Raw genomic sequence first — 72,089 nt, 5'->3', positions numbered from 1 at the left:
TCGGCAAAGGAGCTTTGGGAGAAATTCCTTGAGTTACACGAAGGAACATCCGAAGCCAAACTTGCAAGACGGGATTTACTTCGTAACCAGCTTACAAACCTCCGATTTGAAGAAGGTGAAACAATTGCACATCTACACTCGAGGATTCAGGAACTCATCACTAGACTTACGAATCTCGGAGAAGAGGTAAGTGACCGAGATTCGCTAAGGTATGCCCTAAATTCCTTTCCTAGAAACTCAAAATGGGCATCACTAGTAGATGCCTTTTACATTTCAAAAGATCTAGAAAAAATTTCATTAGACGAATTCTTTTCAACTTTTGAAGTGCATGAGTCAAGATGTGCAGGTCCGAAGGAGCCCAAGAATAATGTCGCCCTTAAAGCTTCGAGAGACGAACCTGAGTCAGAATCTTCTCTCGACGACGAGGAAATGGTAATGATGGTAAGACGATTTAAAAATATTTGTAAATCTAGGAAATCTAACCATCCGCAGGGAAGAAAGAAAAGAACCATCCGCTGCTACCATTGCGATGAAGAAGGGCACGTCAAGGACAATTAGCCTAAAACTATTTTTTTTCTATCTTTGTGCACTAAATTGTAAATTTAGTTACTTTATTTTTTGTCTAGATAACCCTAGCTTAACTTGGGTTGATCACACCAAAAATGGGGAGATTGTTGGAACCCCAAGGTTGGTTTTGGTGTGATCAACAAGTTGAGTTAGGTTCTGTTGTTTTCTAACCTTGTGTCTAAGTAAGCAGGAGCTTAGGAACACAGGTATTCGAGCGGAAGACGCAGCTAGCGAGAAGGACAGCAGTCCGAGGGACGAGGTGCTGCGGAAGAGTACACCGGCGGACGAGAAGGAAAAGCGCGCGGTGGTTCCGAGGGACGAAAGTCGGAGCGGAAGATTGCTCCCCGAGCAATCTTCCGCTCCGGCTTTCGTACCTCGGAACCACCGCACGCACAGCTGCGTCTTCCGCTCGAGTACCTGTGCTCCTAAGCTCCTGCACACTTAGACACAAGGTTAGAAACAACGCATGACCTAACTTAACTTGTTGATCACACCAAAACAACCTTGGGGTTCCAACAGCATCAAGATTTACCAACAGCATATGATATTATGAACAATCTCAAGGAACTCTTTGGTCATCAGGATAGGGCTTCTAGGCAAGAAGCCATGAGAAAGATAATGACAGCCACCATGCAAGAGAGTACTCTGTGAAGGATCATATCCTAAAGATGATGGCTTATCTGAGCGAGATACGAGATCCTTGGAGGAGAAATTGATGGGAAACCCGGATCGATATGATCCTCCAAGCGCTACCTAGAAGTTTTGAGCGGTTTTGAACTATAATATGAATAAGAGGGTTTATTCATTAGCGGAACTACTGAACAGCGTGAAGGATTATTTCGTCACAATGCTCAAATTCACTATGTTGAAAATGGTTCTACTTCTAAACCGAAAGGAAAGAAGAAGAAACAATTTGGTTCAAGAAAGAAAGTGAATAAATCTCAGTGTAACGAAAGTTGGAATGAAGAAGAAGAAGGGCAAGTGCTTCATTTGTAAGCAGTCATTGGAAGGCGGATCGTCCTCGTAGGAACCAAAACAAAGGTATATCTCATACTCTAGTTGTTGAAACATGTTTAGCGGTGTTATCTACCAAAGCTGGTGTAGGAGCCACCGATCATGTCTGCAATTCCTTGCAGGGGTTCCAGCCGACGACTATCTGAAGGAGAAATTACCGTCTACATGGGCAATGCTACTAAGGTGGCGGTGTTGCGATGGGAGACGTCTACTTATCTTTTAGTAGAAATAGAAATTTGATTTTAAGAAATTGTCTTTATGTACCCGTTTTAGAAAGAATTTAATTTCAGTTTCTAAACTGTTTTTAGATGGATATTCGGTTTCTTTCAGAGCGATGTAGTTATTAAAAGAAATAAAGTGATTATCTGTTCCGGTGCATTAGTTGACAATTTGTATACTTTAAATCAATTTCTTCCACAAAGCAAAACATGGAAATTTATAACTCATCTTCTAACTCTAATAAGAAAAAGAACCTTGGAGATGAACCAAGCATATCTTTGGCATCTAAGGCTTGGTCATATTAACTTAAGTAGGATTCAGAGGCTTATAGCCGATGGACTTTTGAGTTCATTTGAGTTGGAAAATTTTCCAACTTGTGAATCTTGCTTGGAAGGTAAAATGACCAAGAGGCCGTTCAAGGCCAAGAGGTATAGAGCCAAAGAAGTGTTAGAATTGGTTCACTCTGATTTGTGTGGTCTTATGTCTGTCCAGGCAAGAGGAGGTTTTGAATATTTTGTCTCTTTCATAGACGATTATTCAAGATATGGATACATTTACCTAATGCGCAGTCCGAGTGCTTTGATAAGTTCAAAGAATACAAGGTGATGTGGAGAAACGACTAGGTAAAAGTATCAAGACACTACGATCGGATCGTGGTGGCGAATACCTCTTAGGAGAGTTTAGGAATTACTTATCGAGTCGGGATTCAATCCCAATTATCCGCACCACCCCAACAGAATGGTGTAGCAGAACGAAGGAATAGGACTCTTATGGAGATGGTTAGATCGATGATGAGTTATTCAGAATTACCAAATTCGTTTTGGGGATATGCTCTGGAAACAGCAGTATACGTTCTGAACTTAGTACCTTCTAAATCAGTTTCTTCTACTCCCATAGAATTGTGGAATGGGCGAAAACCCAGTCTAAGACATATTCGGATTTGGGGTAGTCCAGCACATGTGCTGAAACCAGATGCTGATAAGTTAGAATCTCGTACAGAAGTTCGCGTGTTTGTAGGATATCCCAAAGGAACGAAAGGTGGTTTATTTTATAGTCCTAAAGACCAGAAGGTCATTGTTAGCACCAATGCCCAGTTTTAGAAGAGGACTATATAATGGATCACAAGCCCAGTAGTAAAGTTGTTTTAGAAGAACTTAGAGGACATGTCTACTTCAGTACCAACGATACAAGATGAAGTACCACAAGAGGCGCAACACGTGTCACATGATACACAACCACAGACGATGCCTCGTCGTAGTGGGAGGGTTGTAAGCAACTGAAAGATTCATGTTTTGGGAGAGTCTTGGACTTGATCCGGGTAAACATGAACCCGATCCTGAACATCTGACGAAACACGCCAAGATATAGATGCAGCATCTTAGCAAAAGACAATGAATTCAAATAAAGTCTATGTACTCTAATAAAGTGGGAGCTTGTAGAACCACGATGGTATAAAAGTCGTTGGATGCAAATGGATCTACAAAAGGAAAAGAGGGACAAACGGGAAGGTAGAGACCTTCAAAGCTAGGCTTGTTGCGAAAGGGTACACTCGGAAAGAGGAATCGATTATGAGGAGACCTTTTCACGGTAGCCATGCTTAAGTCTATCGATACTCTTATCCATTGTTGCTCATATGGATTATGAGATTTGGCAAATGGATGTCAAGCGACTTTCCTTAATGGAAGTCTTGAAGAGAACATTCATATGAAGCAACCGAAGGGTTCATTGAAAAGGCAAAGAGCATCTAGTGTGCAAGCTAAATCGGTCCATTTATGGATGAAGCAAGCTTCAGGTCTTGGAACATCGGTTTAATGAAGTAATCCAGTCGTATGGATTTATTGTCCGGATGAGTCTTATGTATACAAGAAGTTAAGGAAACGTGGTGGTATTTCTTGTACTATACGTAGATGATATTTTGTTAATTGGCAACAATGTCAAGGTATTATCAGACGTAAGGGTATGGTTGTCCAAACAATTTGATATGAAGGACTTAGGAGAGTGTGCACACATTCTTGGGATCAAAGTGATAAGGGATCGCAAGAAAAGAATATTGTGTCTGTCCCAAGCTTCATATATATATACAATCCTTGCTCGTTTTAGTATGCAGGATTCCAAGAAAGGTTTCTTACCTTTTAGGCATGGAATAGCTCTATCTAAAGAGATGTCTCCGAAGACATCAAAGGAGATAGAAGACATGAAAGTAGTTCCTTATGCTTTGGCTGTAGGAAGCCTTATGTATACAATGCTATGTACGAGACTTGATATTTGTTTTGCCGTGGGCATGGTCAGCAGATATCAGAGTAACCCTGGACAAGGACATTGGACTGCAGTAAAGCATATATTAAAGTACCTGAGAAGGACTAGAGATTATATGCTAATTTACCAAGCAGACGATTTGATCCCTGTGACAGATTTTGATTTCCAATGAGATAGGAACAATAGTAAGTCTACATCGGCTATGTGTTTACTTTAGGAGGTGGAGCCATTTCATGGAGGAGTGTTAGCGAAATGCGTATCGGACTCAACCATGGGCTGAGTATGTAGCGACCTGAGGCGGCTAAAGAAGCAGTATGGCTCGGGAACTTTCTAATGGACTTAGATGTGATTCTGGTTTGCCCAAAATTATCACAATTTATTGTGATAATAGCATGCGCAATTGCAAACTCGAAGGAACCACGAGCTCATAAAGCAAGTAAACATATAGAGCAAGTACCACGATACAAGATATCGTGAGCGAGGAGAAGTTGTCATCGCCAAGATTGCATCGGCGGATAACTGGCGATCCTTTCACTAAGGCCCTTCCTAGCTTTTGATCGGCATGTGGAGGAATGGGAATCGGATGTATGGTAGAAGATATGGCGTTTAGTCATTAGTATAAGTGGGAGATTGTTGGAGTGTATACTTGAAGCCTAAGCTTTTGTAAACATTTGTCTTGAATAAAGAATCACATTTGGTCAAATCATCTACATTTGTTTGTAGTTGTTCAATTAATTTATATTGTAGATAACATAACATGTGGTGTCATATGCAGAAGATAATGTTATCAGTACCTTATAAATTATAAACAGTAGCTCACGACCAAAATGGAAAGGAACAAACCATTAGAAGGTCGTAGTGTAATTAGGTATCAGTTTATCTTGACTGTATAATTACACTAGTACACTTAGAGTGTATTGAGTAGGACCATTTGAGGTCGTTTCTTTTATACTGACTTTATAAAGGAACAAAGACCTCGGTTATTATGGAAGTGTGTGCTCTTAATCCTAATATAATAACAAGCACATATATTTGATATTTATTTCTTTAATTTATCAATGGGTGAGATTTAGTTCGATGAATCAATAAGCCCGATAAGTTGGGAAATGGTATCACTTATAGTGTGTGTTGTTGATTATAGAAGGAAACTGTGTCCTAGAGATACTAGGTTGATAATGTCCCCAAGAGGAGCTCATAAGGATTGTCATGTTAAACCCTGCAGGTGGACTTAGTCCGACATGACGATAAGGTTGAGTGGTACTACTCTTGGACTAAGATATTAATTAAATGAGTTGTCAGTAACTCACTTAATTAGTGGACATTCGATATCTTAAACACAGGGAGACTAACACACTTATAATAAGAAGGAGCCCAAAAATGTAATTTGGGATTGGTGCGGTAGTTCAATGATAGTTCTCTAGTGGAATGAATTATCATTGATAAAAATAAGTTGTGTGTTCGGGGCGAACACGGGATGCTTAATTTTATCGGGAGACCAAAACCAATTCCTCCTCTCGGTCCCTATCGTAGCCTCTTATTTATAGAGTTCTATACCCACCTATACCCACCTTCTATACCCACCCAATAGGGGCCGGCCAAGCTAGCTTGGGAACAAGCTAGGGCCGGCCTAGGTATAAGATTGGGTGGCCGGCCCTAGCTTGAACCCAAGCTAGTAGGGCCGACCAAAATAAATTAAAAAGAATTTTAATTTTAATTTTTATTATGTGGAAGAAATAATTTATTAAAGAGAATTTAAATTAAATTATCTCTCTTGTAAAATTTACAAAAGATTAAAGAAAGAGATTAGATCTCTTTCCTTATTTGTAGATTGGTGAGATATTTTATTTTCTCTTTAAAAATTATTCACATGTTGTAAAATTAAAATTATAGAAATTTCTTTTATTAACCATGTAGAGATTTTTAAAGAGAAATTTTAATTTTAAAATTTCCGGAAACAAATTAGGAAGTTTTAATTGTTGATTGAAACTTGTCCAATTTGTTCTCCAATGATGTGGCCGGCCAATGTAGATTTAATTGGGAAATTTTATTTTATTTTTCTCAATTAAATCATGTCAAGGAAATTGAGGAAATTTTATTGCAATTAAATTTCCTAATTTGCCTAGGCCAAGGAATATAAAAGAAGGGGTGAGGGTGCCTTCATGAGACACAACATCTATTATTTCTCTCCCTCTTTTGTTCCTTGGTGTGGCCGACCATTCTCTCCCTCTCTTCCTCTTGTGGTGACCGAACCTCTCTCTCTCCCTTGGAGCTCTTGTGGTGGCCGGATACTACTTGGAGAAGAAGAAGAAGAAGGAGAGAAAGCTAGCATCTCTTGGAGCTTGGTTAGTATTTTGGTTTTTCTCCTTGGTGAAGTTTTCCTTTGTGGCCGAACCTTGCTTGGAGGAGAAGAAGGTGGTTGGTGGTTTCTCATCTCGGTAGATCGTTGCCCACACAACGTCCGAGGTTAGAAGAGGAATACGGTAGAAGATCAAGAGGGTTTTCTACAAGGTATAACTAGTAATTTTTATTTCCGCATCATGCTAGTTATTTATGGAAATAATACCAAATACAAGAGGCTTACGTTCTAGAATTTCGAATATGTTTTTTCGATGCTGTGTTCTTTTGTTTTTTCTTTTCCTTGTGATTTGATTGTTCTCTTTGGTTAACCTAAAGTTATTTTAGGAAATTAAATATTAGCTTTCTATAAAAGGTTTTGTCTAGTCGGTGGTGGTTGCTCCCATATCCAAGAAGGTCATGTGCCTGGCCACGTCAGTACTGGGAACCAATTATGGAAATTAATATTTAATGGAATTAATAACTTAAGGAGACTTGGGTCGAACGTGTAAAGTTCCGCAGGAGATCCAAGTCAAAACCTAAAAGAACAAATAGATTAAGTTTTGGATCAAACGTGTTAAGTTCCGCAGGCGATCCAAAATTTAATTTAAAATAACACATGATAGCTAGGAAAAGGTTCAGACCTTTGTACAAAATTTTGTACAATGGAACTTATAGGTTTTCCGAGTAGCAACCAACACTCATCACTATGTTTATCTCTTTGGTGTTCTTACCAGAGTTTTTTTTATAAATAATGATCCTGATTGGCTGTGTTTATGTATTTTTTTTTCTTTTTTGATCATGTGTTCATGCGTGTTGTATATCGATGTTTTATAGCAATCTTAGTCGCAACCAACCTAAAGAACAATATTTGTTTTAGAAAAAAAATCCAGAAGTGGCTAGGAAAGCAATAAAACCCTTATATCAGAAGTTCATGACTTGGGCAGAAGCGATAAGAGCTTTTGAGGAAAATGTGAAGATGTGACGTCCAACAACATCATTCAAGACTAGTCCAAGGAAAGTTCATGTGCAACTTCCAGTTGAATCGCACAAAGAAAATCTAGGAAAGCTGAAGATGGCCAGTGTTAGTTAGAAAATGTAATGCTAGATCGATTTAGAGTCATTTAGTTTGTTTGAAAACTATAGGTGATCCCAAATGTTGGATTGGAGGAGGTTATATATATTTATTTTATTTTATGTATCATTTAAAGTTTAAAGTGCCTAACCTGGCTTGATGGAAAGTGCAGAAGATGATGGTTCTAGCAAGAACATCAAGCACGATAATCCCTAAACGTCGTTCTTGCTCCAATAAACATTCTCAATTCTTTAACCCATAGGCCTCCACCATTTCCTCCATTAAAACCAGCTTATTGATGCATCAAAATAATAATTTACTAAGCAAGATTTGAAAATTAATACAATGTATAATTTTTCAAATATCAACAATATGAATGGCAACGATGATAGCATCCTTATCAACAATTCATGCTTCTTCAGTTATCATGATCATGTCCATGTCCACATCCCTTAACAATGTAAAAATTTAATGAATTTGTAAAAAGAAAAGGGCAGCTCGGTGTACGAAGCTACCGCCATGCGGGGTCCCGGGGAAGGATTCATTGTACGCAACCTTACTATACTTTTTGCAAGAGACTGTTTCCAGGATTCGAATCCGTGACCTTTTGGTCACAAAGTAACAACTTTACCATTGCATCAAGACTCCTCTTCGAATTTGTAAATAAATTTAATTTTCTTTGATAAAATTTCTTACTTGTGAAGAATCAGCACCCCCAAAGTGACACGAGGACCTCCAAAATTGTCATGAATGAGGACCTTTAAATTTTTTAATAAAAAAATAAATCTAAGATATAAATATTGATTGTGTCTAAATTCATCTTCCATATTGAAAATTAAAAAAGAATTAGTTACCATTTGATTTGAATACTGAAAAAATGATGATTATGCCTACATAGAGATGGAACTTGAGAAGATGCAGACGGATATTGTGATAGGGTAGAATTTGAGTGTTGTTGTGATGGTATATAATTCATTTCCCTTGTGTTGGTGGTATCTTGTGAATTTTGTCCCTTCCTTTTGGTTCCTTTTGCACCTAGCAAGTCCAAGAAAATTACAAACTTAGTGGTTGATTAACCATATAACGATTATTTGAATAAATGAAAACTTACTTGAAATTTGAGCTTTTCCCTTCCCTTTTCTTTTTTTTGCTCTTAGGATCCCAGTGTTGTGTAATATTTGCATTTGTAACTCTTTTTTCTTTAGCAGTAAGTGTTGGAGCAATCTGGGTACCCTAGGTTTTGATATTTGGGCAAAAGTTTAAGTTAGGTTTATTGTTATATTTGATATGCATTGTGAGTGTGCAGGATACAGGTACACAAGGAAAGTCCAAGGGTGATCTTGACAGAGGAAAGTCTTAGCGATGTAAGTCCAAGCATGTAGTTTTGGTAACGTAAGTCCAAGTGTGACTTGACAATGGATGAAGTCCCGGAGATACGACCTCTTGGCAAAGGAAGACCCAATAATAATGATAAGGTCAATGGAAGCTCCAGAAGGCAAGACGTGAAAGATGGGGGGCATCCGAGGGATGCAAGAATGGAGGAGGCTAGAAGGCTAGATTTAGGTTGGTCGAGCGAGGACGAGTGCTGAGTGAATGTACTCGGGGGTTAAATCCTATGATTAGGGTTTTACTATAGCAGTACTATAGCGTTACTATAGCAGTATTGTAGTAGTCGACTAGTGGGTTCATTAGTCGACTAGTGTAGTCGACTGGGCAGTCGACTGGTGGTTTTACCAGTCGACTGGTATCGAGCCGCTGGAATGTAACGGTCGAATTTCCACAAGAGATCAGTTGACTAATGGTTTTGGTAGTCGACTGGTAGGCGGGGTTTTCAACCCGTGCCCTATATAACCAAGCCTTGGGAGCTTAGTTAAGGTTGATGAAATAGACTTGGTTAAAGCTTATTAGAGTCTCCCAAGCCCTCGTGTGATTGGTGTGCTTGTATTCAAGTGTTTGTGGTGAGGTTTCTCCACCGACAAGAAGATTGAGCTAGCCGGAGGTTTTCCGGAGAGTCATCCACCGATGGATCGGGATCGTCTACCTTACGGACAGTCGTGGAGTAGAAGTAAGTGATCTCCGAACCACGTTACATAAACGTGTTAGAGGTTTGATTGTCTTGGTTATTACCTCTAGGTTTAGCATTCTATTTGTTAGTTTGTATTTTTGTTTTCCGCTGCGTACTAATAAGTGTAGGAAGTGACGATTTGAGTGAAACGCTATTCACCCCTCCCCCCTCTAGCGGATGTCAAGGTTCCAACAGTAAGTAGGTTACGTATGCAAACTTCATCACTTTGAATATCATCACATGGTGTCTCATCATCTACACTCAACTTCGAGATAAGTTCGGAGATTTCATCTTTTGCATTGTCAACCAACCTACATAATATTTTTCTCACACTCTCATGTAGTTTACTCAATTGAGTTAGATCATATATCAATCTCATTACTTGGTTGACAAATGTCATCTCAGAAACATGACCACCACTACCACTTTCTTGAAAATCAGAGTTAACTTTATTTCTTTCATTTTTCATCCATCTCTTTAAAATATAACAGTTGGGTAGAATAATGACATCCATACAATTAAACACAATCAAAGCATGCTTACACAAAATCCTCATCACCTCAAACTTATAACAATTGCACTTTATTCCATGATTCTACTTGTTGGATGTCACGTGCCCTTGGATTTTTATCATGAGATTTTATTTTGATCATGGTCCAATGCCGATCATTACCAAAACAAGATGGTGGTTCAGCATATTGGCAATTCAAAGAATTAACCAATTCAATTTCAAATAACTTGTATATAGTAATTATATAAACATCAGCAACGTGAATCAATAGTGGATGATTTTTCAAAATTTGTACAGCCTTACCATGAAGACAACAAGTATCCTCAACCTTCTCCTCTACCCGCTAATTATCTTGAATCTTTTCATAATTCATCACAAATTCATGCAAAGAACTCATTTTATTACCTCACTCCTAGAAGTAGCCAAAAGTCACGCACTAAACCATCCATTACTAAAAGCAGTAGCCCATTTTTCAAGCACATATCAAATTATACTTATTTGTTCTATATGTTGTATCGATTCATAGGACATCACCAAAATATTCTTAATCAACCGCACATCTATAGTCCCTAAAGAAAAGTTCATCACTCTAGCATTATCATCCAATTGCACATTCTTGTAAAAGTAATTTGTCTTATTCGCCTTATTTATAAAATATTGAATAAGTGCAGTAACATCTCCATTCTCAACTTTGATATGTTTTTTCATGACTCAAATGGTTATATACATCTTTTCTAATAAAACTTAAATTTTTGAGTCCACATGCTTCATTTTCCATAGAAGAAACAACATAGAGATAGATATTCCAGCATTTACCATAGCTTCTAGAGTAGATTTTTTTGCATATGATATATTGAGTGTCAATCTTAACAAATGAGTTTGATGAGGTGTAAACATCTGATGATTATGCTCCACAAAAAATTTACTCACCCGCCGTTTACCATCTCTCTCTCTTGTAATTTTCAGTTTGACTTTACAGTTAGTTCTAGAGATCGATTTTTGATAAACTGGAATCCTTTTACTAGAACTTTTTTCGTCTTTCAAACTTTGACATGAACAATTAAATTCCTTTGATTGAAGTTCAATAGTATGAGAAAAACATTGTTGATCACCTTTTCTCACACAAAATCCCTTGGGATGTGCATATTGACAATATAATAAATAAACATCTTTAACACTGTTCATAATTATATCCACTTGTAACTTACTCCATGGAGTTTTTAATTTGTACCTCAATGTTTTCTAGCATAGATAAATCAGGGACTCTATATTGTACTTTTGAAATTTAATTATTTTCAACTTCTTGATTGTAGTCTCCCTCTAGCGCTTCAAGTGACAGTGAATTATTATCTTCCATTTTTCATCGTGAATGTTATATTCGCTGTGAAAAATGTCCTAAATTCTAAAACCATTGGAATCTGGCAGTTGCGACTATTCGAAATAAAGGGGAAAATTTTTACCCCATTTCTACTGTAGGCAAGGGGCGTTCGTCAACGATGAATGTAAAGCAAAAAAAACAAAAAAAAAGACACACGTGTCGACCATTTAGTTCGGACAATACCTGGATCGAACGAACCGGCTCAAGGCCTAGGCCTTTATTTTTCACTATCGCATTTCAAAAAATTTTATATATTATATTTATTAAATAAAAATATAATTATTAATTTATTTTGTAAACATATGAGTTAATATTTAAAATTATTGATTAAATAAATTTTTATTGAGATTTATTTACTCGATACTTTTTAATTATAATTTTTTACTTAATTAAATTTCATCGATAATTTAATTTTTTTACTTTAGATTTCTTGATAACTTATAATTTTTCTAAACAAAATTTTATAAATAATTTTAATTTTTTATTGGGAATAATCCAATTTAGGTTTATCTAATAAATTAAAAATATTTATTAGTAATTAATATTTTTATATAAAAATAGTAAAAACACATTTAATATTATTTTTCTATAATTTTTTTTTATCTTCTTCCTCATTATTTTTATAATGTTATTGATCCGGCAGTAAGAATGGGGGACCCCATTTAGCAGAGTCAACGCCACGTGGAGGTCGAAAGGTAAAAGGCCAACCAGAAGCATGACCGAGCTGATTATGATGGTGACGACCGGCTGAAGCTTCCGAGCGGAAGCGATACACCCCGGCGGGGAGTCGGGGTTCTGACGCTCATGATGAACAGTATAGTAGTGCCGAGCGGATGGCCCGCTCGGCCGAAGGAATAAAGTATCAACACTGCGAACAGTCCCGAGCACGCGACCAGGAAGCTCCCGAGCGGATCAGCACATCCGACCGGTCGGACGTGAAGAAACCGCCGACCGGTTGGACGCTCGGCATGGAGACAAGGACAGAAACATCCTCTGACAGCAGGTGATACACAGGATCTTAGGGCATGAGCTCACTGTCCCATCAGAGACGTGCTCGGACTGTAGCAGTAAGGGTTCAGGCAAGCTCATCTGACAAGCCTATACTAAGGTATGGCACAGAACACGTGTGCACCTCGGTATGAGTGCACATGCCTCTTCACAGCCCTATATAAGGGTCCTCACCCTTCGCCGGAGGTACTCTCTCTCGCATGTTGGAGCCTCATATCTGCTGTCTGCTTGCCTGACTTGAGCATCGGAGGGTCGCCGCCGGGAACCCCCTTCCCGGCTCGACTTCTGTGCAGATTTGCCGGAGCATCGCGCCACCAGTTGGAGATCTACATCAGCGGAGATCTACATCAGCGAGTCGGAGAGCGCCACGTGCCCAGCGTCTGTTGACTTCTGGTTCGGACAGGATCAAATTGGCGCCGTCTGTGGGAACGCGCCTGTATCCGAGCGGAATAGATGGATGAGGCTGGACGACCTCACACCGTGATGCTCCCCCAGGAGAAACTCGACGCTCTAATGGAGGTAAGAGCAGCTAAGCTCGTGGAGCAACAGAGACAAAAGGCTCAAGCTGAGCGGATATCCGAGCGACCCAGGAGGACCGACCGGAGAAACATTAGAAATGGGAGCAAAATAAGTGTCCGATCGGCCCTCAGGTGGGAGCAACTCTTACCCCGATATCGGTCCGACAAAGGGGTCTTCATCAGGCGAGGCAACTGGCCAATAAGTTTCGACAAGTATAACGTATGCTCCTCACTCCACGGGTATTCGGGAGTTGAGAAATTGGGTCATAGTCGTGTCGATCGATAGGTCAGTTCTTTCAATTACCTGTTGCTCATAGATTGGTAGTTTAAGTAAGAACTCCCGTGCCGCTCAGCCGGGAGTATGTTAACCGAGCCAAAGGCTCGATAGGAAGACCCCGCGCCGCTCGGCCGGGAGCATGTTAACCGAGCCAAAGGCTCGATAGGAAGATCCCGTGCCGCTCGGCCGGGAGTATGTTAACCGAGCCAAAGGCTCGATAGGAAGACCCCGCGCCGCTCGGCCGGGAGTATGTTAACCGAGCCCCAAGCTCGATGGGAAGACCCCGTGCCGCTCGGCCGGGGGTGTATTAGCCGAGCCAAAGGCTCGATGAGAAGCCCGTGCCGCTCGGTCGGGGGTATGTTAGTTAAGCCAGAAGCTTGATGGGAAGACCCCGGACCGTTCGGCCGGAGGTATATTGATCGAGCCGCACGCTTAAGGATTGAAGGCCCCGTGCCGTTCGGCCGGAGGTAAATTATCCGAGCCAAAATACTCGACGAAGCAGATCCTGAGCCGTTCGGCCAGGAGTACGTTCTCCAAGCTGGGTGAAAGGGGCATATGGATTATCCAAGCCAAGCGCCCGAATAGCGAAGGCCTCCCGGCCGATTAGATTCGCAATCAAATGACCCGTGCTGTTCGGCCGGGCATAAAAACTATTCAAGCGCGAGATAAGTTATGAAGGCCAAGGTCGCTCGACCTGGTAAGGAGTTAGCCTTGAAGACCGACGAGCTCCGTCGTTAAAGATCGAGAGCCGCGCCGACCGGCTATAAATATCCGCGCCGACGAGCTCCGTCGTTAAAGATCAAGAGACGAGCCGGCGTCTATAAATCCCCGAGCGGAAGACCGACGAGCTCCGTCGTTAAAGATCGAGAGCCGCGCCGACCTGCTATAAATATCCGCGCCGACGAGCTCCGTCGTTAAAGATCGAGAGCCGCGCCGACCGGCTATAAATTTCCGCGCCGACGAGCTCCGTCGTTAAAGATCGAGAGACGAGCCGGCGTCTATAAACCTCCGAGCGGAAGACCGTCTAGCCCAGACGTTAAACCGTAGAGCCGCGCCGACCGACTATAAATATCCGCGCCGACGAGCTCCGTCGTTTAAGACCGAGAGATGAGCCGGCGTCTATAAATCCCCGAGCGGAAGACCGACGAGCTCCGTCGTTAAAGATTGAGAGCCGCGCCGACCGGCTATAAATATCCGCGCCGACGAGCTCCGTCGTTAAAGATCGAGAGCCGCGCCGACCGACTATAAATATCCGAGCGGAAGACCGTCTAGCCCAGACGTTAAACCGTAGAGACGAGCCGGCGTCTATAAATCCCCGAGCAGAAGACCGACTAGCTCCGTCGTTAAAAATCGAGAGTCGGTCCGGCGACTATAAATACCCAGGGCGGGCGAACGAATATCAGAGGGGGATTGAGGCATTATACGGCCGAGGCCGGTCGGCCTCCGCCGTCCGATCCTGGTCACGAGAAACAAGGACGCCGTCGGGCCGTCCATTTCAAACGATGGCGTCCCATCATAAGTAACGCCGCCGCCACGCAATGGTCGACGCGTGGCGCTGAGCGATTCGGCACATTCAATGTGCACCATACCACGCACGCGCAGCCTTAATGGAATGGATTGCCTCCGTTCCCGAGGGGATTCGGACAGGCGGCAACGACGGTAGGCCGCATGAGTCACATCTGAGCGAGCGCCGAACGGCTGAATTCGGCGCACATGCCGAGCGGCCTGTGGATTACTTGTAAAACAAAAGGCGACGAGCACCCGCTCGGACACACAGTCCAGTCAGTCGGACTTAATCGCCTCCTTCGACTAGACTTGAAGGGGAGGCAAGTGATCCGGCAGTAAGAATGGGGGACCCACATTTAGGGTCAACGCCGAGCGGAGGTAAAGGTAAACCAGCCAAAGGTTTGGGGTTTCCGATTCCGAGCGAAAGCGATACACCCCGACAGGGAGTCGGGGTTCCGACGCTCATGATGAACAGTATAGTAGTGCCGAGCGGATGGCCCGCTCGGCCGAAGGAATAAAGTATCAACACTGCGAACAGTCCCGAGCACGCGACCAGGAAGCTCCCGAGCGGATCAGCATATCCGACCGGTCGGACGTGAAGAAACCGCCGACCGGTTGGACGCTCGGCATGGAGACAAGGACAGAAACATCCTCTGACAGCAGGTGATACGCAGGATCTTAGGGCATGGGCTCACTGTCCCATCAGAGACGTGCTCGGACTGTAGCAGTAAGGGGTCAGGCAAGCTCATCTGACAAGCCCATACTATGGTATGGCACAGAACACGTGTGCACCTCGGTATGAGTGCACATGCCTCTTCACAGCCCTATATAAGGGTACTCACCCTTCGCCGGAGGTACTCTCTCTCGCATGTTGGAGCCTCATATCTGCTGTCTGCTTGCCTGACTTGAGCGTCGGAGGGTCGCCGCCGGGAACCCCCTTCCCGGCTCGACTTCTGTGCAGGTTAGCCGGAGCATCGCGCCACCAGTTGGAGATCCACATCAGCGGAGATCTACATCAGCGAGTCGGAGAGCGCCACGTGCCCAGCGTCTGTTGACTTCTGGTTCGGACAGGATCAAATTGGCGCCGTCTGTGGGAACGCGCCTGTATCCGAGCGGAATAGATGGACGAGGCTGGACGACCTCACACCGTGATGCTCCCCCAGGAGAAACTCGACGCTCTAATGGAGGCAAGAGCAGCTAAGCTCGTGGAGCAACAGAGACAAAAGGCTCAAGCTGAGCGGATATCCGAGCGACCCAGGAGGACCGACCGGAGAAACATTAGAAAAGGGAGCAAAATAAGGGTCCAATCGGCCCTCAGGTGGGAGCAACTCTTACCCCGATATCGGTCCGACAAAGGGGTCTTCATCAGGCGAGGCAACTGGCCAATAAGTTTCGACAAGTATAACGTATGCTCCTCGCTCCACAGGTATTCGGGAGTTGAGAAATTGGGTCATAGTCGTGTCGATCGATAGGTCAGTTCTTTCAATTACCTATTGCTCATAGATTGGTAGTTTAAGTAAGAACTCCCGTGCCGCTCGGCCGGGAGTATGTTAACCGAGCCAAAGGCTCGATAGGAAGACCCCGCGCCGCTCGGCCGGGAGCATGTTAACCGAGCCAAAGGCTCGATAGGAAGACCCCGTGCCGCTCGGCCGGGAGTATGTTAACCGAGCCAAAGGCTCGATAGGAAGACCCTGCGCCGCTCGGCCGGGAGTATGTTAACCGAGCCCCAAGCTCGATGGGAAGACCCCGTGCCGCTCGGCCGGGGGTGTATTAGCCGAGCTAAAGGCTCGATGAGAAGCCCGTGCCGCTCGGTCGGGGGTATGTTAGTCAAACCAGAAGCTCGATGGGAAGACCCCGGACCGTTCGGCCGGAGGTATATTGATCGAGCCGCATGCTCAAGGATCGAAGGCCCCGTGCCGTTCGACCGGAGGTAAATTATCCGAGCCAAAATACTCGACGAAGCAGACCCTAAGCCGTTCGGCCAGGAGTACGTTCTCCAAGCTGGGTGAAAGGGGCATATGGATTATCCGAGCCAAGCGCCCGAATAGCGAAGGCCTCCCAGCCGATTAGATTCGCAAGCAAATGACCCGTGCTGTTCGGCCGGGCATAAAAACTATTCAAGCGCGAGATAAGTTATGAAGGCCAAGGTCGCTCGACCTGGTAAGGAGTTAGCCTTGAAGACCGACGAGCTCCGTCGTTAAAGATCGAGAGCCGCGCCGACCGGCTATAAATATCCGCGCCGACGAGCTCCGTCGTTAAAGATCGAGAGACGAGCCAGCGTCTATAAATCCCCGAGCGGAAGACCGACGAGACGAGCCGGCGTCTATAAACCCTCCGAGCGGAAGACCGTCTAGCCCAGACGTTAAACCGTAGAGCCGCGCCGACCGGCTATAAATATCCGCGCCGACGAGCTCCGTCGTTAAAGATCGAGAGATGTGCCGGCGCCTATAAATCCCCGAGCAGAAGACCGACGAGCTCCGTCGTTAAAGATCGAGAGCCGCGCCGACCGGCTATAAATATCCGCGCCGACGAGCTCCGTCGTTAAAGATCGAGAGCGCAGGCGTCTATAAACCCTCCGGCGGAAGACCGTCTAGCCCAGACGACCGACCGGCTATAAATATCCGCGCCGACGAGCTCCGTCGTTAAAGATCGAGAGACGAGCCGGCGTCTATAAATCCCCGAGCGGAAGACCGACGCGCTCCGTCGTTAAAGATCGAGAGCCGCGCCGACCGGCTATAAATATCCGCGCCGACGAGCTCCGTCGTTAAAGATCGAGAGCCGCGCCGACCGGCTATAAATATCCGAGCGGAAGACCGTCTAGCCCAGACGTTAAACCGTAGACACGAGCCGGCGTCTATAAATCCCCGAGCAGAAGACCGACGAGCTCCGTCGTTAAAAATCGAGAGTCGGTCCGGCGACTATAAATACCCCGGGCGGACGAACGAATATCAGAGGGGGACTGAGGCTTTATACGACCGAGGCCGGTCGGCCTCCGCCGTCCGATCCTGGTCACGAGAAACAAGGACGTCGTCGGGCCGTCCATTTCAAACGATGGCGTCCCATCATAAGTAACGCCGCCGCCACGCAATGGTCGACGCGTGGCGCTGAGCGATTCGGCGCATTCAATGTGCACCATACACGCACGCGCAGCCTTAATGGAATGGATTGCCGCCGTTCCCGAGGGGATTCGGACAGGCGACAACGACGGCAGGCCGCATGAGTCACATCTGAGCGAGCGCCGAACGACTGAATTCGGCGCACACGCCGAGCGGCCTGTGGATTACTTGTAAAACAAAAGGCGACGAGCACCCGCTCGGACACACAGTCCAGTCAGTCGGACTTAATCGCCTCCTTCGACTAGACTTGAAGGGGAGGCAAGTGATCCGGCAGTAAGAATGGGGGACCCCATTTAGCAGAGTCAACGCCACGTGGAGGTCGACAGGTAAAAGGCCAACCAGAAGCTTGGCAGGCTGATTATGATGGTGACGACCGTGAAGCTTCCGAGCGATACACCCGACAGTCGGGTTCGCCTCATGATGAACGATATAGTAGTGCGGCGGATGGCCGCTCGTAGAAGAATAAAGTATCAACATGCGAGCGGTCCGAAACGCGACGAGAAGCTCCGGCGGATCGGCATCCGGTGTCGGACGTGAAGAAACCGCCGACCGGTTGGACGCTCGGCATGGAGACAAGAACAGAACAGCAGGTGATACGCAGGATCTTAGGGCATGGGCTCACTGTCCCATCAGAGACGTGCTCGGACTGTAGCAGTAAGGGGTCAGGCAAGCTCATCTGACAAGCCCATACTAAGGTATGGCATAGAACACGTGTGCACCTCGGTATGAGTGCACATGCCTCTTCACAGCCCTATATAAGGGTCCTCACCCTTTGCCGGAGGTACTCTCTCTCGCATGTTGGAGCCTCATATCTGCTGTCTGCTTGCCTGACTTGAGCGTCGGAGGGTCACCGCCGGGAACCCCTTTCCCGGCTCGACTTCTGTGCAGGTTAGCCGGAGCATCGCGCCACCAGTTGGAGATCTACATCAGCGGAGATCTACATCAGCGAGTCGGAGAGCGCCACGTGCCCAGCGTCTGTTAACTTCTGGTTCGGACAGGATCAGTTATTATTGCTCTAGCTCCTATTATTGTCACTGTTAATGTTATCATTCATTGTTTTTTTATATTAGTCAAATTTACCTTATTTAGATGATTAATAATATTTTAATATATAAATATATTATTTTTTAATAAATTATATTTGAAAGTTTATAAGAATTTTTTTTATTTGAAGTAATGATAAAGTTTTTAACAACAATGATGTTTTAATAATTCACTATAAACAACAATTAATATAAACCGAATTATTCGAAATTGAATTAATTAGAGTTTTTTTACTAACTAAATTAACCGAAATTTATAATTAAAATCGAATAAACTGAATCGATATAAAATTGGTTTATAATCAAATTAATTAATTTGTTTAAAAATAAAAAATTAAATATTTTTTTATATAAAACAAACAGAGAAAATTAATGATGAGAAAAATTCATAATAAAAAGTCGCAGCTGAGTCTCGAACTCTAGATTATTAATTGTTTCACTTGTGGAATTACTAATAAACCTTCGAATTATTTTTAGTGTGAATAGAAAAAAGGATATTAACGTAAATTCATTTTAGGTTTCACCAAAGTTAATTAGTAAAAGGGGAGATTTTTAATAAAATAGTAAGATAGTAAGATAAACATATTCAATACAAATAAAATAGAACCGATGAAATTCGAAATTGAATTAATTAGAATTTTTTATTAACTAAATTAACTGAATTTTATAATTAAAATCGAATAAAATATAAAATTGGTTTATAACCAAATTAATTAAATTTTTTTAAAATAAAAAACTAAATATTTTTAATTAAAATTTAATCGGTCTAATAAAAAATTTAAAAAACTCTTTTTTAATTATTTTATAAAAAGTCAATTTAATCGAAACAATATATATATTTTATAACAACTAATACTCAAACACAATTAAATTAAAAAAAACACTATAAAATTAAATGTACATTAAAACGAAAGATATAGATATGGTTTTGCCTTATATTTACAAATTACAGCTAATACAAATAAATTTTAATTCAAATCTCAAAAATCTATCCAAAAAATTATCTTTTATGGTAATGTTTTTGAATATTTAACTTATTACATTAGAATTTAAATCAATATCCACATAACATCTATCCTACTATTTACTCCATCGTCATAAAAGATATTAAATAATAAATATTTATTTATTTACAAAATAAGACTTAGTCTAGAGATTCACTCCATTATATATTGTAGACTTCTCTTCCTTCCTTCATCAATCTCTTCTTGTAGTCCTTCTCCATACATTGACAATGTCTAATACACTTTCAAAATTATGGTTAACTTTAATTGCTATATTTCTCCTCGTTTCATTGCAAAAAGTGAGTTCCTCTCATCGATTGTATGAAGAACTCTCTAGTTTATCTCCTTCCTTAGTCGACAAAACTCTTTTACCTAGTTATCACTTTCGTCCCCCCATGAATTGGATTAATGGTAATTTTTTATAGTTTTTCTCTAAAATTAATATATTTTACTTTCTTTTTTTTTTCTAAATGTTTTTTGTTCTTGTTGATGCTTATGAATCTTCTCCACTAATTATCAACAACTTTTGCAAGCAGATCCAAACGGTACGTGGTTAAAGTTGTTTTTTTTGTTATCAAATTTCAAAGTTGTTGGAAATATTAAACCTCTAAACTCTGAGGAGTATTTTAAATATTTTTTATAAATAAAATACGTGTCGCAGGGCCATTTTACTACAAGGGAATCTACCACCTTTTCTACCAGTACAACCCCTATGGCTCCGTGTGGGGAAACATCGTGTGGGGCCACTCGGTCTCCACCGATCTGATCAACTGGTACGCGCTCGACCCGGCAATCTACCCGTCGAAGCCCTTCGACATCTACGGATGCTGGTCCGGCTCCGCCACCGTCCACCCAGGCGGCAAGCCGGTGATCCTCTACACCGGCATCGTCGACAACTTCAAGACCCAGGTCCAAAACATCGCCTTCCCGGCCAATTTATCCGACCCCCTTCTCCGCGAGTGGGACAAGCCCGACTACAACCCCGTGATCTCCTCCGATCCGTCGATCAGCGCCACCCAGTTCCGCGATCCGACCACGGCGTGGCTCCACCCGGACAACAAGCACTGGAGCATCGCGATCGGGGGCACCAGGGAAGTGGGGCAGAGAGGGGTGGCGATCTTGTACCGGAGCAAGGATTTCGTGAACTGGACGAAGGCGAAGCACCCGCTGCACTCGAGCAAGGGGACGGGGATGTGGGAGTGCCCGGACTTCTTCCCGGTGGTGGTCGGCAAGAGGGAAGGAAAGGACACGTCGGCGACCGGCCGCGGAGTGAAGCACGTGCTGAAGGTGAGCCTCGACCGGACGAGGTTCGAGTACTACACGCTAGGAACGTACTACCCTGCGCTGGACCGGTACCTGCCCGACCAGGCGTCGGTGGACGGCAGCGATGGGTTGAGGTACGATTACGGCAACTTCTACGCCTCCAAGACCTTCTTCGATCCGGCGAAGAGGAGGAGGGTTTTGACTGGCTGGGCCAACGAGTCGGATACCATTGCCGATGACGTCAGCAAAGGCTGGTCCGGAGTGATCGTGAGTTTTTTCCCCTTGTTTTCATTTTACCCCCCTTGTCTTTCATTATTTCTCAAAACCTCCTCCTCTTCCTTCAGTTGGTTCCTAGAGAACTTTGGCTGGACGAGAACGGCCGGCAGCTGTTGCAATGGCCGGTGGAGGAGTTCGATCGGCTGAGAAGCCAGCACGTTTCTTTGGCGAATCAGGTCGTGAATCCCGGTGGCTTCTTCCGAGTAAACAACATCGACTCGGTTCAGGCGGATGTGGAGGTTACATTCGAGATCAGCAGTTTGGAAAAAGCAGAGGATTTCGTCCCTTCTTACGTCGGAGATGCCCAAGCTTACTGCGCTAGGCACGCCGCCGATGTGAAGGGAGGAGTCGGCCCGTTCGGGCTTTACGTTCTCGCCGATTCCGCTCTCGAAGAGAGAACCGCAGTGTTCTTCAAGGTCTTCAAGCACAAGAGGAAGCACGTTGTTCTCTTCTGCCATGATCCCACCAGGTGAGCGAGCTAATCTTGCTCTTTTGACACCCCGTGTCCAAGTCGACGGTTTGATTGACCTTGTTTTTTTTGTCTTAATGATCAGGTCAACTAAAAGGGAGAACATATATAAGCCGACTTTTGCTGCCTTTGTCGACGTTGACATCGATTCGTCTAAGACGATCTCTCTTAGAAGCTTGATCGATCACTCGGTGGTGGAGAGCTTTGGAGCAGGAGGAAAAACATGCATCACGTCAAGAGTTTATCCGAGCTTGGCGATCGGAAGAGATGCCCATCTGTTCGTGTTCAACAATGGAGCAGTGGATGTTAAGGTTTCGGAGCTGAATGCATGGGAGATTAGGACGCCTTTCATGAACAAGGAAATCTGATCAAATAAATCTCTAACGAAAATGCTTTTTTTTTTTCTTTTAAATTTGTTTTTAGTTTTATTTTTATTTTTGGCCGATAACAGACTCTTGGATAGATAGAGCTGTTTAGAATATTTGGAGTTGAGTGTGTTTAATAAAATTCCGTCTAATTAATTTTTAAAAAATATTTTAAATTATTTATTATTTATTTACATCACTGAATTAAAAGCGCGGATGATAAACGGAGCGGTAAATTATTAAGAGTTGCTCTTAAAGGTTGCAAAAAAGGTGGAACCGTCACCTTAGCGGCTCTTGGGTTCGGCCCCACAGATATTCAAAGGGGGTAAATCATGGTTAAGTTGGGCAGGAGGGGTGAGTGGGGGTCGAGTGGAATTTAAAGCGCAGCAGACCGAGGTTTTACGTCCGTGTGCAACTGGCGACCCTCGACCCCTGAACCTCCGTTGCAAGCATCAGACATCCTTCCAGCTGATCCAGCCCGTGGGGGCAGAGCTACTCTTAAAGGGACGGTAGATTTAGAGGTCGGTGATGATTCCGGCGACGGAGCCGATGGCCGCCGCCACCATGATGGCCAGGCACGCCATGCTTAGTGATACGGTGCATGTTCATGGGGTCAGTAAGATGATGTGGTTAGGAGTCAAGACCACAGGATGGTCAGAAGTCAAGCCTCCATGGCTAGTCAAAAGTCAAGCTTACGTGGAGATCAGAAGTCAAGTCTCCATGGTTGGTCAAAAGTCAAGCTTACCAAGCCAGGGTCCAAGTCTCAGTTGATGGGACGGTTAAAGGATGGGGGTATAAGTTGGATAAGGGCCAGCCCGGATAGCGGTCAAGGACAGGGCCCGTTGGCCAGGTATGGTTAAGGACTAAGCCCATAAGTCAAGTAAAGGTAAAGGAAAGAAGGCTCTGGGCGTAAAATAAACAGACCAGCATGCAGATCGGGACGTACAAGCCATGGATAGCAGTAAACAGTAAATAGGTCTGGACACATACCTGGCGTGCAGGTCGGGATGTACAGGCCATGGATAGCAGTAAGTAGTAAACAGGTCTGGACATACACTTGACGTACAGGTCGGGACGTACAGGTCATGGATATCAGTAAACAGTAAACAAGTCTGGGAACAGACCTAGCGTGCAGGTCGGAAAGTACAAGCCATGGATAGCAGTAAAATAGTAAACATGTCTGGATACAGACCAAGCGTGCAGGTCGGGACGAACAAGCCGTGGATAGCTGTAAAATAGAAAACAGGTCTAGATATAGACCAAGTGTGCAGGTCGGAAAGTATAAGCCATGGATAGCAGTAAAACAGTAAACAGGTCTGGATACAGACCAAACGTGTAGGTCGGGACGTACAATCCATGGATAACAGTAAATAGTAAATATGTTTGGACACAGACCTGGCGTGCAGGTCGAGATGTACAGGCCATGGATAGCAGTAAACATGTCTGGATACAGACCAAGCGTGCAGGTCAGGACATACAAGCCATGGATAGCAGTAAAACAGTAAACAGGTCTGGATACATACCCAGCGTGCAGGTCGGGACGTACAAGCCATGAATAGTAGTAAAACAGTAAACCGGTCTAGATACAAACCAATCGTACAGGTCGGGACGAACAAGCCATGAATAACCGTAAAACAGTAAACAGGTCTGGATACAGACCAGACGTGCAAGTCGGGAAGTACAAGCCATGGATAGCAGTAAAACAGTAAACAGGTCTGGATACAGACCAAGTGTGCAGGTCGGGACGTACAAGCCATGGATGGCAGTAAAACATTAAACAGGTCTGGATACAAACCAAGCGTGCAGGTCGGGACGTACAAGCCATGGATAGCAGTAAGCAGTAAACAGGTCTGGACACAGACCCAACGTGTAGGTCGGGACGTACAAGCCATGGATAACAGTGGATAGAAGCAAGTCAGGATACAGACCTAGCGTGCGGGTCGGGGCATACCAGCTAAGGATAACAGGTATATAGAAGCAGGTCGGGGTACAAATCTCGGAATACAGACTCGTCGTCCAGACACTACAGGACAAACAAGCCAAGGAATCGTAACAACTTGTTAGAGAATGTCAGAGAATAATCAAGGTGTCAGGGAATATGCTAACAGTCGGGGCTCAATACGCCTTTGATTTTGCCACCAACCTATTAAGAAGAGCCACGTGTCAATCACGACCAGACAAAGCTTGACAGCCGAAATTCCCTGACACCCGTCAGACCCAGAAACTTCCGTTGCAGTATAAAAATGGATGCCTTGTCCCTTATGTAGGTACGCTCACTCATCATTTTTCATTCTTTCTCTGTGTTTTCTGGAGAAAAAGTACCTGACTTGAGTGTCGGAGGGCCTGATCTGGGGACTTTTCCCTGGTTTTTGGTCTCTAACGACTCGTGGGCTCTTCTGAGTGTGTACAGAGCCGCAGCGTCTGTTAGGACCGAAAAGTAGCTAGAGGGGGGGGGGGGGGTGAATAGCTCGTCGCTCGCTAGATGCTCGGCGTTGCTTGTTTCTTCAAAGATGCGCAGCGGAAAATACAGAAGCAAACCACACAATGCTAACAAGGTTGGTTTACTTGGTATCCACCTCACACGAGGTGATTAGTCCAAGGATCCACACCTACACACACACCCTCCACTAATAAAACTCTCCTTTATGGTAACTACCAAGGGCGGAGAAGCCCTACAAGACTCAATACAAGAAGAAAGGGAATGGTAATGAAATACAAGCTTACAAGCATACAATGAGAGCAAAAACCCTAACCCTAGTTTCTTCTTCTTGCTTTGATCCGTCTCTTGACTTGGAAGAACCTCCAAGAGCCTTCAAGAACTGGCGATCTCGAGCTTGAGAAGAGCTGTGGAGAAGCTGGTGAAGATCTGAAATGAATCGGTGAAGATATTTTTGCAGCCAACGCACGCCTGCAGCTCAAATACGACGCAACGGTTGGATCCCGATCGATTCGAAAACTCCCAATCGATCGGGGAGGCTTTGGATCGATCCACGGATTGATCCAGAGCGCCTCTGTGCTCTAGAGAAAATGCCTGGATCGATCCACGGATCGATCCAGCGCTTATCGCGCGAACCAGCAGCGTCCCAATCGATCGGCTGATCGATTGGGACCTCTGGATCGATCCACTGATCGATCCAGAGGCTCTCTGTTCGCTGGGAAAGTCCTGGATCGATCCACTGATCGATCCAGCTCTTGGTTTTTGCTCAAAACCAAGTCACAAGCCTCTCAAACCAACATTCGGTCAACCTTGACCTGTTGGTATATCATGCCTAGCATCTGGTCACTCCCTTGACCTGCCAAGACTCCCCACCAAGTATCCGGTCAATCCCTTTGACCCACTTGGACTTTTCTCTTTGTGCCAAGTATCCGGTCACTCCCTTGACCTACTTGGACTTCCACCAGATGTCTGGTCAGTCTTGACCCATCTGAATTTCCCCGTGCCTGGCTTCACTCACCAGGTCTTTCACCTAGCTTCACTCACTAGGTCTTTCACCTGGCTTCACTCACCAGGATTTTCTTCCTGCCTAGCTTCACTTACTAGGTCTTTCACAATTTCCTAGCTTCACTCACTAGGTCTTTCACCTGGCTTCACTCACCAGGATTTTCCAATTTGCCTGGCTTCACTTACCAGGACTTCCAATTTGCCTAGCTTCACTCACTAGGTCTTTCACCTGGCTTCACTCACCAGGATTTTCCAATTTGCCTGGCTTCACTCACCAGGACTTCCAATTTGCCTAGCTTCACTCACTAAGACTTCTCTTCTGCCTGACTTCACTCACCAGGACTTTCTTCTGCCTGGCTTCACTCACCAGGACTTCCAATCTGCCTAGCTTCACTCACTAGGACTTCTCAGTCAAGTATCCGGTCATCCTTGACCTACTTGACTCTTCTTCAATCAACCTTGCATTGTCAAACATCGAAACTCAAACCAAGACTCAAGCTTGGTCAACCAGGTCAACCTTGACCTGAGGGATGTTGCACCAACAATCTCCCCCTTTTTGATGTTTGACAATACCAACACTATCACTTACAATACCACATGTAAGTTAGGCTAATCCCATAGCTTAAACCTTCTTCATGCCACTTGGTAATGAATACATAAGTTAAGCTCTTCATTCTCCCCCTAAGAGGGTAAACTCTCTCTAGGTGATAAAAGTCTAACTTACTCCCTTTCATTCTCACCCTATTGGCACACATCAAACCATGCCCCATTTTTGGGCACACATCAACAAATTCACTTGTTGAAAACTCTCCCCCTGAAGAGTTGCTTATCGTTGTTCACAACTTCACTCGTTGTGATCAGCACGATATTGAAGGTCCCATACCCTTCATTAACCTTAACCCTACATTCTCCCCCAATGTAGGCAAATGCCCATCCTTGAACATTATCCACTTGAAACCACTTGAACAATGAGGATATCCACTCCCCATTAAAGTTCAAACGCTCAACCTTGAGCATGTTTTTAACGGAAGGTTAACCACCTTCCAAGGTTCATGAAAAATAATTTTTATGTCTTTAAAGAGTCCCTCCCCATAAAGACATGGTGGTAACTTCTGTCATTGCACCAACAATGACTTGGAATCCCCAAAACTTTAGGAAACCCAATTTTAGAAGTTTTGAGGTTCAAATATTCAAAATTTGAAACAAATCTCAACCTAAACTTCAACTTAGCCTTCCTTAACCAATCCATCCTTGTTTTCCACACGAAAACACCCTTTTTATGTATACAAATGTATTTTCAGGGGTTTGGAATGGTTACCTAGACTAAAATAGGTTCAAAATGCTGAAAATAAGCTTTCCTAGCCAAAATCAGCATCTTCAATTGATTGGAGTTGGGTTCCAATCGATTGAACCCTGCTGAATCGATCCACTGATCGATTCAGTCTTCTTGGATCGATCGGCTGATCGATCCAGCGAGCTTCTGCTCGCGAGAAATGCCTTCTCAATCGATCGACTGATCGATTGAGGCACTCCAATCGATCCACTGATCGATTGGAGGCCTGAAATTGCTGAAATTCAATTTCAGCCAATTTCAGAAACCCCTAGAAAATTCTACAAAATTCCAAAAATCGTAGAAATTTGTGTAGACATTATTTAGGGTATATTTTATCATGGAAAAATAGTTTTCTATGAAAATACATCATATTTTCAAAGATTGACACAAACTTGAGAACTTGCAAAAACTTTAGTGTTTTCTTCAAGTTTGTGTCTAACTATTCAATGGTGATTACTATCAAAAGATAGCCTTCACGAAGGTTTTCCAAAATTATTTTTAAAAACATTTTCAAAACCAATATCCCACCATGTTCCTTGGGCTTAATGCACATAACTTGTACATTAGCTTTCCCAATGATGGGAAAACACATAACTATGTGTTTTGATGAACTTAAAACTCAAAGAATGCACTAAATCAACATCTTGAGTTTTGTTCATCTTCCTAACATCTCACTTGTATCTAATGTGCACTAAAACACATACAAGTCACCTTATGGTCCTTGTGAGATGTGAGATTTTGGTTTTGCCCTATTCTAGGGATCATGCATAACTATCTAGGCATTTTAGAGATATTAGACATCCACCTAGGATGTCACTTGTTAATAAGTGTTGATAAATGCCATTTGTCCTTAATTACAAGGAATTTAAACTTAATGCATGATTATGTTATGACATACATCAAAAGGAAATAATTTTCAAAAGAAAATATCCTATAACTACATGATGTATGAATGTCATGACATGGTATTTTTGGATTTTTCATAATAAAACATGAAAAAAAAAATAAAACATGATGTCATGGCATATAATGGGCAAACAATCATGGCAAGATTTAGCATAAATAAAATATACCTAGATTACCTATCTAAGTATCCTTAACCACTTAGCTAACTCAAAATATACAACTTGTGTTTAACTTAAAACGTTAAACCTAGATTGTCCTAAATGCTTCAAAGAAATGTCAAAGCCTAAATTGACATTTATATTTCTCTTGATTTGTTTATGCCACTTAAAAATTAAGTATATCCTCAAATGTTGGCATATTCCATTTTTCCTCAAGAATAATCACATAAATCAAGGCCCGGATTGCCTTAAATTTCTAAGAGAATACCAAAATCCCAACTTGGTATTTCTCTAGGTTTTCCCAATTTATGCCATTTTAAGATAAAATCAATTTTCCACCATTAGGCACATTTTACTCTTTCAAGGAGTAAATGATAATTTCATTTCATTTTCAAAGGTTAACAAAAACCTTGAAAATGCTCCTTGAGTGTTAATTTCCTCAAAGTTGGGTTAACTACCCTTCTAATCGGAGTTGACACTCTCTAACCCATCTATGGGGTAGAGAAAATGCTCCTAGGAACCCAACACCTATTGGTGCTCCTTGGATGCTCTAGGTATTTACTAGGGATAACTTCCCTAGATACCTTCCTAGTGACCTTGTTTGGCTTCTTGGAAACCTTGGTCACATTTTCTAGGTCAACTCTAAGGATAGCCTCCCTTGTGGCCTTGTTAGTGACTTTCTTAGACTTCTTAGAAGTCTTAGTCACTTTGGTTGCAAAGATACTTCTAGGGATATCTTCCCTTGTATCCTTGACTTGACCTCTAGACTTAGGGTTAGTTCCATAACTATATGGAACCTTATGGTACGAAATTTCATCCTTCTTAGCCTTAGGTTTGTATCCCAAACCTCTATGGCCATTGGATGACTTTGAAACTCCTAGGCCTAGATTTTTACCCTTAGACCCTTGTGTCATATTTGTGATTTTTCTAAGGGTCTTCTCTAATTTATCAAATCTTGACCTCAAGACTTGATTTTCCTTCCATAATCCCTCAACCATAGATTTTTCACTAAAATCATGATTTTTCTTCTTCTTAGGTACATACATAGAATCCTTAGGGTTCTTACCTAAGTTTCTATCTACCTTTCTAACCCTAGATTGAGAGGTTTTGGCATGATAAGCTACATGATTTTTCTTAACGCTATCATGCTTCCTATTTTCATGGTAAATAGCATTAAAATGATATAAATTTGACCTAGCATGTTTTTTACCATTTTGCAAGGAAATAGGCTCAATAAAAGATACCTTCTTTTTTACCTTGGAGGCTCCCCCTTGAGTTGAGCTTCCTCCATGAGCCTTGACCACCTTCTTCCCATTAGGGCATTGACTTCGGTAATGCCCCTTTTGATTGCAAGAGAAGCACACAATGTGCTCCTTGCTTTTCTTTGTTCCGGGGATGGTCTCCTTGGGCTTCTCCTTGCCCTTTTGTGTCACTTGACCCTTCTTCTTGGCCAAGTTGGGACACTTGCTCTTGTAGTGCCCACTTTCCCTACACTCAAAACATATTATATGATTTTTATTTTTAATTGAAACATTTATACCTTCTTGTGTAGGGATGACACTTGCTCCTCCATTTGATATTTCTTGAATTTTGGAGGTGGCACCATCTTCTTCTTCTTCACTTGACCCGGATGTGGAGGCCTCTTCTTGCTCCGGGTTCATTGATCTACACTCCCCCTCAAACCTAGAGGTGGAGGCTTCATCATCTTGTACATGGAACAAGGAGTATGCTCCCTCCTTGTTCTCTTCATTGCACTCCCTTGAAGATGAAGCTTCTTCTTGGACTTCTTCTTCGGAGGTTGAGCATCTCTCAACCTTGGAGTCCTCCTCTTGGTCTTGCTCCAAAGAGTCACCCTCTCTAGATTCTTCTTGCTCTTGTACAGTGGAGGGGATCTCTTCATGAAGCTTGGCCAATTTACTCCACAATTTCTTTGCATCTTCAAATTCTCCAATTTTGCAAAGGATGGTGCTTGGCAATAAATTGACCAAAATCTTGGTCACTTTGTCATTGGCCTCGCACCTTTGGACTTGCTCTTGACTCCACTTGCTCCTCTTGAGAACTTTGCCCTTTGAGTTTATTGGAGTCTTGAAGCCTTCCATAAGAGCAAACCATTGCTCTATCTCCATCATAAGAAAATTTTCGATTCTTGATTTCCAAGAATCGAAGCTCGTGGAAGTGTATGGTGGAGCCACCCTCGTGTCGAATCCGAGCCCATCTCGGAATTCCATTGTAGAAGTTGAGCCTTTGAATTTCTTTGACTTTGATAATTTTGCTTCAACTTCTTCACCCTCTAGCTCTTCTTGTTATGCTTGACCCTTCCGGCGATGATTCCGGTGAAGAGCGGCCTCGCTCTGATACCACTTGTTAGGACCGAAAAGTAGCTAGAGGGGGGGGGGTGAATAGCTCGTCGCTCGCTAGATGCTCGGCGTTGCTTGTTTCTTCAAAGATGCGCAGTGGAAAATACAGAAGCAAACCACACAATGCTAACAAGGTTGGTTTACTTGGTATCCACCTCACACGAGGTGACTAGTCCAAGGATCCACACCTACACACACACCCTCCACTAATAAAACTCTCCTTTATGGTAACTACCAAGGGCGGAGAAGCCCTACAAGACTCAATACAAGAAGAAAGGGAAAGGTAATGAAATACAAGCTTACAATAAGAGCAAAAACCCTAACCCTAGTTTCTTCTTCTTGCTTTGATCCGTCTCTTGACTTGGAAGAACCTCCAAGAGCCTTCAAGAAATGGCGATCTCGAGCTTGAGAAGAGATGTGGAGAAGCTGGTGAAGATCTGAAATAAATCGGTGAAGAGATTTTTGCAGCCAACGCATGCCTGCAGCTCAAATACGACGCAACGGTCGGATCCCGATCGATTCGAAAACTCCCAATCGATCGGGGAGGCTTTGGATCGATCCATGGATCGATCCAGAGCGCCTCTGTGCTCTGGAGAAAACGCCTGGTCGATCCAGCGCTTATCGCGCGAACCAGCAGCGTCCCAATCGATCGGCTGATCGATTGGGACCTCTGGATCGATCCAGAGGCTCTCTATTCGCTGGGAAAGGCCTGGATCGATCCACTGATCGATCCAGCTCTTGGTTTTTGCTCAAAACCAAGTCACAAGCCTCTCAAACCAACATTCGGTCAACCTTGATCTGTTGGTATATCATGCCTAGCATCTGGTCACTCCCTTGACCTGCCAAGACTCCCCACCAAGTATCCGGTCAATCCCTTTGACCCACTTGGACTTTTCTCTTTGTGCCAAGTATCCGGTCACTCCCTTGACCTACTTGGACTTCCACCAGATGTCTGGTCAGTCTTGACCCATCTGAATTTCCCTGTGCCTGGCTTCACTCACCAGGTCTTTCACCTAGCTTCACTCACTAGGTCTTTCACCTGGCTTCACTCACCAGGATTTTCTTCTTGCCTAGCTTCACTCACTAGGTCTTTCACAATTGCCTAGCTTCACTCACTAGGTCTTTCACCTGGCTTCACTCACCAAGATTTTCCAATTTACCTGGCTTCACTCACCAGGACTTCCAATTTGCCTAGCTTCACTCACTAGGTCTTTCACCTGGCTCCACTCACCAGGATTTTCCAATTTACCTGGCTCCACTCACCAGGACTTCCAATTTGCCTAGCTTCACTCACTAGGACTTCTCTTCTGCCTGGCTTCACTCACCAGGACTTTCTTCTGCCTGGCTTCACTCACCAGGACTTCCAATCTGCCTAGCTTCACTCACTAGGACTTCTCAGTCAAGTATCCGGTCATCCTTGACCTACTTGACTCTTCTTCAATCAACCTTGCATTGTCAAACATCGAAACTCAAACCAAGACTCAAGCTTGGTCAACCAGGTCAACCTTGACCTGAGGGATGTTGCACCAACAGCGTCATCGTCTTGGACACCTGCCATCGTCAGCCGCTCGTGTAAGCCTTTACGAAGGGTGCCAGGTAGATTTGACCCTGCAGCGACTTTCCGTCAACTTCCAGTCCATCAAGGCCCGCCTCCATCCGACTCAGCTTTCGGACGGGATCAAATTTGGCGTCGGTTGTGGGAACACAACAACCTATTCTGGAACTTGAAGATGGAGGAGTCTGGCCGCATCAATGTCACTATGACCGCTGGAGAATATGAACTCTTCAAGGAGGCTAAAAGACGAGCAGCATCTGAGAAGCAAGCGTCTGTCTCTCGACCACGACAAGCTCCTGCTGAAGCTTCCAAGGAGCCCCTTCCTGTCTCAGATCGGGGCTCTAAAAGAAAACAACCTGAGGTGTTTCCTCAGGTTCCTTATCGTGAGCCCGGTGTGGGGTATTATCAACCAGAGCCCCAGGGTCACAGCCTCAAGAAAGAACAACCACAAGTCTCCATGGCTGAAAGCTCCTTGCCCAGAGACTCGAAGAAGGGGAAGACTCTCATAATACCAGAAGTATTCCCGGAAGATCCAGACAAGAAAGTACCTTTCTCGACCAGAATTTTAAATGAAAGATTGCCTAACGGTATAGGGCCCCATCGATTGGAGAGTATGACGGGAGCAAAGACCCGGAAGAGCACTTACGAAAATTTAAAAATGCAGCCCTGCTGCATCAATACAGTGATGCTGTCAAATATAGAGTTTTCTTGAACACTTTAGCTGGCTCGGCGTTAAAGTGGTTTGATGGGCTACCTCAAGGGTCCATCACCTGTTTCTTGGACTTCAAGACGGCCTTTCTGCATCGATTCGCTAGTAGTAAGAAATATCAAAAGACAGATTACTATCTTTTCGCTCTGAAGCAAGGGTCGACCGAGCCCTTAAGAAGTTACATCAACCGCTTTAATCAAATGGCCCAGGATGTCCCCACCGTCACTTCGGAGATTCTAATGAGTACATTCTCTCACGGACTAGGGGAAGGAGAATTCTTTAGGGATCTCATCAAAAATCCCGTTCGGAATTTTGATAAGATGGTGGAAAAAGCTACCTGTAACATTAAAGTAGAAGAAGCACAAGCGGCTCGGAGGAAAGCCGAAAGACCACCTCCCTCTACTAACAAGCCAGAAAGAAGAGTGTCTCAACCACCTCCTCAACCTCTGCCGCGCGCTCGGGAGGCCAGACCTACCTTCCATCTTGGGTCGGAGATCAGACCCGCTCCCCAAGTCGCAGCCGTGCATGCTCCCCGACCAGAACCATGGAACAATCGGTATTGCACTTACCATCGTTCTCGAACTCATGATACTAATCGTTGTTTCCAATTTGCTCGGGATTCCAAGCGGGCTGCAGAGTTAGGCTTACCGCCGCCCGAGCTAGCTCCTCAAGTAATCAAGATGATGGAGGAACAACAAGTCATGTCTAGACAGGCCGGGCAGTCTCGCCCCGACCTAGCAGGACCCAGTACTCATCAGCCTGGTCGGGGAAAGGAACCCAAAGGATCGCGAAAAGCCGAGAACAGAGGCAATGCTGTCGTCAGGGAGATTGGCATGATCTCTGGTGGGCCAACTGATGGATATTCAGGAAGAGCACGTAAGTCACATGTGCATCGTTTGGAGGTGCATATTGTTGGATGCAGTCAAGAGCAAGTTGTTGGCCCTGTTATCAACTTCGGGCCGACAGACCTGGAGGGTTTGGAGTTACCTCATGATGATGCCCTCATCATCAAAGCCATCATCGCCAATAGCCGAGTGGCTCGGGTTTTCGTAGACACCAGGAGTTCGGTCAATATTCTGTTCAGGACTGCATTTGAGGAGATGCAGATTGATGCTACTGAACTACAGCCGGTGGCCACATCTCTATATGGATTTACAGGCAATGAGGTGAAGTCAATGGGTCAGATTAAGCTGGCCATATCTTTGGGCGCCAAGCCGTTGGTGCACACACGTAGAAGCACTTTCATAGTAGTGGACTCCCCATCCTCGTATAACGTCATCTTAGGAAGGCCCGCTCTACACGAATTCAGGGCTGCGGTTTCGACCTTCCACCAGAAAATCAAATTTCCTGTTGGCGAGCAGGTCGGCGAAGTTAAGGGAGAACAAAGGGTTTCTCGTTGATGCTATATAGATATGGTTCGGGTGGAGGCTCGGAAAAATCAAAGGATGCAGGATGGGGTCGTTCATGCTGTTCAAGAAGAGCCTTTGCCTATGGCTAAAGAACACATCCCTTGGGAAGAGGTGCAACTATACGCTGAATGTCCTGAGAGTGTGACCCGCTTGGCAAGCGACCTTCCTTCTCCCCTCAAGGAAGAGTTAGTTCAATGCTTGATTCGTAACCGGGACGTTTTCACCTGGTCTACAGAGGAGTTACCCGGGGTCAGGCCGGAAGTAGCCGAGCATAAGCTACATTTACTACCAGACTCCCGACCTGTCAAGCAAAAGAAAAGAAACTTCTCGGCCGACCAGAACAAAATAATCAGAGCCGAGGTAGACCAGCTCAGGAAGGCAGGCCACGTTCGAGAAGTGCAGTTCCCGTCCTGGTTGCCTAACGTGGTTTTAGTAAAGAAACCCAACAATAAGTGGAGGGTGTGTATAGATTTCCGAGACCTCAACCGAGCTAGCCCCAAGGACTGTTATCCTCTGCCCCGAATTGATCAGATGGTGGATTTCATGGCCAGCTGCGAGAGGATCTGCATGCTGGATGCATATCAAGGGTACCATCAGATACCTTTAGCAATGGAGGACCAAGAAAAGGTTAGCTTCATTACGGCTAGCGGTACTTTCTGTTATACTGTCATGCCCTTTGATCTCAGGAACGCCGAAGCCACATACCAAAGAATGATGGACAAAATCTTCCGGGAGCAGATCGGGCGCAATGTGGAGGTCTATGTGGATGATATACTCATCAAGTCCCCATTAGCAGTGAACCTGGTCAAAGATGTGGAAGAAACATGCAGGACCCTCCGGCAATATGGGCTGAAGCTGAACCCCTTGAAATGCTTGTTTGGGGCTAAAGGAGGAAAATTCTTGGGCTACTTGGTGATCGAGCGGGGAATAGAAGCTAATCCAGAAAAAGTTCGGGCACTACGGGATATGCAGCCTCCTTAGAATTTGAAGGAAACTCAGAAGTTGGTCAGCAGAATAACAACTCTATCAAGATTCATTTCCAGATCTGCAGACCGGGCTGCTCCTTTCTTTAAAGTGCTCAGGAAGGCCTCCAAATTCCAATGGGATGAAGACTGTACTCGAGCTTTTGAGGAGCTAAAGAAGTACTTGGAGGCTTTGCCATCTTTATTTAAGCCAGTTGTTGGGGAACCCTTATGGGTCTACTTATCTGCCACCCCCGAGGCCGTAGGGGCTGTGCTTGTTAAGGAGCATGACAATGTACAACGACCAGTGTATTTCTCCAATCATCTATTAAAAGGGGTCGAGCCTCGATACATGACCCTCGAGAAGTTGGTTTATGGATTGGTCCTTATGGCTCGGCGATTAAGACCCTATTTCTTATCGCATATTATCACGGTTCTGACCAATAGCACCATGGGAAGAGCGCTAACTAATGTAGAAGTTGCAGGTCGACTTATCAAGTGGGCAACGGAGTTGGGAGAATACGACATACAGTATCAGCCGCGCATAGCCATTAAGGCGCAGGCCTTAGCAGATTTCTTAACAGAAATTCATCAGACCAACTCTGAAGAAACCTGGAAGGTCTATGTGGATGGATCGACTAATCACCATGGAAGCGGGGTTAGGATCTTGTTAATATCTCCCCAAGGGGATATACTCCAATTGGTTGTTCGATTGAATTTCCGAGCCACCAACAATGAGGGGGAATATGAGGCATTTGTTGGCAGGATTGCAAGCAGCTCGGCACGTAGGGGCAGCCCGGGTAATCATTAATTCAGATTCCCAGCTAGTAACTCAGCAAATAGCCGACAACTTTATGATAAATTGTGATAAATTACAAGTATACCGGGAGGCTTATGAGAAGATGAAAGAGTAATTCGCAGAAGTCACAGTAACCAAGATCCCCAGGTCAGAAAATGAGAAGGCAGATGAGCTAGTAAAGATGGTCAGTTCCTTAACCACTTGGGTGTTGGATCGGTCAACGGGACAAACTTTCCTTATAGCTCAGATAGATCTGCAAAATAATAGAGAAGCAACTATTGATTGGCGGGTGCCCATGATCAACTATCTCAGGCAGGAAATCTTACTGACCGACCTAGAAAAATCGCGGCTGATAAGGAAGCAAGCCCATGCTTATGTCATGATCGAGGATCAGATCTACAAAAGGTCCTTCTCTAGACCCTTACTCAAATGCTTGGGTATGGAGGAGGCTGACCAGGCCTTGTGAGAAATACATCTGGGATGCTGTGGCAGTCATGTGGGCGGTCGGACATTGTCTCGCAAGGTACTCCTGGCCAGGTATTTCTGGCCCACCTTACAGAGAGATGCTCACAAATTGATAAATACCCGCTTGTCTTGCCAGAAACATCAAAATTTAACACATCGACCTACGGCTATGTTGAGAACGTCTATAGTCTCATGTCCTTTTGATCAATGGGGCATGGATATTGTGGGACCATTTCCAATGGCACCCGGTTAGAGACGTTTCCTATTGGTGGCGGTGGATTATTTTTCTAAGTGGGTAGAAGCAGAAGCCTTGACCCGGATCATAGAAGATGTCGTCATTCAATTTCTATGGAGGAACATTCTTTGCAAATTTGGTATTCCTCACAAACTGGTGTCAGACAATGGAAGGCAATTTCAAGGACAAAAAATCCAGGCCTGGTGCAAGGGGTTTGGCATAACGCAGGTCTTCACTTCATTAGCATATCAACAAAGTAATGGTCAGACCAAGGTGGTCAACAGAGAAGTAGTACGAGATCTGAAGGTTAAGCTGGATCATGTGGGAGGCAATTGGGTGGAAGAGCTGTCAAGCATTCTGTGGGCCTATCGCACAACACCTCGGGAAAGTACAGGTCTGACACCATTCCACCTGGTTTATGGCAATGAAACAGTCATACCCATAGAAATCGGAGTGCCATCAGTCAGGAGGACATTATATGATGAAGGAAACACAGAGCGGTGGTTGGCTGAGCTGGATCTTATTAGTGAAACCCGTGACAAAATGGCGGCTCGGCTAGAGGCTTATCGACAAAGAATGAGATAAAATTATAACAGAAGAGTGATTCCTCGATTCTTTGGGGAAGGAGATCTAGTCTGGAAGCAAATCAAACCCGTAGGGGACGTGACCAAGCTAGCACCGCAATGGGACGGGCCTTACAAGGTCATCAAAAAATTGTTGTCCGGAGCTTATTACTTGCAAGATGACCAGGGCAAGAAGTTAGATCGACCATGGAGGGCCAACTACTTGCGACCCTACAGAGTCTGAAGAAGCATGTAAAGAAGAATAGGTCGGGCTGTAAGCCGAGCTATCACCTACTTGACAGAATAGGGTAGCAGATCGGGGAAAAAAGCATATCAGATATAGCGGTGAGGGGATATGAAAGCGGAAATTGTATGCCCTAATACTTCTTTTGGCAAAACTAAGCAATTTTAGCAAAAATAAACCTTAGAATGCAAAGGGAAAATTAGTGAAGTGATTTACAAGGAATTGTTAAGTCATTATATACAAGTAGTAAAAAAGAATCATTTGAAAGGAGCAAAAATCTCATCCGGGATCTCTTTAAGGATCCTGTCATGATCTAAAAATTCAGGAGAAGGAATTGACTTCAAATAGTCTTGTTCATAAAGTTGACGTAGAGCCTCGGCCGCACCATAAATAACAGAGGTGGAGAAGCGCTGCCCTGCTTGGGTACAGAATTCTGGGGAACGCTGTTACAGAGCATGGCTCTGTTGACAGCGGTCATTCTCTCCATCTTTATAAATGGCCAAGGCTGTCGACACTCCTTCTGCAGTAGCCCGAGCCTGAGCCAGTTCATTTCGGGCGGCTAATAGTTCTGCTGCTTGGGATGCCAATTGGGCCTCCTGGGATTTTAGCTTCTTGTCTTGCTCCTGCGCTAAAGTCTCGGCGGCACGCAGCTTCTGAGCCAATTGGTCCATAGCTCGCTGATGCTCCAAAGCTTGTTGGTCCATGAGTTGCTGGTGCACAACCTTAACTTGGCTTTTTTCTTCCTTGAGGTCCTTAAGCTTTTGGTCAGATATCGTCAAGGATACTTCCAGACTATTTTTCTTCTTTGTTAGAGCCTTTACTTCAGCCCTCAGGGCGTGACTGGCCTGCGTCGGGTTATTCAATTGAAGCTCCAGTTCAGTTACTTTGTCTTGCAGCATCTTATTTTGACGATGAGCAGCATGAAAGGACTGGTTTATTGTCAGGGACTCTGCACAGGCCTGGGACATAGAAGAAACATCTGATAAGAATGAGGAAGATAATAGTTACAGCAAGCCATCATGGAAGCTGACCTTGATATATAGCTCAAAAAATCTATCCATGTGGGCAAGAGGCGGTAGCAGTTCCATCTGATGCCTACTTTCTTCCCATACAGTGGTCAGGCGACCTTTCATGGTCAAGGAGCTGGTGGGAACATCACGCCGTGATTATAGCCCAGCCTCTGAAGGAGAAGTGGTACGATAATAAAGGGGAATATGTGGTGGCGGTTGGGAAGGCCTCGCAGCGGAGCTAGAAGGCCCAGCGGCCGACCCAGAAGGAGCTGAGGGAGGCACAGGAGACGGCTCTGGAGGTGAGGTAGCTAGTGAGGAGCGACGCGAGGGGTCGACCTCGGTGCTTTGGTGCTGCTGTGACGTAGAAGGTTGAGTAGGAGGTTGAGCTGGAGAAGAAGGTTGAGCATAGGGATGACAATTTTCCCCGCGGGTTTGGGGCCCCGCGGGGAAAACCCGAAATGGGGATGGGGATCCCCGATTTTTCGGGGATGGGGCGGGTTTGGGGCGGGTATGGGAATACTATCCCCATCCCCGACCCCGCCCCGAATATTATTATTATTAATAAATAATAATATAATTTTTTAAAAAAATATTAATAATAGTGTTAATATTAATCTATTGGCTTCAAATAGGCAACAAGATCTGTGAGGTCTGTATGTACTTCATGATTTACCTGAGCTATTATTCGGAACCATGTCTTCTGTATTTCCCTGTTTGCCATCCTTGCAGGAAATCGAGCTGAATAAGACTAGCTGGAATGCACTGTTTGAGCCTTACCTTTTCTTTGAGACATACAAAAATTATCTCCAGGTTGACATTGTTGCTGCCGATAGATCATGGAGATGGGGCGGGGATGGGGAATCCCCGAACCCGTGGGTTCGGGTTCGGGGAATCCCCGAACCCAAAAAAATGAAAACGGGGCGGGGATGTGAATGGCAAACCCGCCCCCGCCTCGCCCCATTGCCATCCCTAGTTGAGCAGTGGGAGGCTCAACTGGAATTGCGGAGGGATCAGGCGGAACATTAGCCTGGCTCGGGATAGGAGGCAGAGTTGCAACAGGGGGCGGAGGAGGAGAGGTGACCGCCACAGGAGGTGAAGGAGAAGGGATAGAGGACGGGCCTGAATCTGACACAGGATGAGGGGCTCGGCGGCGAAGTCTTTGAGCTAAAGGTTGATCATCCGAGTCAGAATCTTCAGATGGTAGCCGAGCCCTACTCCGAGAAGGAGAAGGGGCCTCACGATCCAAGCAGTCATTAGCAGAGTGGGTCCGACGGGCTGCCTGAGAAGCTTCTCTGAAGGCAGGGCTTGCCTGGGGGGCATTGGCGAATCTTCGACCGAGGCCTCGACCAGGAACATAAGTCGGGCGGGGAGGATTAATAGACTGAAGAGGCGTCGGGGTGAATGGCCGGGTTGTAAGTGGGGCCTGGGGACTAACAGGGGCGACAGGCCGGGGTGGACGCGCAGTCCTGGGACGAGTGGGACGAGCAATAGAAGCAGGTCGGACAGTAGAAGATTCTCTGCGAGGAGGACGAGGTCGGAAATCTGCAGAAGAAGTCCTGCCGACAGAGGTCGAAGACGAGTGGGGGAGTGATCTTCTTTGTAAAATAACCCGACCACGCCTCATTATTTCCATGTTACTTAGAGGAAGAGGCTGAACCTATGAAGCACGGGTTAAGACCTCAGCTGTACAATATAAAGTAGGAGATCGGCTACAATAGGAAAAACAAAATCCTTATGCAGTGGTAACAGAACTAAAAGGGAAGCTTACCCAAGGAACGAGGCGTTTCGGGAGTAAGATAACTCAGGCAGAAATAGGACAACAATTCCTCAGATAATAGACGTGTTAAATTTAGCTGCCAACCGGCTAAGCGAGATGAAGCTTCCATGAAGGAGGTATCAAGATGAAATTCCCCTAGTTCTGGATATGGGGGAAGTAACAGTTGCCATCGCAAGGGCCACTCCACCTCATGGGGAAATCAAATGAAAAAGAATTTACTCCTCCAATTCGGGTCAGAAGGCGGTAGGGATAAGAAAAAAGCAGTTCGGAGACGAGGCTGGAAGCGGAATGTGCCCTCTTCTTGGCGCCGGAGGGTGAAAAAGTAGTTGAACAAATGAGCATACCAAGACATCTCGCATACATCACAGAGCACTACAAATCCACAAAGGATCCTTATAGAGTTTGGCGTCAGTTGTCCCAAGGGAATTCGGAAGTGATGACATACGTTGAAGAAGAAAGGGTGGAGAGGAAGACGAAGGCTGACCGCAAATTGCTCTGAAAAGGAGGTGCAATATCCATCAGGAGGATTGAAGAATTGGTGTACTTCGGTAGGGATGACCACGTGTACGTCATCCCCAACTCCATGGGTATATCGCAGGTCATCCCGATCCATTTCATCGAAAGTATATGAGCCAGGGTAGTATATCGCCGCCAGAGAAGAAAGAAAAGAGGGGGATGCCATGAGGAAAGAAACAGAGGAAGGAGATGTTGGTTGCTACTCGGAAAACCTAGAGGTTCCACTGTACAAAAGTTTTGTACAAAGGTTTGAACCTTTTCCTAGCTACCATGTGTTCTTTTAAATTAAATTTTGGATCGCCTGCGGAACTTAACACGTTTGATCCAAAACTTAATCTATTTGTTCTTTTAGGTTTTGACTTGGGTCTCCTGCGGAACTTAACACGTTCGACCCAAATCACCTTAAGTTATTAATTCCATTAAATATTAATTTCCATAATTGGTTCCCAGTACTGACGTGGCGAGACACACGACCTTCTTGGATATGGGAGCAACCACCACCGACTAGACAAAACCTTTTATGGAAAGCTAATATTTAATTTCCTAAAATAACTTTAGGTTAACCGAAAAGAACAATCAAATCACAAGGAAAAATAAAACAAAAGAACACAATATCAAAAACATATTCGAAATACTAGAATCGTAAGCCTCTTGTATTTGGTATTATTTCCAAAAATAACTAGTATGATGCGGAAAGAAAAATTACTAGTTATACCTTTTAGAAAAACCTCTTGATCTTCTACCGTATTCCTCTTCTAACCTCGGACGTTGTGTGGGCAACGATCTTCCGAGATGAGAAACCACCAATGAACCTTCTTCTCCTCCTAGCTAGGTTCGGCCAACACAAAGAAAGCTTCACCAAGGATGAAAGAAAAACACCAACCAAACTCCAAGGGATGCAAGTTTTCTCTCCTTCATCTTCTTCTTCTCCAAGTAGTATCCGGCCACCACAAAAGCTCCAAAGGAAGAGAGAGAGGTTCGGCCACCACAAAGAGGAAGAGGAAAAGAGAAGATGGCCGGCCACACCAAGGAATAAGAGAGGGAGAGAAATAATAGAAGTTGTCTCCCATGAAGGCACCCCTACCCCTTCTTTTATATTCCTTAGCTTTGTCAAATAAGGAAATTTATTTATAATAAAATTTCCTTAACTTTATTTGACAATACTTAATTAAGAAAAAAATAAATAAAATTTCCTAATTAATTGAATTGTGGTCGGCCACCTCATGGCGAACAAATAAGCCAATTTTTAATCAACAATTAAAACTTCCTTATTTGTCTTTAGAAATTTTTAAAAAATAAAATTTCCCTTTAAAATCCCTTCATGGTTGATAAAAAGAAATTTCTATAATTTTAATTTTCAATCATGTGAATAATTTTTAAAGAGAAAAAATAAAATATCTTTCCAATCTACAAATAAGGAAAGAGATCTAATCTCTTTCTTTTAATCTTTTGTAGATCCTTTAAAGAGAGATATTTTAATTTTAATTCTCTGTAATAAATTTTATCTTCCACATAATAAAAATTAAAATTAAAATTCTTTTTAATTTAATTATGGTCGGCCCCCTCTAGCTTGGGTTCAAGCTAGGGCCAGCCACCCTAAACCATGCTTAGGCCAACCCTAGCTTGATTCCAAGCTAGCTTGGCCGCCCCCCTTTAAATGGTTATAGAAGGTGGGTATAGGTGGGTATAGTACTCTATAAATAAGAGGCTACGATAGGGACCGAGAGGAGGAATTGGTTTTGGTCTCCCGATAAAATTAAGCATCCCGTGTTCGCCCCGAACACACAACTTAATTTTATCAATAATAATTCATTCCACTAGAGAACTATTATTGAACTACCGCACCAATCCCAAATTACATTTTTGGGCTCCTTCTTATTATGAGTGTGCTAGTCTCCCTGTGTTTAAGATATCGAATGTCCACTAATTAAGTGAGTTACTGACAACTCATTTAATTAATATCTTTGTCCAAGAGTAGTACCACTCAACCTTATCGTCATGTCGGACTAAGTCCACCTGCAGGGTTTAACATGACAAATCTTATGAGCTCCTCTTGGGTACATTATCAACCTAGTATCTCTAGGACACAGTTTCCTTCTATAATCAACAACACACACTATAAGTGATATCATTTCCCAACTTATCGGGTTTATTGATTCATCGAACTAAATCTCACCCATTGATAAATTAAAGAAATAAATATATGTGCTTGTTTTTATATTAGGATTAAGAGCACACACTTCCATAATAACTGAGGTATTTGTTCCTTTATAAAATCAGTATAAAAGAAACAACCTCAAATGGTCCTACTCAATACACTCTAAGTGTACTAGTGTTATTACATAGTCAAGATAAACTAATTCCTAATTACACTACTACCTTCCAATGGTTTGTTCCTTTCCATTTTGGTCGTAAGCTACTGTTTATAATTTATAAGGTACTGATAACATCATCTTCTATATGTGACACCACATACTATGTTATCTACAATATAAATTAATTGAACAACTACAAACAAAAGTAAATAAATTGACCAAATGTGATTCTTTATTTAACATAAATGTTTACAAAAGCTTAGGCTTTCAGTATACACTCCAACAATCTCCCACTTATACTAATGACTAAGCTGTCATATCTTCTACCATACATCTGATTCCCATTCCCTCCACATGCCGATCGAAGCTTCGCAAGGGCCTTAGTGAAAGGATCTTCCAGTTATCATCCGATGCAATCTTGGCGATGACAACTTCTCCTCGCTTCACGATATCTCGTATCGGTGGTACGCCTATATGTTTACTTGCCTTATGAGCTCGTGGTTCCTTCGAGTTTGCAATCACAGCTATTATCACAATAAATTGTGAGGATTTTGGGCAAACCAGAATCACATCTAAGTCCATTAGAAAGTTCCCGAGCCATATCGCTTCTTTAGCCGCCTCGAGGTGCTACATACTGTCCATGGTTGAGTCCGAAACGCATTTCTGCTTAACACTCCTCCATGAAATGGCTCCACCTCCTAAAGTAAACACATAGCCTGATGTAGACTTACTGTTGTCCCTATCTGATTGGAAATCTGAATCCGTGTAACCCACAGGGAGCAAATCATCTGCTTGGTAAACTAGCATATAATCTCTAGTCCTTCTCAGGTACTTTAATATATGCTTTACCGCAGTCCAATGTCCTTGTCCAGGGTTACTCTGATATCTACTGACCATGCCCACGGTAAAACAAATATCAGGTCTCGTACATAGCATCGCATACATAAGACTTCCTACAGCCGAGGCATAAGGAACTGCTTTCATGTCTTCTATCTCCTTTGATGTCTTAGGAGACATCTCTTTAGATAGAGTTATTCCATGCGTAAAAGGTAAGAAACCTTTCTTAGAATCCTGCATGCTAAAACGAGCAAGGATTGTATCTATATATGAAGCTTGGGACAGACACAACATTCTTTTCTTGCGATCCCTTATTACTTTGATCCCAAGAATGTGTGCACACTCTCCTAAGTCCTTCATATCAAATTGTTTGGACAACCATACCCTTACGTCTGATAATACTTTGACATTGTTGCCAATTAACAAAATATCATCTACGTATAGTATAAGAAATACCACCACGTTTCCGTTACACTTCTTATATACACAAGACTCATCCGGACTTTGAATAAATCCATATGACTGGATTACTTCATTAAACTGGATGTTCCAAGATCTTGAATCTTGCTTCAGTCCATAAATGGACCGATTGAGCTTACACACTAGATGCTCTTTGCCTTTTTCAATGAACCCTTCTGGTTGCTTCATATGGATGTTCTCTTCAAGACTTCCATTAAGGAAAGCTGCTTGACATCCATTTGCCAAATCTCATAATCCATATGAGCAAGAATGGATAAGAGTATCCGGATAGACTTAAGCATGGCTACTGTTAAAAGTTTCTCATAATCGATTCTCTTTTTAAGTGTACCCTTTTTCAACAAGCCTAGCTTTGAAGGTTTCTACCTTCCGTCTGTTCCTTTTTTCCTTTTGTAGATCCACTTGCATCCAACGGCTTTTACACCATCGGTGGTTCTACAAGCTCCAGATCTTATTAGAGTACATAGACTCTATTTCGAATTCATCGCCTTTTGCCAAGATGTCGATCTATATCTTGGAGTGCTTCATATGTCCGGGATCGTGTTCATGTTTACCCGGATCAAGTCCAAGACTCTCCCAAAACATGAATCTCTCAGTCTGCCTTACAACCCTCCCACTATGACGAGGCACCGTCTGGTTGTGTATCATGTGTGACACGTGTTGCAGTTTCTTGTGGTACTTCATCTTGTACTGTTGGTACTAAAGTAGACGTGTCCTCTCTTAGTTCTTCTAAAACAACTTTACTACTGGGCTTGTGATCCATTATATAGTTTTCTTCTAAAAACTGGGCATTGGTGCTAACAATGACCTTCTGGTCTTTAGGACTATAACATAAACCTCCTTTCGTTCCTTTGGGATATCCCACAAACACTCAAACTTCTGTACGAGATTCTAACTTATCAGCATCTGGTTTTAGCACATGTGCTGGACTACCCCAAATCCGAATATGTCTTAGACTGGGTTTTCGCCCATTCCACAATTCTGTGGGAGTAGAAGAAACCGATTTAGAAGGTACTAAGTTCAGAATATATACTACTGTTTCCAGAGCATATCCCCGAATTTGGTAATTCTGAATAACTCATCATTGATCTAACCATCTCCATAAGAGTCCTATTCCTTCGTTCTGCTACACCATTCTGTTGGGGTGTTCCAGGTGCAGACAATTGGGATTGAATCCCGGCCTTTGATAAGTAATTCCTAAACTCTCCTAAGAGGTATTCGCCACCACGATCAGATCGTAGTGTCTTGATACTTTTACCTAGTCGTTTCTCCACATCAGCCTTGTATTCTTTGAACTTATCAAAGCACTCGGACTTGCGGCGCATTAGGTAAATGTATCCGTATCTTGAATAATCATCTATAAAAGAGACAATATTCAAAACCACCTCTTGCCTGGACAGACATAGGACCACACAAATCAGAATGAACCAATTCTAACACTTCTTTGGCTCTATACCCCTTGGCCTTGAACGACCTCTTGGTCATTTTACCTTCCAAGCAAGATTCGCAAGTTGAAAAATTTTCCAACTCTAATGAACCCAAAAGTCCATCGGCTATTAGCCTCTGAATCCTACTTAAGTTAATATGACCAAGCCTTAGAAGCCAAAGATATGCTTGATTCATTTCCGAAGGTTCTTTTCTCTTATTTGAGTTAGAAGATGAGTTATAAATTTCCATGTTTTACTTTGTGGGAGAAATTAGATTTAAAATATATAAATTGCCAACTAATGTACCAGAACAGATAATCACTTTATTTCTCTTAATAACTACATCGTTACTAAAGGAAACTGAATATCCATCTAAAAATAATTTAGAAACTGAAATTAAAATCTTTCTAAAACTGGGTACATAAAGACAATTTCTTAAAACCAAATTTTTATTTCTACTAAAAGATAAGTAGACGTCTCCCACTGCAACAGCTGTCACCTTAGTAGCATTGCCCATGTAGACGGTAATCTCTCCTTCAGATAGTCGTCGGGTTTCCTGGAACCCCTGCAAGGAATTGTAGGCATGATCAGTGGCTCCTATATCTACACACCAGGTGCTGGTAGATAACACCGCTAAACATGTTCAACAACTAGAGCATGAGATATACCTTTGTTGTTTTGATTCCTACGAGGACAGTCCGCCTTCCAATGCCCAGACTGCTTGCAGATGAAGCACTTGCCCTTCGGCCTCTTCATTCCAGCTTTAGGTCCTGTACTCTGAGATTTATTCACTTTCTTTGCTAAACCAATTTGTTTCTTCTTCTTCTTTCCTTTCGGCTTAGAAGTAGAATCATTTTCAACATAGTGAATATGAGAGTTGTGACGAAACAATCCTTCTGCTGCCTGAAGTTCTGTCAGTAGTTCCGCCAATGAATATACCCTTTTGTTCATATTGTAATTCAGGCGGAATTGCTCAAAACTTCTAGGTAGTGTTTGGAGGATCATATCGATCTGGGTTTCCCCATCAATTTCTCCTCCAAGGATCTGTATCTCGTTCAGATAAGCCATCATCTTTAGGATATGATCCCTCACAGGAGTACCCTCTTGCATGGTGGTTGCCATTATCTTTCTCTTGGCTTCTTGTCTAGAAGCCCTATCCTGATGACCAAAGAGTTCCTTGAGATTGTTCATAATATCATAGGCAGTTGGTAAATCTTGATGCTGATGTTGCAATACATTTGACATTGAAGCCAAAATGTAACACCGCGCCATCTCATCTGCTTTTACCCATTTCCTATGATACTCAATCTCCTCTTGGGTAGATTCACCAGTAGGTGCTTCAGGACAAGGCTCAGTCAGTACAAATTTATAGCTTTCAGCAGTAAGGACAATGTCCAGGTTCCTTTTCCAATCTATGTAATTAGGTCCAGTAAGTCTATTCTGTTGAAGTATGATGGACAGTGGGTTGAAAGTCATCCTAAGAATCACAAATAACTTTTGTTCAGAACTCTAAATTTAGAATAATATTGATTCCTCAAACAATACTATTTTAAATTAACCAACACCTCAAAACACCGTGAATTTTGTACGCCACGTTAGTGTGGACGTATACAAATTCAACATTTGTAAAAGAAGGGTTTTAACCCATTAATTTTATTATCTTGTCAACCTAACTTTTTGACAAATAAAATTAATAGTTGGTGTCTTTTGGTCACACAAATAATAGCAGTGATTCCGATGGGGAGGATACTATTAGATGTGCCTAAGTGTATACCATTACTTGACACTTAGTCCATTAATAAGATTATGTCCCTTCCGATGGGGAAGATCACACGCTCTTAATTAACTTCCTATAGTCATCCAAAATGCAAGTCTGTTCTAGTGATCCACAAACAAACTCATCCGATATGGAGGAAGGCACTCAGAGCCAACGCACAAGCTTGTTTGCATCACTTACAAACCAGTAATGGAGACCATGGGATTTATTTAAAAATCCCTCTCCCACTTAGTTATTTATAAATGAGGAATTTTAACTATGCTAGCCTACTAAATATGTATACTAACATGCACACACAGCACAATATAAAAGCAATAAATAGAAAATCTAATTTTCAACTATTATGGCTTTTATCTATAATTGTCTTCCGTGTGTTGTCATCTCAAGCTGCTGCCATATTTGGCCACCGCCACCGAGTCTAGCTGTCGCAACCATCTTGCTCCTTGTTCCGCTGCGCCTCTGGTCCTCAGAAGGTTCCACGCTTTGCAAGATTTTATCCGCGACATAAATAAAATTTTACATTTTTGATCCTATATTCCATAAAAGGAATGTACATGTATCTAGATCAAAAATAAAATCCTAATAAAACTAAATACAGCTCCTGCTGTATTTTATAATACAATCATGCACACACATATAAATGTCCTTGACATGTCCAAGGGTCCAATCACACACATAAAACTATAAGCCATAATAGTTGGATCTTACATCCACAAAGTTAGCACATCCTACTATTATCCTGCCTAAATTATGTATGACATGTGCATAATTAAACTAATACCAAATACACAGAGGCAAAACCCTAGCTCTGATACCAATTGTTGGTTGCTACTCGGAAAACCTAGAGGTTCTACTGTACAAAAGTTTTGTACAAAGGTCTGAACCTTTTCCTAGCTACCATGTGTTCTTTTAAATTAAATTTTGGATCGCCTGCGGAACTTAACACGTTTGATCCAAAACTTAATCTATTTGTTCTTTTAGGTTTTAACTTGGGTCTCCTGCGGAACTTAACACGTTCGACCCAAATCACCTTAAGTTATTAATTCCATTAAATATTAATTTCCAAAATTGGTTCCTAGTACTGACGTGCCGAGGCACACGGCCTTCTTGGATATGGGAGCAACCACCACCGACTAGACAAAACCTTTTATGGAAAGCTAATATTTAATTTCCTAAAATAACTTTAGGTTAACCGAAAAGAACAATCAAATCACAAGGAAAAATAAAACAAAAGAACACAACATCGAAAAACATATTCGAAATACTAGAATCGTAAGCCTCTTGTATTTGGTATTATTTCCAAAAATAACTAGTATGATGCGGAAAGAAAAATTACTAGTTATACCTTTTAGAAAAACCTCTTGATCTTCTACCGTATTCCTCTTCTAACCTCGGACGTTGTGTGGGCAACGATCTTCCGAGATGAGAAACCACCAATGAACCTTCTTCTCCTCCTAGCTAGGTTCGGCCAACACAAAGAAAGCTTCACCAAGGATGAAAGAAAAACACCAACCAAGCTCCAAGGGATGCAAGTTTTCTCTCCTTCATCTTCTTCTTCTCCAAGTAGTATCCAGCCACCACAAAAGCTCCAAAGGAAGAGAGAGAGGTTCGGCCACCACAAAGAGGAAGAGGAAAAGAGAGGATGGCCGGCCACACCAAGGAAAAAGAGAGGGAGAGAAATAATAGAAGTTGTCTCCCATGAAGGCACCCCTACCCCTTCTTTTATATTCTTTGGCTTTGTCAAATAAGGAAATTTATTTATAATAAAATTTCCTTAACTTTATTTGACAATACTTAATTAAGAAAAAAATAAATAAAATTTCCTAATTAATTGAATTGTGGCCGGCCACCTCATGGAGAACAAATAAGCCAATTTTTAATCAACAATTAAAACTTCCTTATTTGTCTTTGGAAATTTTTAAAAAATAAAATTTCCCTTTAAAATCCCTTCATGGTTGATAAAAAGAAATTTCTATAATTTTAATTTTTAATCATGTGAATAATTTTTAAAGAGAAAAAATAAAATATCTTTCCAATCTACAAATAAGGAAAGAGATCTAATCTCTTTCTTTTAATCTTTTGTAGATCCTTTAAAGAGAGATATTTTAATTTTAATTCTCTGTAATAAATTTTATCTTCCACATAATAAAAATTAAAATTAAAATTCTTTTTAATTTAATTATGGCCGGCCCCCTCTAGCTTGGGTTCAAGCTAGAGCCGGCCACCCTAAACCATGCTTAGGCCGGCCCTAGCTTGATTCCAAGCTAGCTTGGTCGACCCCTTTAGATGGGTATAGAAGGTGGGTATAGGTGGGTATAGTACTCTATAAATAAGAGACTACGATAGGGACCGAGAGGAGGAATTGGTTTTGGTCTCCCGATAAAATTAAGCATCCCGTGTTCGTCCCGAACACACAACTTAATTTTATCAATAATAATTCATTCCACTAGAGAACTATTATTGAACTACCGCACCAATCCCAAATTATATTTTTGGGCTCCTTCTTATTATGAGTGTGCTAGTCTCCCTGTGTTTAAGATATCGAATGTCCACTAATTAAGTGAGTTACTGACAACTCATTTAATTAATATCTTAGTCCAAGAGTAGTACCACTCAACATTATCGTCATGTCGGACTAAGTCCACCTGCAGGGTTTAACATGACAATCCTTATGAGCTCCTCTTGGGGACATTATCAACCTAGTATCTCTAGGACACAGTTTCCTTCTATAATCAACAACACACACTATAAGTGATATCATTTCCCAACTTATCGGGTTTATTGATTCATCGAACTAAATCTCACCCATTGATAAATTAAAGAAATAAATATCAAATATATGTGCTTGTTATTATATTAGGATTAAGAGCACACATTTCCATAATAACTGAGGTATTTGTTCCTTTATAAAGTCAGTATAAAAGAAGCAACCTCAAATGGTCCTACTCAATACACTCTAAGCGTACTAGTGTAATTACATAGTCATGATAAACTAATTCCTAATTACACTACGACCTTCCAATGGTTTGTTCCTTTCCATTTTGGTCGTGAGCTACTGTTTATAATTTATAAGGTACTGATAACATCATCTTCTATATGTGACACCACATACTATGTTATCTACAATATAAATTAATTGAACAACTACAAACAAAAGTAAATAAATTGACCAAATGTGATTCTTTATTTAACATAAATGTTTACAAAAGCTTAGGCTTTCAGTATACACTCCAACAGGAGAGATCCAGAGGGAAGCTATTAACGCAAAAGCGAAGACTCAGGAGCAATAAGGGAATCAAGCGGGAAGGAAGAAGACAAGCAAAGTCTAAAAGCAAAAACCGGAGGAGAGTATTTATAGTCGTGGGGCAGTGGGGTAATTTCGTCAAGCATTATCCATCGGCGTACAATAATTGGCGGGAATAACGAGAACCGATGGATCTTCTTTGAAAATAACGCCCAAGGGTATATTTGAAAAAGTACCGGCGCAAAGTACGAGGAGATGGATCTTGGGAAAAGGCAACGATTATGTCTTATGAAAAAGTGTCCTCGCTTTCCTGGTCTGGGAGTAGCCTCACTTTCCTGGTCTGAAGTTAGCCGGACCTAGATTACGGGGAAAAGAACAGGCTAAGGGGTATGGCTAAGCCATGGTGGTCAGGCCAGGATATCAGCATAGACCAGGGTGCTTTGTTAAGCTAAGATGAGCGGTCAGCAGAAAAAGGCAAGGAAAACAGGTCGGAGTGAAAAAGGGATCCCCGACTGGGGGAAAATAAGACAAACTAGAAGGCCAAATCACACATTCGCAGGGCCACGGGTCGTATCGGTCGATACATACACGAGGCAATTGATAAAAGGGGGAACATACTATAGAAAGTTGATATGCTATAAAAGAAAATCGAAAACCAGCGGTTAGGTTATATCATAAGGAGATTGAACAGGCCAAAGTAAACTCAAGTTCGAAATTACAAGCAAAGCGAAAGTTTGACAGCTTCATGTTTACATTAATGTGCAGTACATAGTGCCACATCAAGGATCATGGTCAGTAGGAGGCTCAGGGGGGGCAAGGCGTAGCGTCAGCAGGAGGCTCAAGGAGGAGGAACAAGTTGTCATCATCTTTAAAGGAAGGGAGTGACCCGTCCGAGAGCTCGTTCATTAGGTGAGAAGTATCTAAGAAATCTTCTGAGGGAGCAGTGCGAAGAAGGTCTTGCTCAAACATTTGTCAAGGCCCGCCGGTCGTACCACAGCATAGCATGAGATTCATTAGACCTCCGATTTTCTTCAAGAAGAAGGGGGAGGTGGCATAAGCTCGCCTGTATGCTTGTAGACGACCCACTTCTCCCGCCTGGTAATTAGTCAACTCTGCCTGGGCCTTCTCCGTATTAGCTCTGGCCTTTTCCGCATCAGCTCGGGCCAAAGTCAAATCTTGTTGACCTTGGTAAACATTCTCTTGAGCTTTCAGAAGGTCGACCCTCATTGATTTAAGGGTCGCTTGGCTGGCTTCCCACTGGATGTGAAGGGCCTTCTCCCGGTCTGAACTGGAGGCTAGTTGACCCTGGACATCAGTTAAAGTCTTCTGAAGGGCCTCCCAGGTTTCCTGCAGACTCGCCAACCGGGCATCCTTTGCATCCAACTCCACCACCAGAGAGCGACGCCTCTCCGTCTCAGAAGCTAATTTGGACTCGCTTGTCTGCAAAGCCACTTCCAAGGTCTTTATTTTATCAAAGTCCACATGGGAAATGTGGCGAGCGGACTCTGCAGACTCCCCGATCAATCCGAGATAGCTCGCTAAGTTCTCGAGAGTCGGGTTGAGGGGATCGCGGGGAGTTAGCGGCAACTCCAACTCCTCAAGACGAGCCTTTAACACTTCATTCTCCCTCTGTAAGCGGGAGGCGTATTGAATGGCACTCAGGTTGGCGGAACAAGCCTGCGTTAGATAAGAAAGATTATAAGAAATTCCAGCAGAGGAGCTTTGATACAAGAAAACTTACGAAAATTGTCTGGCAAGCAGCTTGGTCCAGCCCCTCCATCGGAGGATTCTTCCAAAACTTCCGATTGCCCGATCGCCAGGACGCCGCTAAATCGCCCTGTAGTTCAACCAGGGCAACAGGGGGAGGAGCCTCTTTTGCAGTTTCTTCGGCGGCTCCTGACTCTGTGGAAGAAGGCAAGTGCTAAGAGTCAGTAAAGGCATACTTCTTATGAATTTTCCCCCGAGATCGAGAAGTAGAAGCCAGAGCAGCTAATGGAAGGGAGGGGGATAGGGTTGCAGAACTCCTGGGCTGATCCATTAGGGGAAGGGGTAGTTGCCCGGGAGAGGAGGCCTGAGGGGGAATAGAGGCCTTCTCAGGAGTTGCAGCCCGACCAGGGGTTGGGGCAGATGTTTGTGGCGATAGTATGGGGACCTCTGGCCCTAGCCGCCTGGCTGAGTAATCAGAGTTGACTACATTGAGAGAGATAGGCGAAGTGGTTGATGTTGGAGTGTATGCTAAAAGCCTAGCTTTTGTATAAACATTTATAAGAATCACATTGGTCAAGTGTCTACATTTATATATACCAAATGTAGATATTCAATTAATTTATATTGTAGATAACATAGTGTGTGGTGTCACATATAGAAGATCGTGTTATCGGTTCTTTATAAATTATAAACAATAGCTCACGACCAAGATGGAAAGGAACAAACCATTGGAAGGTCGTAGTGTAATTAGGTATTAGTTTATCTTAACTATATAATTACACTAGTACACTAAGAGTGTATTGAGTAGGAACATTAGAGGTCGTTTCTTTTTATACTGACTTTATAAAGGAACAAAGACCTCAGTTATTATGGAAGTGTGTGCTCTTAATCCTAATATAATAACAAGAACATATATTTGATATTTATTTCTTTAATTTATCAATGGGTGAGATTTAGTTCGATAAATTAATAAGCCCGATAAGTTGGGAAATGATATCACTTATAGTGTGTGTTGTTGATTATAGAAGAAAACTATGTCCTAGTGATCTAGGTTAATAATGTCCCCAAGAGGAGCTTATAAGGATTGTCATGTTAAACCCTGCAGGTGAACTTAGTCCGACATGACGATAAGGTTGAGTGGTATACTACTCTTGGAACTAAGATATTAATTAAGTGAGTTGTTAGTAACTCATTTAATTAGTGGACATTTGACATCTTAAACACAGGGAGATTAACACACTCATAATAAGAAGGAGCCCAAAATGTAATTTGGAATTGGTGCGGTAGTTCAATAATAATTCTTTAGTGGTATGAATTATTATTGATGAAGTTAAGTTGTATGTTCGGGGCGAACACAGGAAGCTTAATTTCATCGGGAGACCAAAACCAATTTCTCCTCTCGGTCCCTATCGTAGCCTCTTGTATATAGAGATTTATACCCACCTATACCCACCTTTCTACCCACCTTAAGGTAGCCAGCCAAGCTAGCTTGGAGCCCAAGCTAGGGCCGGCCAAAGCTTATGGTGAAGCTAAATTTAGGTGGCCAGCCAAAGCTTGGGTCCCAAGCTTAGGAGGTCGACCACTAGAAAATAAAAAAGGATTTTTATTAAAATTATTTCTTATGTGGATATCATTTTTTTAAAAGAGAGTTTGAAATTTAAATCTTTCCTTTTATAGCTTTCTACAAAAGATTAAGAAAAGATTTGAAATCTTTCCTTATTTGTAGATTGAAAGGTGGATTTTAATTTTAAGAAAACTTTCCTTTTTTAACCATGTTCATGATTTAAAAGAGAGTTTAAAAATTAAATATCTCTTTTATAAGTTTCTACAAGAGATTAAGAAAAGATTTGATATATTTCCTTATTTGTAGATTGAAAAGAGATTTTAATTTTTAAAGATAACTTTCCTTTTTGAAAATTATCCACATGTTTAAAAGAATGATTTTAATTTATAAAATTCCCTTTTTATAATCCACCATAAAGGGAAAATTTATTGGACATTTTTTTAAAAAAATTTCCGGAAGCAAATAAGGAAGTTTTAATTTGTGTTTAAAATTTTATTTGCTTGGAGATTTGGTTGTGGCCGGCCATTATAATAATGAAAAGGGAATTGATTTTTAATTAAATTAAATTTTCCTTTTCATGGCAAAGTAATAAGGAAGTTTTTATTTAAGTTTTTCTTATTTGCCAAGACCAAGGATTATAAAAGAGGGGGTAGAGGTGCCTTCATGGGTGCTAACTCTATTCTTTTCTTCCTCACTTTTTCTCCTTGGTGTGGCCGGCCCTAGAGGTTTTCCCTCTCCTCTTCTCTTCTTCTTTAGTGGACGGTTTTATCCCCTCTTGGAGCTCTTGATGGTGGCCGGTTCTAGCTAGGAGAAGAAGGAGAGAAAGGAAGTTTTGTTTCTAGCATCCCTTGGAGCTTGGTGGTGGTGACCGGACCTCTACTTCTCTTGGAGAAGAAGGTGGCTTAGGTGGATTCTCATCTCCGTAGATCATTACCCACACAACGTCCGAGATAAGAAGAGGAATACGATAGAAGATCAAGAGGTTATTTTTTGCTTACAAAGAAAGGTATAACTAGTAATTGTTTCCAGCATCATACTAGTTTTCTTTGTAATGGTTATTTTTGGAAATACCAAACACAAGAGGCATATGATTCTAGAGTTTTCGGATTTGTTTCGAAGTTGTGTTTCTTTTCTTTTATTTTTCAAATTTGTGATTCGATTGTTCTTTTTGGTTAACCTAGAGTTATTTAAGGAAATTAAATATTAGCTTTCCTTAAAAGACTTTGTCTAGGCGGTGGTGGTTGCTCCCATATCCAAGAAGGCCATGTGCCTCGCCATGTAGTCCTGGAAGCCAATTTTGGAAATTAATAGTTAATAAAATTAATAACATTGGTGGATTTGAATCAATAGTGTTAAGTTCCGCTTGCGATTCAAATCTAAACCATTAAGAACAGATAAGTTAAATTTGGAATCAATGATATTAAGTTCCGTCTGTGATTCCTAATTTAACTTCTAAAGAACACAATAGGTTATTTAAGGAAACGTTCGACACTTGTACAAAAAAAATTTGTACAATGGAACAGGTACGATTTTCCTATGACTAACCAACAGTTGAGGGGAGACGGCCAGAAGAAAGCGGTGGGGGTGAAGCCTGAGTTGCTGAAATGACCCTCTTCCTCTTGCGTTGGAGCCGTATACGTTTGGCGGGCGGGGAGAAGCAGCTCGCTCTTCCTCGACCTGCTCTACAGTGGCCAGGTCTTCTACGGCAGCCACGTCCAGGGGAAGGGCCGAGGAAGCTTTCTCTTGAGTCGGCGCAGGTGGAGCGGACTGCGAGGCAGAGGGAACAGACTGCGAGGCAGTAGGGACAGGCTGGGAAGAGGCCGCTAAGCCCTGCTTAAGTTTCATACTTAGAGCTTTCAAAATGGTGAAAGATTGGCGTTTTATATCTGAGGAATACGCTCAGAGCATGGCAGCCTCTGCAAAGGAAAAGAAAGATACCTCAGTTAGCGAAGAATACCAAAGAGGAAAACGGAGTCTTACCTAATGGAGCCCCTATTTCCGTCTGAACTGGGCTGAGCCCGAACAAATACAAAAAGCATTCCAGTAGTAGTATAGACAAGCGAACGCTCACTCCTTGAAGTTTTTCTGAAGCGGCGTCGCAGGAAGGTTGATGGTGGTGTACAGGGAGGTTGGAAGAGATGTCAGAGCACCACTGGGTTGGCTCGACCAAGGGTGAGGATGTAGATAATCTAATAAAGAAGAAGTGTGACTTCCACCCCTTGTTGGAGGAGGGCATGTCAGAAAAGAACTTATACCCAGGCCTAGCCTGTACCATAAACACTCCTGGTTCCGAGCGTTTGAAAGAGTAAAAATGATGGAATAGTTGAACAGTCAAGGGAAGCTGGTATATGCGACATAGAATGACTGTGTCACATACAACTCTAAAAAAGTTGGGAGCAAATTGAGAGGGGCAGATGCCAAAGTAGCGGCTCGGGGAAGAGATAAAGGGAGGTATAGGAAACCGAAGGCCGCCTAAAATTTGGTCTCTAAAAACGGTCATGAAGCCTTTCGGAGGGTTGGCGGGGTGTTCATGGGGTGTAGGAAGTCTGAGTTCATAAGCATCACTAAGTCACAGGTCAGACCGAATCACAGATAGGGCATGATCATCTATATAAGAAATGAAGCACGAATACCAATGGGTGGTCTTACCGTCAGCCATTATCAAGGTAAGGGGGGTTGGGGAAGAAGTCAGTCGAGAAGAAGAAGAACACCAAGTGTAAAGAGGCTAGAAAGGGAAGAGCCGATACACCAGAGATAGCGAAGCAGCAAGAAGAGGAAGCCAGTCGAAATGCTCAAGGCAATGACTGCGAACTGCCTTTAGGGTTTATAAAGGGAGTTTTCCTAGGGATTATCGAAAAGAGGTGTCGAGTATCTTTTTGGGTGAAGCGCCTAAAGCCGTCCGATCGCAGAGGAACATGCTCTTATGGGAAATCGTGTACAAAAAGGAGTGCCGTCGGCGGCGTCATACTGCATAAGCAATAAAGGCATGGGACAGGTGTCGATCCCCTAAGAAGCGTATTAATGATGGACGTGATAAGGAAATCATGAGATGAAGCGGGAGTACGGAAACGTTTACCACGCGATTTTCTTGGGAAGCGGCAAAGAAAAGTGGCGGGAAAGAAATTTGAATGTGACGAGGCCACAAGACATTCTTTCCACCGGCTGAGTGAGATTTTAATGTTTCTATCTTCACAATACATCTGATACTATGTATCTTTGGCCTGCATTCGAAATAGAAGCGGTTACTTCACACAGTCCCTGGTCGGGAATTCACCCCCAGGTCGGCAACTTTATCCGGGACGGGGAATCACCTCTAGGTCGGCAACATTTAACCTGGTCGGAAAATTACCTCCAGGTCGGCAACATCTATAGCCGAATGGGTTTTCATAAGAATTCCAGGTCAGCTGTCCCAGACTCTCTCCCCAGTGCGAGTTATAAGTGAGTAAGGCTCTCACGCCCAACAACCTTCCAGGTCGGCTGTCCCAGACTCTCGCCCCAGTGCGAGTTATAAGTGAGCAAGACTCTCACGCCCAACGACCTTCCCGGTCGGCTGTCCAAGACTCTCGCTCCAGTGTGAGTTATAAGTGAGCAAGGCTCTCACGCCCAACGACCTTCTAGGTCGGCTGTCCCAGACTCTCGCCCCAGTGCGAGTTATAAGTGAGCAAGGCTCTCACGCCCAACGACCTTCCCGGTCGGCTGTCCCAGACTCTCGCCCCAGTGCGAGTTATAAGTGAGCAAGGCTCTCACGCCCAACGACCTTCCAGGTCGGCTGTCCCAGACTCTCGCCCCAGTGCGAGTTATAAGTGAGCAAGGCTCTCACGCCCAACGACCTTCACGGTCAGTGCAATGACCTTTTCGGTCAGTATTTCGTATACCCGCAGACACAAAATGCAGCAGGCCAAGTTATCACGCCGGACTGGTTAGTAAGCCATATTGCAGGAATTCTAGCTAAACATGAAATTTTGCAGGCATATTCGCAAATCACAGATATATCTCAAGCGTCTCATTCGCGGCGGCCAAAGAATTATATGTTAGGAGGTGAGATGAAAACGGGCTAAGTAGATTGTCCTTATTAGCACGAGTTATAAGTGAGCAAGGCTCTCACGCTAACGACCTTCCCGGTCGGCTGTCCCAGACTCTCGCCCCAGTGCGAGTTATAAGTGAGCAAGACTCTCACGCCCAACAACCTTCCAGGTTGGCTGTCCCAGACTCTCGCCCCAGTGAGAGTTATAAGTGAGCAAGGCTCTCACGCCCAACGACCTTCTCGATTGGCTGTCCCAGACTCTCGCCCCAGTGCGAGTTATAAGTGAGCAAGGCTCTCACGCCCAACGACCTTCCAGGTCGGCTGTCCCAGACTCTCGCCCCAGTGCAAGTTATAAGTGAGCAAGGCTCTCACGCCCAACGATCTTCCCGGTCGGCTGTCCCAGACTCTCGTCCTAGTGCGAGTTATAAGTGAGCAAGGCTCTCACGCCCAATGACCTTCCCGGTCGGCTGTCCCAGACCCTCGCCCCAGTGCGAGTTATAAGTGAGCAAGACTCTCACGTCCAATGACCTTCCAGGTCGGCTGTTCCAGACTCTCGCCCCAGTGCGAGTTATAAGTGAGCAAGGCTCTCACGCCCAACGACCTTTCCGGTCGGCTATTCCAGACTCTCGCCCTAGTGCGAGTTATAAGTGAGCAAGACTCTCACGCTCAACGACCTTCCCAGTCGGTACAGTGATTTTCTAGGTCGATACTCTTTATATTCGCCGACGCAAAATGCAATAAGCCAAGTTATCGGGTCGTGCCAGTCAGTAAGCCATATTTCAAGGGTTCTTGCTAAATATGAAATTTCGCAGGCACATTCTCAAGTCACAGGTACATTCTCAAGCGTCTCATTTGTTTCAGCCAAAGGCTCATATGTTATGAGGTAAGAGGAAGATGGGGTAAGCCAGTTATCTTTATTATTTTTGTTATTTTTGCTAGAAATATTAGAGAAATGTAGGTGTTTTATAGAAACATAATGATACCCGAGCAATAGGGTGTGGTGCTGCATCATGTATGGAACTCAAAAAACAAGTTTATTTCGTTAATCAGGGGTACATTTTCTAAGGGATTACATGGCTACTAGATCCAGAGGCTTGATCTTTCCTAGTCAGATGAGCCCGAACTTTAATCAAATCTTCCTGAATAAGATCGATGGCACACTTCAGTTGCTCGATGGTCTCGTCTTTGATCCGCCCTTCTTCTTTCAGGAGAGCCACCTCATCTTCATGCTTCATCTTCAAATAAATAATATAGTCCACCTGGCTCTGGAAGTCCGATTGAGCCTTCAGCTTAAGAGCAACTTCGGCTCGGGTCCTGGATTTGGCGGCCAGCCAGAGGTTTTCCATTTTATGAGTAAGGGATGCTTGGAGATCTCTGCTCGCAGTCATCTCCATTAGGATTTCTTCTTTCTGAGCCAGTAATTCCGTGAGAGCTGCAATCTGCTGAAGCGAGGCTTCTTCTTTCTGAGCAGATAACTCCAGCAGATGGGAAGTTTGCCGAAGTAGAGACGCTAGTTCGCTGGGTTCGGTGGTAGGTTCCATGGAGATAAGATACTGTATTAGTCGGCGGACAGCTTGAGATATGGGATGTTCGGACTTTTATAAGGAAGGAGAAGGTGAAGGGATTTCCTTGGAACTTAAGTCGACGCTTGGGGAACCGTGTGACATTTATGGGAAAAGAGTGCACTCGGAAGTTGAGGAGTCAGCATATGCATAGAAGGAACCCGTTCATCTTCCAGGATGAGGGGAAACTTGTCAACGTACGGGTGAAAAACTGGTCTGCAGGGGATACGGAGACCAGGTCAGGTAACACAAAGATGAGTCTAGTCAGTTGGACTAGAGCCTCCTTCGACTAGACTTGAGGGGGAGGCTTGTGATACGGTGCATGTTCGTGGGGTCAATAAGATGATGTGGTTAGGAGTCAAAACCGTAGGATGGTCAAAAGTCAAGCCTCCATGGCTAGTCAGAAGTCAAGCTTACGTGGAGATCAGAAGTCAAGCCTCCATGGCTGGTCATAAGTTAAGCTTACCAGGCCAGGGTCCAAGTCTCAGTTGATGGGGCGGTTAAAGTATGGGGGTATAAGTTGGATAAGGGCTAACCCGGATAGCGATCAAGGACAGGGCCCGCAGGCCAGGTATGGTTAAGGACTAAGCCCATAAGTCAAGTAAAGGTAAAGGAAAGAAGGCTCTGGGCGTAAAATAAACAGACCAGGCATGCAGATCGGGACATACAAGCCATGGATAGCAGTAAACAGGTGTGGACACAGACCTGGCGTGCACGTCGGGATGTACAGGCCATGGATAGCAGTAAGCAGTAAACAGGTCTGGACATAGACCTGGCATACAGGTTGGGACGTACATGTCATGGATATCAGTAAACAGTAAACAGGTCTGGGAACAGACCTAACGTGCAGGTCGAGAAGTACAAGCCATGGATAGCAGTAAAACAGTAAGCAGGTCTGGATACAGACCAAGCGTGCAGGTAGGGACGAACAAGCCATGGATAGCCGTAAAACAGTAAATAGGTCTGGATACAGACCAAGCGTGCAGGTCGGGAAGTACAAGCCATGGATAGCAGTAAAACAATAAACAGGTCTGGATACAGACCAAGCGTGCAAGTCGGGACGTACAAGATATGGATAGCAGTAAACAGTAAACAGGTCTGGACACATACCTGGCGTGCAGGTTGGGAAGTACAGGCCATGGATAGCAGTAAATAGGTCTGGATACAGACCAAGCATGCAGGTTGGAATGTATAAGCCATGGATAGCAGTAAAATAGTAAACAGGTCTGGATACAGACCCAGCGTGCAGGTCGGGATGTACAAGCCATGGATAGCAGTAAAATAGTAAACAGGTCTGAATACAGACCAAGCATGTAGGTCAGGATGAACAAGTCATGGATAGCCGTAAAATAGTAAACAGGTCTAGATACAGACCAGGCGTGCAGGTCGGGAAGTATAAGCCATGGATAGCAGTAAAACAGTAAACAGGTCTGGATACAGACCAAGCGTGCAGGTCGGGACGTACAAGCCATGGATAGCAGTAAAACAGTAAACAGGTCTGGATACAGACCAAGCGTGCAAGTCGGGACGTACAAGCCATGGATAGCAGTAAGCAGTAAATAGGTCTGGACACAGATCCAGCGTGCAGGTCGGGACATACAAGCCATTGATAACAGTGGATAGAAGCAAGTCAGGATACAGACCTAGCGTGCTGGTCAGGACATACCAGCCAAGGATAACAGGTATATAGAAGCAGGTCGGGGTACAGATCTCGGAATACAGACTCGTCGTCCATACACTACAGGACAAACAAGCCAAGGAATCGTAACCACTTGTTAGAGAATGTCAGAGAATAATCAAGGTGTCAGGGAATATGCTAACAGTCGGGGCTCAATACGCCTTTGGTTTTGCCGCCAGCCTATTAAGAAGAGCCACGTGTCAATCACCGCCAGACAAAGCCTGACAGCCGACATTCCCTGACACCCGTCAGACCCAGAAACTTCCATTGCAGTATAAAAAGGGATGCCTTGTCCCTTATACAGGTACGCTCACTCATCATTTTTCACCAATCTTTACTATTTGTCCTTTCTCTGTGTTTTCTGGGGAAAAAATACCTGACTTGAGCGTCGGAGGGTCTGGCCCGGGGACTTTTTCCCTGATTTTTGGTCTCTAACGACTCGTGGGCTCGTCTGAGTGTGTGCAGAGCCGCAGCATCATCGTCTTGGACACTTGCCATCGTCAGCCGCTCATGTAAGCCTTTCCGAAGGGTGCCAGGTAGATCTTACCCTGCAGTGACTTTCCGTCAACTTCCAGTCCATCAAGACCCGCATTCATCCGACTCAGCTTTTGGATGGGATCACTTAGCATTTGCAGGCACACCCACCGAGTGCTCCACCTCGGGATCTTCTTCTGCGCGATGTACATCTCCACCGGGAAGTACACCGTGAGCGGCCAGAAGCCCAGCGCCCCCAGCAGCCCCACCACGTCGTTGAAGAAGGGCATCAGCATCAAGATCACCGTCGTCAGCACCACGAAGCCCGAACGCATGCCAGCCAGAAGAGGCTCAGGCGGTAGCCCAGTGGCAGGGATATCTCGCAGGTGATGAAGCTGGACTCCGGCCAGGCGGACGACGCCCACTTCTCGATGAAGGCGAACAGGGGCTGGCAGAAGACCTGGTAGGCGCCGACAAGGTGGATGACGATGGGAGATTAGGACGCCTTTCATGAATAAAGAAATTTGATATAAATAAATCTTGTATTATTATTATTATTATAGATATAGTTTTGGATATTGAAGTATTATTATTTAATGATAAAGTTTTTATTTTTTTTTATTGATACGACAGATGATATAGAGCCTCCGAGTAAGGTTAAGTCAAAAAGATCAATTGACGTGGCAGACAAAGGTAAAAGGGAGCTAACCCTCGGAGGTAGCATAGTTGACTGTTACGATCAAGAGTTCGATCTACTAAATGTCGATGAATAGTTAAAAATGAATCAATATTTACTACAGCCACATCTTTGCCATTCAAAGATAACACAGTTAACTGGTTTGATTAGGCAACTAGCTAATCGGGATTATTATTCGATCGGATAAATTTGAGGCCCAGTCTAGCCGAGCTCTTTGGCCAAACAAATTAGCTGAGTGAGAGATGAGCCCCTGACAATACTCCATGAGGCCAATCGGCCTATCAGTGCAAATGATGGCCGATCGGATGAAAGGAGAGGCTCGATCAGCTTGTTAAATAAGCATATAATGAGTCTCTCAATCCAACTGTTTCATATTTCTTTTTTGTATTTTGTACCATGGAGGACAAGGATGCAAGTTGTATGGTAAAAGCTTCTCTTATGACAAATACAGTAACCGTGGGTCCATTTTTAGAAAGATGTCATAGCCTCTTTATGATCTTTTCTTTTTTTAGAAAAACTTTGAGATTCATACATAAATAATAACATTATAAAAATGGATCTCTATCTATCGGCGTTGGTACACAAAGTTACCTAATTACACACTCTCATAATTACCGTTCTTTCATTCCACTGTTCACTGCCTATTATCGATCACTAACTTGAGCGTCGAAATATCTATACCGGGATATTTTTCTTAACTCAATTTCTAACACCCTTTTTAATACACAGAAATACTTAGAATGACTTTTTGCTGAACTAGAGTCATCAAGTACTCAACATGAGAGACCCTCTCCAATCAATTATTTGTTCTCTTTCGGATACGATCTTGATCATATTATTTCATCTTTATTAATTAAAATTGCTCTCAATTCTGTTCATATTTTTTTTTTAGTAAAACTTAAACAATGATAAAAATAAATCTCGAATGAAAAATTTTCCACCATTATTACATATATCAAACACTTGGATACAACTGTATTTTTATTATTGCCAGAGGTCAGCAGGGCTTACGACCTCAGTTGCCAACAATGATGATATAGGAGGCACTTGTTGAGTTTTGTTTTAAATTCAAAGCAATTTTTGTAGTGGTTTTTAGTCCCACATTGCAAAGTGGAGAAGCTTGGAAGGGCTTATATATGAAGCCCTTCCATCCTTGCTTAGCAATAATAAGAAGACCTACACGCATGCGCGGGCCAAGCCCAAATCGAGTGGATTTGGGGGTTCGAGCCGGAAATCCATAAACCGGGCGTCACGTGCGCGATTAACGCGCGCAGGGGGGGGTGCAAATCCCCAGCCCGTGGGCCTTGCGCTCACGGGCGGCCCGGTCTGTTTTTGCTGGTTTGGTCTCGTTTCTGGTCCGCGTGAGGAAACGATACAACGCATCCGCGCGTGAGAAGAGGAAGTGCGTCCCTTCCTCTGCACTGCACCGAAGCAAAGCATTTCTTCTGCCTTCTGCTTCTTCTTCTCTCCCCTTGTTCCGAGTTCTGAGGCTTGGTTTGCGATTTGAGGTTGAGTCCGAGTGCGGTGCTCGTTTTGGAGTGCACCTACGAGCGACGCGAGCGGTTGTCGGATCTTGGGAGGATTTTGCCAGAAAGCCTTTGCACCGTGGGCGACAATCAATTCTCTAAAGACAGTCGGCACGTCCGACGCTTCGACCGGAGATACACAATTTCTTAACCCTTTACTGTTATTAAAGTTTATTGCATGCTCGTCGTTTATTAGTGCAATTAAATATTACTATTTTAGCATAATTAGTTCTATTACAGTTCTTACAATTTTAGAGAATTGATTGTAGCATCAATAAACATGATGAACGATAGGGTAACGGGGTCTGATGAGGCTAGTGCCCGACCCGAAAAATTTTACGGGCAAAACTTCAGACGTTGGCAACAACGAATGAAATTTTGGCTTACTACGCTAGGGCTATTCTCCGTTATAGAAACAGACCCTCCTTCACCTAATGAAGAGGAACCTGCCCGTAGTGCTACATTAGAGAGGTTTAAGCAAAGGGATTATCTCTGCCATGGGAGAATCCTGTCTGCCCTCTCAGACGCACTATTTGATGTATACTGCTCAACCTCTTCAGCTAAAGAGCTGTGGAAATCTTTGGATAAAAAATACAACTCCGAAGATTCTGGTTTAGAAAAGTATACTGTGGCAAAATTTCTGAACTTCAAAATGGTTGAAGGTAAATCTGTGGTTGAGCAGACACATGAATTCCAAGTCAAATTCATGGTCTTGCTGAAGGAGATATGCCATTACCTGAAAAATTTCAGGTCTTGTCTATCATCGAAAAATTGCCTCCGAGTTGGGAAGATTTTGGCATGACTCTTAAACATCGGAGAGGTAAAATCTCTCTCGAAGATTTGATGATTGCCTTAAATATCGAAGAAGAACATCGGAAGCAACATAAAAGTGATGAAACAAGAATGCCTATGGATTTTATTCCAAAGGCAAATGTAGTAGTCTCATCTGACAAGAGGAAATTCAAAAACCAGAAAATGAAAAACAAGATGAAACCCAACCCAAAGGTTCAAAAGAAAACTGGAACCAAACCTAAGTCTTGCTGGGCATGTGGACAGGTTGGACATTATGCCAAATTCTGCCCTAAGCGAAAGGACAAGGAGAAAAACCAAAGCAATACTAAGGCACAAGTAAATGTCGTAACTGCTAGTGACGACACCAGCGATAGGTTTGTTACCTTCAAACCCGAACTAAACTTGATCTATCAACCCAATGAATGGTTAGTTGATACAGGTGCTAATGTACACTGTTGTGCTGATCGCTCTGCCTTCCTTACTTATCAGGTAATTGAAGGCACTTCCGTGACCATGGGGAACCATTCTGCAGCCAGGGTGTTTGGGATAGGACAAATTGACCTGAGGTTCACCTCTGGAAAAGTCCTGTCACTACATGAGGTGCATCACGTTCCAGCGGTCCGTCGGAATTTGATTAGCGGATCAAAGTTAGTCCGTGCTGGTTATGAGTTGAACTTTAAATGTAATAAAGTTGTAATATTACATTTAGGAACCTTTATTGGAAAAGGTTACCTTAATGAAGGTTTATTTAAACTCAATGTAGAAAATGCTACTTTAAATAAAACTTCTGATATTGGTTGTTCATATAACATTGAGTCTTATGATCCATGTGACAGATTAGGACATGTCAATTTTAATACCGTAAAAAGGATGATGAATCTTGACATGATCCCTAAGCATGCTATAAATGATAAGAAAAAATGTGAAATTTGTGTGCAATATAAACAAACCCGTAAACCCTTCAAATCAGTTGATAGAAATTCTGATATTTTAGAATTGATTCATACTGACTGTTGTGAGTTTAACGGTGTAATAACGAGAGATCATAAAAGGTATTTCATTACCTTCATTGATGATCACTCTCGTTATTGTTATGTTTATTTGCTAAAAACCAAGGATGAAGCTTTAGATAAATTTATGAACTTTAAATCTGAAGCTGAGAATCAAACTGATAAAACTATTAAGAGGTTAAGGTCTGATAGGGGTGGAGAATTTACCTCGAACCTGTTTCAAAAATTTTGTCAAGATACAGGTACAATCCATGAGGTAACTGCTCCATATAGTCCTCAATCCAACGGTATAGCAGAACGAAAAAATCGAACCCTTGAAGATATGATTAATTCCATGTTAGGCAGTTCTGGGTTACCCAACTTTATGTGGGGGGAGGCTCTATACACTGCATGTCATGTGCTAAATAGAGTCCCAATGAAGTCAACGGATAGAACCCCATATGAGCTTTGGAAATGCCGAAGGACAAGTTTGAAATACCTTAAAGTGTGGGGGTGCCTTGCAAAGGTACTAGCACCTGAACACAGAAGGAAAAAATTTGGTCCAAAGACCGTAGATGGTATCTTCTTGGGTTATGCTCAAAATAGTATTGCATATAGGTTCCTGATTATTAAATCAGAAATTCCTGGAATAGATGCAAATACTATTGTAGAACTTCGCGATGCTACATTTTTTGAGGATATATTTCCTATGAAGACGAGAACACCTCAATCTAGTATTCCTACTAGAAATGAGCCTTCTTCTGTAGAGGTCCCATTATCCGTAGTGGGTACACCTTCCTCAAGTCACTCTAGACTAGATGAATCTAGTGGGTGTACAGAACCGAGAAGGAACAAGAGGCAACGTGTGTCTACGGATTTAGGTCAGGACTTTATCACCTATAATATAGAAGGTGACCCTGTGACATATAGAGATGCTATGGCTTCTCCTGAAGCTAAGTACTGGAAAGAGGCCATTAAAAATGAAATGGACTCTATTATCTCTAATGCTACTTGGGAGTTAGTAGATTTACCTCCTGGGTGTAACACTATAGGATGTAAATGAGTGTTTAAAAGAAAACTAAAACCTGATGGGTCAGTAGATAAATTCAAAGTCCGCCTAGTTGCTAAGGGATTCAAACAGAAAGAAGGGATTGATTATTTTGACACTTATTCTCCTGTTACAAGAATTACTACAATCCGAGTATTAATAGCATTGGCGTCCATATATCATCTTGAGATCCATCAAATGGATGTTAAAACGGCATTCCTTAATGGAGATCTTGAAGAAGAGATATATATGGATCAACCTGAGGGATATGTAGTTTCTGGAAATGAGAACAAAGTTTGTAGGTTAGTCAAATCTCTTTATGGTTTGAAGCAAGCCCCAAAGCAGTGGCACGAAAAATTTGATAGAGCTATGCTATCATTTGGCTTTGAAGTGAATGACTCTGATAAATGTGTATATGCTAAAATGAAAGGTGATAATTGTATTATCCTATGCTTATATGTAGATGATATTCTACTGTTTGGAACTAACCTTTCTATTATAAAAGAGACTAAGACCCTCTTAAGTGGTAAGTTTGATATGAAGGATATGGGTTGTGCTGATATGATTTTAGGGCTGAAGTTGACTCGATCAACTGAAGGAATAGCAATTTCTCAATCACTCTATGTTGAGAGAGTATTAGAGAAATATGGCTATAGCCAAGTTAAATCTGTTGTCACACCATATGACCCTTCAAAAACTCTCCACAAGAATAATAGTGGTGTGGCAGTGTCTCAATTAAGATACTCACAAATAATAGGTAGTTTAATGTATTTAGCTAATTGTTCTAGACCTGATATTTCTTTTGCTATATCGAAATTGAGCAGGTTTACCAGCTGTCCGGACAGAACGCATTGGGATGCATTAGATAGAGTACTCAGATATCTGAAAGGCACTATATCCTTGGGCTTGTGGTATGGGAGATTCCCTGCAGTCCTGGAGGGATATAGTGATGCCAGTTGGATAGCTGACACTGCTGAGTGTAAAGGCGTTACTGGTTATGTCTTTACACTTGGAGGCGGTGCAGTTGCTTGGAGGTCTGTTAAACAGACGATTATAACCCAGTCTACATCTGAGGCAGAATTGTGTGCTTTGGATACCACAGTAACTGAATCTGATTGGCTTAAGGGTCTTCTTTCTGAAATTCCCTTGATGATGAAGCCAATACCTTCTATTTCAGTACACTGTGATAATCAAACAACAATAGCTCAGATTAGAAGCTCCAAGTATAACCAGAAACAGAAGAGACATGTACGAATAAGATTAAAGTCTATTCGTGAGCTAGTGTCTCTTGGAGTGGTGTCATTGGACTTTGTAAGTTCAAAAGACAATATTGCTGACCCACTCACTAAAGGACTTGATTCTGAGAAAATCAAGAGATCCAGTAAGGGAATGGGACTGAGGCCTGTCCTGGTTTCATCTATAGCGGCAACCCAACCTATCTGATTGGAGATCCTAAAAAGTAGGTTCAATGTGGTACAAACAAGCTATAAGGGTGAAACGTAAGAATCAAATTAATTGAGATATAATCTCATAGTCTCTTCCCTAGATAGATGCTTGACTGCTAGTAAGGATGAGCTAGAGCTCTTAATGAGTTCAAGGTCTTAATGACAGGATGCTTGCAGTACATCCTTGGAGAACTCACCTATGTAAGTGTAACTGTGAGGCCGCAGTGTGGGGGGTCTAGGCAACTCTCCTTAGCACTTATGAAACAAGATTCGGTGGCATGGCCGTAATGCACCAACCCAGAAGGATTCAACCATCACCAGTGATGAGTTGTTACCAATTGATCTTCACATATAAAAGGTTTAAGATCAAGACTCTGTTCTCTTCAAACCTATGTGAATAAGATTGGTGTACTTAGGTGAAAATTCAAACCGGAAGGTATTTTCACTGAAAGCTCATTGCAACCAAGCCTCAGAACATATCTTTGTTTTTGACTAAAAAAAAAAAATTGCTTTGAATTTGTGGGGGATTGTTGAGTTTTGTTTTAAATTCAAAGCAATTTTTGTAGTGGTTTTTAGTCCCACATTGCTAAGTGGAGAAGCTTGGAAGGGCTTATATATGAAGCTCTTCCATCCTTGCTTAGCAATAATAAGAAGACCTACACGCATGCGCGGGCCAAGCTCAAATCGAGTGGATTTGGGGGTTCGAGCCGGAAATCCATAAACCGGGCGTCACGTGCGCGATTAACGCGCGCAGGGGGGGTGCAAATCCCCAGCCCGTGGGCCTTGCGCTCACGGGCGGCCCGATCTATTTTTGCTGGTTTGGTTCAGTCTGAGCCAAACCAGTTTGGTTTCTGGTTTGGTCTCGTTTCTGGTCCGTGTGAGGAAACGAAGCAGCGCTCCGCGTCGATACAACGCATCCGCGCGGAGCGCGTCGTATGAGGATGCGATACAACACATCCGCGCGTGAGAAGAGGAAGTGCGTCCCTTCCTCTGCACTGTTTCGAAGTGTATAAATACACTTCCTCCGTTCCTTCTGAAAACACACCGAAGCAAAGCATTTCTTCTGCCTTCTGCTTCTTCTTCTCTCCCCTTGTTCCAAGTTCTGAGGCTTGGTTTGCGATTTGAGGTTGAGTCCGAGTGCGGTGCTCGTTTTGGAGTGCACCTACGACCGACGCGAGCGGTTGTCGGATCTTGGGAGGATTTTGCCAGAAAGCCTTTGCACCGTGGGCGGCAATCAATTCTCTAAAGACAGTCGGCACGTCCGACGCTTCGACCGGAGATACACAATTTCTTAACTCTTTACTGTTATTAAAGTTTATTGCATGCTCGTCGTTTATTAGTGCAATTAAATATTACTGTTTTAGCATAATTAGTTCTATTACAGTTCTTACAGCACTGACAATGAGGTAGCGCAAGGAATGGATCATGCACTGACATTAAGAAAGGAGTTGTTATTTTAAAAAAAACACCTTAGTTTTTTTTAAGCGATCATTTTCGACCATCAATTTTCATAGCTATTATAGATCTAAATCTTAAGATTAAGACCATTTCTGAGCAACGGTGAGCCAGGGTTCATGGCACTAGGTCAAAATCTTTCTTCAAAAATCTCAAATTCCCAAGACTTTTCCTCATTAGATGGTTCTAAAGCTCTAATTATGTTAAATCAAATTGTTTAGAGGTTAATATACAGCTCTCGATTTTACAGCAGAAAGATGGTTGCTGGAAAGTTATCTCGTCATCTTGTATCTTAGGGTTTAAAAGTTGCAAAATAAATATTGGAGTGATTGTATTCCAAAGGAACCATAATATTCACCTTTTGCTTGTGTAAATGTTTGATAAAACTGTTACTTATATTATGTCATCACTATGTTAATCTCTTTGGTGTTCTTACAGGAATTTTTTTATAAATAATGATCTTGTTTGGCTTTATGTTTATGCATTTTTTTCTTTTTTGATCATGTGTTTATGCATGCTGCATATCGATTTTTTATAGCAATCTTAGTTGCAACCAACCTATAGAACATTATTTGTTTTATAAAAAAATTCCAGAAGTGGCTAGGAAAGCAATAAAAGCCTTATATCAGAAGTTCACGACTTGGGCAGAAGGCTTTCGAGGAAAATGTGATGAAGTGACATCCAACTAATTCATTCAAGACTAGTCCAAGGAAAGTTCATGTGCATCTTCCAATTGAATCTCACAAAGAAAATTTAGGAAAGCTGAAAATGGATGAGATAAAATGAAAGTTACAAGAGATGAGATTTCAGTGATCACAATGGTCAGTGTTAATTAGAAAATGTAATGCTAGATCGATTTAGTGTCATTTAGTTTGTTTGAAAACTATAGGTGATCGCAAATGCTGGATTGGAGGAGGTTATATATATTTATTTTATTTTATGTATCATTTAAAGTTTAAAGTGCATAACCTGGTTTAATGGAAAGTGTAGAAGATAATGGTTCTAGCGAGAACATCAAGCACGATAACCGCCAAACATTATTCTTGCTCCAACAAACATTCTCAGTTCTTTAACCCATAGGCCTCCACCATTTCCTCCATTAAAACCAACTTATTGATGCATCAAAATAATAATTTACTAAGCAAGATTTTAAAATTAATACAATGTACAATTTTTCAAATATCAACAATATGAATGACAACGATGATAGCATCCTTATCAACAATTAATTCATGCTTCTTCAGTTATCATGATCATCTCCATGTCCACGCCCCTTAACAATGTAAAAATTTAATGAATTTGTAAAAGAAAAGGGTAGCCTGGTGCACGAAACTCCTCCATGTAAGGTCCCGGGGAAGGATTCATTGTACGCAGCCTTACCTTATTTTTTGCAAGAGAATATTTCCAGGATTTGAATCTGTGGCATTTTAGTCACAAAGCAACAATTTTACCATTACAACAAGACTCCTCTTCGATTTTGGAAATAAATTTAATTTTCGTCGATAAAATTTCTTACTTGTGAAGAATGAGCACCCCCAAACTGACACGAGGACCTCCAAAATTGTGATGAATGAGGACCTCTAAATTGTATTTTTTTTAATAAAAAATAAATCTAAGATATAAATATTGATTGTGTCCAAATTCATCTTCCATATTGAAAATTTAAAAAGAATTAGTTATCATTTGATTGAATACTGAAACAAATGATGATTATGCCTAAATAGAGATGGAACTTGAGAAGATGCAGACGGATATTGCGATAGGGTAGAATTTGAGTGTTGTTGTGATGGTATATAATTCATTTCCCTTGTGTTGGTGGTATCTTGTGAATTTTGTCCCTTCCTTTTGGTTCCTTTTGCACCTAGCAAGTCCAAGAAAATTACAAACTTAGTGGTTGATTAACCATATAACGATTATTTGAATAAAATTTTGAATAAATGAAAATTTACTTGAAATTTGAACTTTTCTCTTCCCTTTCTTTTTTGCTCTTAGGATCCCACTGTTGTGTAATATTTGCATTTGTAACTCCTTTTTCTTTAGCAGTAAGTGGGTTACGTATGCAAACTTCATCACTTTGAATATCATCACATGGTGTCTCATCATCTACACTCAACTTTGAGATAAGTTCGGAGATTTCATCTTTTGCATTGTCAACCACCCAACATGATATTTTTCTCACATCCTCATGTGGTTTATTCAATTGAGTTACATCATATATCAATCTCATTACTTGGTTGGCAAATGTCATCTCAGAAACATGACCACCAATACCACGACTGCCACTTTCTTGAAAATCAGAGTTAACTCTATTTCTTTCATTTTTTATCCATCTCTTCAAAATATAACA

General features: G+C 42.9%; 1 protein-coding gene and 1 pseudogene across 1 annotated transcript; one reads left to right on the top strand and one right to left on the bottom strand.

Moving 5' to 3' along the window:
- The first annotated feature begins 20,286 nt into the window (after positions 1-20,286).
- On the top strand, positions 20,287-22,427 carry LOC122019401 (beta-fructofuranosidase, insoluble isoenzyme 3-like). Its single transcript, XM_042576872.1, has 5 exons — positions 20,287-20,302; positions 20,428-20,436; positions 20,553-21,421; positions 21,499-21,899; positions 21,985-22,427. Exons 1-5 carry the CDS (start codon positions 20,287-20,289, stop codon positions 22,265-22,267), a joined length of 1,578 nt encoding a protein of 525 aa, XP_042432806.1. The 3' UTR covers positions 22,268-22,427.
- A 289-nt stretch (positions 22,428-22,716) lies between these two features.
- On the bottom strand, positions 22,717-62,283 carry LOC122019400 (annotated as a pseudogene).
- Positions 62,284-72,089: the final 9,806 nt, after the last annotated feature.

This window comes from Zingiber officinale, chromosome 9A (assembly GCF_018446385.1).
Source record: "Zingiber officinale cultivar Zhangliang chromosome 9A, Zo_v1.1, whole genome shotgun sequence".
Lineage (NCBI taxonomy): Eukaryota > Viridiplantae > Streptophyta > Magnoliopsida > Zingiberales > Zingiberaceae > Zingiber > Zingiber officinale.
This window is presented reverse-complemented; position numbering and strand designations above follow the sequence as displayed.

Excerpts from the sequence above, each read along its gene's own strand:
- LOC122019401 (XM_042576872.1), top strand. Across the intron at positions 21,422-21,498 it reads AAGGCTGGTCCGGAGTGATC|TTGGTTCCTAGAGAACTTTG; the intron begins GTGAGTTTTTTC and ends CTCTTCCTTCAG. Across the intron at positions 21,900-21,984 it reads TTCTGCCATGATCCCACCAG|GTCAACTAAAAGGGAGAACA; the intron begins GTGAGCGAGCTA and ends CTTAATGATCAG.